Consider the following 53,913-nt stretch of genomic DNA (forward strand, 5'->3'; position numbering starts at 1 on the left):
ATTTCTAAGTGAAATAAGTCAGAGAGAGACAAATACCGTATGATTTCATTTATATTAGAATCTAAAAACCAAACACAACAATAACAGACCAATAAATACAGAGAACAAACTGGTGGTGGCCAAAGGAGAGAGGGCTGGGAGTGATGGGTGAGATAGGTGAAGGGAGTTAAGAGGTACAAACTTCCAGTTATAGAATAAGTCACAAGGATAAAAAGTACAGAATAGAGTCCATAATACTGTATTAATTTTGTATGGTAACAAATGATAATTACACTTATTGTGGGGAGCATTGCATAATGTGTAGAATTATCAAATCATTGTGTTGTATACCTGAAACATAATATGTCAACTATACTTTAATTTAAAAAGACTAAATCTTAGGGGGGTGCCTGAGTGGCTCAGTTGGTCAAGCGTCCAACTCTTGATTTCGGCTCAGGTCATGAGCTTACAGTTCATGAGATCGAGTCCCACATCGGGCTCGTGCTGACAGCGTGGAGCCTGCTTGGGATTCTCTCTCCCTCTCTGCTGCTCCCCTGCTCACTCTCTCTCTCTCTCTCTCAAAATAAATAAATAAATATTTAAAACTTCAATCCTAGAAATTTATAGTTCATATTCTGATTATAGAAATAACGATGGCATATTGTAGAGAATTAAGAAAATACCTGAGGTATAAGGAGAAAAGTTTTTTTTTTTTTTTAAGGTTCTGTTCTCTATTAAAGGGATTTTTCCTTTTTTTTTTTTTTTTAAGGTTTATTTATTTTTGAGAGAGAGAGCACCAGTGAGGAAGGGACACGGAGGGGGACAGAGGATCAGAAGTGGGCTAATAGCAGCGAGCTCGATATGAGGCTCAAACTCACAAACCATGAGATCATGACCTGAGCCGACGTTGGACGCTCAACCGACCGAGCCACCCAGGTTCCACAAGAGAAAAGTTTAATTGCCAGTAACCACAGGTTGTAGAGACAACAATATTAATATTTTAATGTTTTCCTGGTCCATACATATAGTTTTGGCTCTTTTTACTAAAGATTTACAAAGTAGATATAGGTTTTATTTCTCCCGTAAGTTTTTACTGTGGAAATTTGTAAATATAGCCAAGTGTAATAAGAGTAACCATAATGAGCCCCAGTGGAACCATCACCCGTATTTAATCCTTGTTACCATTTGCCAGCCTTGTACCCCCACCGCCCCCAGTCTTTTTGTTTCAGCCTCTTAAAGCAAATCCCCAACATTGAGTCAACATGATAGTGGTTCGTTGGTTGTCATAATTGCCAGAAATTGATTACCATTTATTTTTTATATCCAAGACCAAGAAAGGGAGATGTTAGCAGCTACTCTTAAGGTTTTCACTTCAAGCATCTTTGATGCTTGGAGAATGTTAGTTGAGAAGGCTCCACAAGAACGTGGCACTTTGGAGAGGGATGGTGATGGATTTTGTTTTCATATATAGAATTTGGCTTACCTCTGTCTGTTTTTTTTTTGTTTCTTATCCCTCTCTTTCCATACACCTGCAGTTCTTGTGTTGCTGGGACCATGTCATATTTTTCTCTGTGTGTTCAGCACTCAGTATAAGATGGGTCAGGGTTTCTGGTTAGAATAACTACTCAACAGACGGCTGGCATGAAATGTCGGCAGGGCAGAATTTCTGAAATTGGAATGAGGTAGCAAAATGGTCGATGGCGATATTCCTTAATCTCTGTTAGTATTAGTGAGCTACATAATCCACCAACTATTTCAAAATGTTGAAAAGTGGATGGGCAATTCTTTTGATGATCGAAAACATATTTCCTAAGAATCACTGTATTTTTTCCTAAGAAATACATTGGTAGAAATAATAATAACAAATGTTTGTAGACTGTTATGACTAGGAGGCAGTGTTTCCAATAGTTTACATAGATTGACTTCTTTCTCAGGGCATCTGGGTGGCTCAGTCTGTGAAGTGTCCGACTCTTGGTTTGGCTGAGATCATGATTTCACAGTCGTGAGGTCACGCGCTGCATGGAGCCTGCTTCATATTCTCTCCCTCTTCCTCTGCCCCTCCCCAACTCACATACATGCTTTCTCTCTCCAAAAAATAAAATAAATGAAGGAAAAAACCTTATTTCTCATAACAAACCTAATACCCTTATATTACAGATAAGGAAACGGACTTATAAAAAACAATTCTTGTAAAGTTCACTATCTTTTTCTTTTGGGGGTACAGTTTTATTCATTTTAATGCAGGTGTAAATGTATATAATCACCACCATCATCCGATGCAGAGCAGTCCCATCAGCTCCCCAAATTCCCCTCCTGTTTTCTCTTCATAATCATCCTTCACCACATCTGTAACTACCGGCAACCACTAGACCCCTACAGGCTTGTCTTTTTGAGAGTGTCATGTAAATGAACTCATACCATATGTAAACTTTTGAGGCTGGCTTCTTTCACTCAGCCTAATGCTTTTGACATTCATCCACACTGTATGTATCACGGCTTCATCTGGCTAAGTGTTCACCATTCTTGCTGGTTAATACTCCATTAATTAATAAAATATATATAATATAATATATATTATAGTTTATCCGCTCATCCATCCACTGAAGGGTATTTGGGTTGTTTCCGGTTCTTGGCTGCTATAAACATTTGTGTACAGATTTTTGTGCCTATTTCTCTAGTGTATATAGCCAGGAATAGGAATGTTGGGTCCTATGGGGATTGTATATTTAACATTATAAGAAACTACCAAACTGTTCTCCAGGCTGTCTACCGTCCTGCATTTCCACTAATGATGCATGAAAGTTCCAGTTGTTCCACACCTCGGTCATCATTTAGCATTGTCTGTATTTTACTTTTAATTTTAGCCATTCTAATGAACGTGTATTACAATCTCATTGTGACTTTAACTTACATTTCCCTAGTGACTAATGATGTTCAGCAGATATGTTTTTCACTTATTTGCCATCCTTGTATCTTTCTTGGCTGAAGCGTTTATGTTTTGGTGAAGAAAGTCTGCTCTAATGAGACGCTTCATTTTGTCTTTAAAGTTTACTCATTTTTAGAGAAAGAGAGAGAGAGGGCAAGTATGAGCTGAGGAGGGGCAGAGGGAGAGGGAGAGAAAGAGGATCCCAAGCAGACTCGGTGCTGTCAGCACAGAACCCGATGTGGGGCTTGATTCCATGAACCACGAGATCATGACCTGAGCCAAAATCAAGAGTCGGATGCTTAACCAACTGAGCCATCCAGGCGCCCCGATGAGACATTTCATTTTAAATTTTCGAATTTTTCTTTCTTTCTTTTTTTTTTTTTTTTGTAGTTTCAAGTTTTTATTTAAATTCCAGTTAGCTAACATATATTGTAATGTTCGTTTCAGGAGCAGAATTTAGTGATTCATTATTTACGTATAAAACCCAGTGCTTATCACACGTGCCCTCCTTAGTACTGATCATCCATTTAACCCATCCCCCCAGCTCCCCTCCCCTCCAGCAACCCTCAGTTTGTTCTCTATAGTTAAGAATTTGTTTTATGATTTGCCTCTCTCATTTTTCCTCCTATGCTCATCTGTTTCATTTCTTAAATTCCACATAGGCGTGAAATCATATAGTATTTGTCTTTGATGGACTTTTTTCACTTAGCATAGTACACTCTAACTCCATCCATGTTGTTGCAAATGGCAAGATTTCATTCTTTTTGATGTCCCATTAATATTCCAGGCCACAACTTCTTCATCCATTCATCAGTCAGTGGACATTTGAGCTATTTCCATAATTTGGCTATTGTTGGTAATGCTACTATAAACATTGGGGTGCATGTATCCCTTTGAATCGGTATTTTTGTATCCTTTGGGTAGATATCTAGTGCAAATTGTTGGATTGTAGGATAGTTCTATTTTTTACTTTTTGAAGACCCTCCATACTGTTTTCCAGAGTGGCTGCACTAGTTTGCATTCTGACTTTTCTCGACATCCTCGCCAACATCTGTTGTTTCCTGTGTGGTTAATGTTAGCTATTCTGACAGGTGTGAGGTGATACCTCGTCGTTTTGATTTGTATTTCCCTGATGATGCGTGATTTTGACCATCTTTTCCTGTGTCTGTCGGTCATCTGTATGTTTTGGGGGAAATGTCCATTCATGTCTTCTGCCCATTTCTTCACTGGATTATTTCTTTTTTGGGTGTTGAGTTTGATAAGTTCTTTATAGATGGTGGATACTAACCCTTTATCAGCTATGTCATTTGCAAATATGTTCTCCCTAAATGTGAGACAGAAAACCATCAAAATCCTAGAGGATTACAGGCAGGAATCTCTTTGACATTGGCTGTAGCAACTTACTAAATATCTCTCCTGAGGCAAGGGCAATAAAAGTAAATATGAACTGTTGGGACTTCATCAAAATAAGAAGCTTCTGCACAGCGAAGGAAACAATCAACAAGACTAAAAGACAACCTTTGGAATTTGTTTTCTAATTTTTCTGACCACTCCTTTACTGTGAATTGAGGATATTTGTGATGAGGGCTTGGTCTGATAATGTTGATGTGTGTGTGTGTGTGTGTGTGTGTGTGTGTGTGTGTGTGTGTATACATATATATATATATATTGATGTGTGTATATATATACATACATATATATGTGTGTGTATATATATATGTGTATATATGTGTGTGTGTGTATGTATATATATATATCTTTGCCTTCTAATTCACTAACAAAATATTTCACTCCAATGTGCCTTAAAAGTAAGACTTTGAAAGTCTATTTTTATTTTCTTGTTTTGATGTAATTAGGATGTACCTGTAATACAAGTTAAAATATTGTGGTATAGCAATACATGTGCTACTTGAAGTGCTTGTGATTTATAACTGAGTCACGGTGATTTGGATTGTGCTTTGTAACAGTACAACGTAGTAAGTTGCACATATACGATGCAGTTGTTGCAACTATAGGATTCTGCTGTGGTATGAAAGCAGCCAGAAACAATACTTAAACAATGAGCGTGGCTCTGTTCTAGCAATGCGTTATAGAATTTGTGAATTAATATCTATGAAATTTGATTTTTTCATATGTCATAAGATAATAGTCTTTAAATTTTTTTTTTCAACCATTAAAAAAATCAGTGTGAGTCCATCACTAAGAATGGTAAAAGCCAGGGGCACCTGGGTGGCTCAGTCGGTTAAGCGTCTGACTTCAGCTCAGGTCATGATCTCACGGTTTGTGGGTTCCAGCCTGTGTCAGGCTCTGTGCTGACAGCTCAGAGCCTGGAGCCTGCTTCCAATTCTGTGTCTGCCTCTCTCTCTGTCCCTCTCCCCCTCATGCTCTGTCTCTTTCTTTCAAAAATAAATGAACGTTAAAAAAAATTTTCTTTTAATTTTAAAGATGAATAATGAAATAAGATCTAAATAAATTTTAAAATACCCATCCGTCATTAAACTTTTCAGAAAGGTGGTCTCAGTGTGTAAATATGAAGTAAGTCCTCTTTGCCGCCCAGATGCCTTACAAGACACGTTTACAAGGATGGTTTTATGATGAAGATTAGTATCTGGTTTTCTCATAATAGAAATTGGTATAATTGCAATAGTTTTCTGCTATTCACGCGTAATCCTAATAGCAATCGGATAATGTCGGTTCCATTATGATCCTCCTGCTTTAGGTTACAGAAATGAAACATGGAGAGGTTGTTAATTAACCGTGGTTAAATAGATGCATATATTGTATATTATAGGCACTATAATATATATTACATTATGTATTATTTATTGTATACAATATGTTATATATTGTTACATATTGTATATAATATATATATACAGTATATATGTTATATGTATATTATATATTGTGTATAATATATGTGTTATATATTGTCATGCATCATATATTGTATATAATATTTACGATACATATTATGTTATATGTTCTGTATTACGCATGCGTATGCTGTGGCAGTGCCAACATATAGCAGATATACAGCAAACACACAACGGTGCCAGGTTTTGAAACAGAATTTTGTGCCCGAGTCCACTTCTAACCAGTACATCCCAGGGCCGCTCCTTTCCCACGTGTGGCGGGATCGGGGCGAATTCCTTAGGAGCAGAAAGGCAACGTGAGGAGGGAGGGCTGAGGGTCACTGTGCAGCCTGTCCCATGCTTGTGGGCGTCTGGAATCCGGCCGACACTGGGCTGCCTTTTTCTCTTTTGCACCAAGCTGCGTTTCCCTCCCTCGCCTGGTTCCTTTCTCAGTGCCTTGTTTTGCCTTCTCAGGTGTCCGCCTTTCCCTGGGAAAAGGAGGAGAAAATGATCAAGTTCCAGGTGAGCTGGAGTTTTCACTTCCGTCACTGAGCGCATTATTTCACTTCTCACTGAGGGGGACACGCTTTTTTCTCTTCCTTGCCAAGAAGAAAGAACTACAGCAGATGTTTAAGACCATCTAGGTGCCACGCAGTTTCCTTTTAAAACACGTTTTCCTTCCAGTTTCTGTTTTATGTTCTTCTTACTGCACAAACAATAGTGTGCAAGAGAAATAGACATTTTAAAAAATGGGAGGCACCTGACCGGCTCAGTCGGTGGAGTGTGTGACTCTTGATCTCGGGGTTGTGGGTTTGAGCCCCACATCGGGTATAGAGATTACTAAAAAATAAAATCTTTTAAAAAAAGAATTAAAAAAAATTTTTTTAATGTTTATTTATTTTTGAGACAGAGAGAGACAGAGCATGAACGGGGGAGGGGCAGGGAGGGAGACACAGAATCCAAAGCAGGCTCCAGGCTTCGAGCTGTCAGCACAGAGCCCGATGTGGGGCTCGAACTCACGGACCGCGAGATCGTGACCTGAGCTGAAGTCGGACGCTTAACTGACCGAGCCACCCAGGCGCCCCAAAAAACAATTTTTAAAAAAACTTTATTTATTTGAGAGAAAGAGAGAGAGTGTGTGAGCAGGGGAGGGGCAGAGAAAGAGGGAGAGAGAATCTTAAGCAGGCTCCATGCTGGGCGTGGCACCCAATTCGATGTGGGGCTCAATCTCGGGACTATGAGATCATGACCTGAGCTGAAATCGAGTCAGACACTTAACTGACTGAGCCACCCAGGTGCCCCTGCCAAAAAAAAAAAAAGTTTTAAAATGAAAAGGCCCACACATTATTCTGCTTATAAATTACCTTTTTCCACAGTCACTTCATATGCATTATGATATGCAATAATAGCTATAATTTTGAATTTTTTTCACTTAAAATTATTTCACCTAACATGTGTCATCTTTTATTAATTTCAATGAACTGCCGTACCTGCCCCCTTTTCAACTATGCCCCATTCACAAGTTAAGTTCTTGGGAATTCTCGCAGTTTAAGGCAACAGTATTGGTTTTACTACCAACAATCTCTCCAAAAAAGCAATTCTGAGAGAATTCTGATACAATTTATCCTTCTGTTGTAGGGACTCAAAACTAAAAAAAAAAAAATTTTTTTCCTAATGCCTCGGCTACTTTATAAAAAGAATACCTAAAAGGTGGTTCTGTCTAACCGAATCCTACTGCAGCTGAACGCAGAAAAAAATTGTGTGAGATGTTTTCAGACAAAAAGAGCTAGATTTTTTTTTTCTTTCCAAGACCTGAGACTTTCTTTGTGTGTGTCTGTGGATGTGTCCTTGTGTTTCACTCCTTGTATATGAACTCATTTTGTTAGACCAATAGACTTCATTAAAAAAATTTTTAGACTATAGGACAGGCAGGCACTTTGCACCTGTTCCTTTATTCACTGCCCCGAGGGGAATTTAGAATAATCTGCAATGTTAACATGAAGGTAAGATGGCCCTGGAGGTCCAAGTCCTGCTCACGTTCCTACAGCAGACAAGTGTCTGGCCAACTCCAAAGCCTTTCCCTCCTGGATCAAGAGTATTAGGCGCATCATTTGGGAGGAAAGAGAGGCAAAACAAAACAAAACAAAATCCAAAACCAAAGCAGTATTCTCACGCAGAGACTGAAGGCCTCGGGTCGTGATATTTAGAGCTCCAGCCAGAACAAATGCAGCGTTGACCCGGTCTTCATACAAAAGATTTAAACCCCCTGCAGTAAAAAGTTAGAAGACAAACAGCAAAGTAGAATGCGAAGTATTTACAGCGTATTTGGAAGAAAAGGACTGAATGTCCCCCAAACGAATATTTGGAATGCGACAAGAAATAGAGACGCCCAGCAAATACGTGAAGAGGGAATGGTCTTCATTGCTAGCCACCTTTGTAAACATTTTGCTAAATAGCTGGTGTTTACTTTCCATGTCTACTTCTGAGATTATCAGATATATATATATATATATATATATATATATATATATATATATATTTTTTTTTTTTTTTTTTTAAGGTATTCATGTCTAGTGTTGGCCAGGGTATAGAGGTTTAGGAATTTGTACTTGGAAGAAGAAGAAGCAAGAAAAACCTTTTTGGAGGAAACACCTGTCGTTAAGAGCTCAAAACACTAAAAGCTGTCCTTCAGCATTACCATTTCTACTTTTTGGAATTTATTTTAAGGGGATGAGCCAGGATCTATGTGAAAGGATTTTTTTTTTTCAGCCTTGTTTATAATAGATAAGCTGAAACTAAGTCAGCATGCATCGTTTGGATCAGTGCATTGTATCCTAGGCCATCAACTCCTTGACTTACTATACAGCCCCACAATGGGATGAAAGCTGGTCGTAAGAATGATTATGATAACAGTTAACATCTATCGGGTACTTAGGTCACTCGTTTTATTATCAGTACCCTATGCTGCGCGTATCAGCATGCAGGTGAGAGAATCAAGAACTTTTCCAAGGTCACATAGCTAGCATGAGGCAGAGCCTTCCCGCGTGAAGCCTTGCCCACATCACAACATTATAAACGCTGCACACTCCAGAGGGGGTACAGAGGACGAACTAGACGCTTCAACAGTAAGGGTGACTTTAAAATATCGGTAGCCCATGATGCCAACAAAAAGGGAACAATTTATTTGTTTCTGTGGCAGCAACTTGGTGTGCAAGGAGTTCTTTTCTTGCAGCCCTTTTGGTGGCTGGAATGAGTAGTGTAGAAGGCAAACAGAAGGCAGCTACTTCGATTGGGTCCCCAGATTCTAGAACAGCTTCCCATCCTTGACACACACTTCATGCTGCCCCCTTCCATAATCATGGTCTGCGTGTGCTTGGTGTTTGTAGGAGCCGGTGATGTTCAAGGATGTGGCCGTGGTCTTCAGTGAGGAGGAGCTGGGGCTGCTGGGCCCCACCCAGAGGAAGCTGTACCGAGACGTGATGCTGGAGAACTTCCGGAACCTGGTCTCTGTGGGTGAGGACAGGCATGCGGTGACTGAATGCCAGCCGCCTTGGGGTGTCTTTAAATAATTTTTTTTTTCAACGTTTATTTATTTTTGGGACAGAGAGAGACAGTGCATGAGCAGGGGAGGGGCAGAGAGAGAGGGAGACACAGAATCGGAAACAGGCTCCAGGCTCTGAGCCATCAGCCCAGAGCCCGACGCGGGGCTCGAACTCACGGACCACGAGATCGTGACCTGGCTGAAGTCGGACGCTTAACCGACTACGCCACCCAGGCGCTTTGGGGTGTCTTTAAATGTGCTCGGGTGTTTCAAGCTCTGGGACTCTTGAAACCATTCTCTGAGCTTGGCCAAATAAGAGACCTAATAATCCCTGTACCACACAGACAAGATGTCTCTGTCTAGGCAAAAATCCGTCCTTCCAACTATGTAAATGGGCAAATTGTGGTTCTGCAACATGGTTTGTTGTGAAATCAATTTGGTGAGTTGCTCACCTTCTTCCCTCCCCCCACCCCAGGGTGCCAGTAATGGTAACTGTTTATTAACTTGATGTTTCAGAGGTTTTTTATTTTTTGGTTTTTGTTTTTTGCTTTAACAATGTATTTGTAGGGGTGCCCGGGTGGCTCAGTCGGTTAAGTGTATGACTTTGGCTCGGATCATGATCTCACAGTTCGGTGGGTTCGAGCCCAGCATCAGGCTCTGTGTGCTCATGGCCTGGAGCCTGCTTCGGATTCTGTGTCTCCCTCTCTCTCTCTGCCACTCCCCTGCTTGCCCTCTCTCTCTATCTCAAAAATAAATAAACATTGACAAAATTAAAAAAAAATGTTTTTGTAAATAACTTCAAATGTACAGAACATTTGCCAAGGTAAAGAACAAGAACACCCCTATAGCTTCTACCTAGATTCACCTATAGTAACATTATACCCCATTTATTTTTGTAAAATAAAATATTTTTTCTCTCTCCAAATATATTTGTGTGTATATATGAAAACATATGTGTATGTATGATAATTTTTTCTGAGCTACTGGAGGGTAAATTGCATACGACATGGCCCTTTATCTCTGAATACTTCAGTGTGTATGCAGAGTTTTGGAGTCCCCAAGGCTACTCTCAGTCTGACACCGGTCGCGAGCTCAGGGGTCCCTCAGATAACCCTCGGCCTCAATAATTCGGTAGAGGGACTCTCAGAATGCCCTGAAAGCTGTTATCCCCACGGTTCCGCTCTATTACCTGGAAAGGATACAGGTTAAAATCAGCCACGGGAAGGGGCGCCTGGGTGGCTCAGTCGGTTGAGCGTCCGACTTCGGCTCAGGTCGCGATCTCACGGTCCGTGAGTTCGAGCCCCGCGTCGGGCTCTGGGCTGATGGCTCGGAGCCTGGAGCCTGCTTCCGATTCTGTGTCTCCCTCTCTCTCTGCCCCTCCCCCATTCATACTCTGTCTCTCTCTGTCCCAAAAATAAATAAACATTAAAAAAAAAAAAAATCAGCCACAGGAAGAGGCACCTGGGGCAGAACCCAGGGGGTGTCGGGCACGAGCTCCTAGCGGTCTCTCCCAGAGGGGTCGTGCGCAGCACTAACTGTGCCCGGCGGTGGCGGATCATCCCGCACGTGGAGTGTCGCCAGCCAGGGAGGCTCACACGAGCCAAGGTGCCCAGAGCTTTTATTGCGGTTTGGCCGTAGCGATGTGGCTGGACACCTGTGAGGCTGACCTTAGTTTCCAGCCCCTCTGGAAATCAAGCCGATAGCAGGTGGGCCACAGGCCCCACCAGAAGTCACATTGTAGCCCAGGGCCTCCAGGTGAGAAAGACACTCGCACCAGACAGGAAATCCCCAGGACTTAGAGATCACTTCCCAAGAGCTGAGGACAGAGACCAGGCGTCTCTTTGGGCATGGTTAATTCTTCACGAGACGGTCCATTTTGTAGAAATAGCAATATTCTCTCACGTATTCCCCGTGCAGATATAATACTTTTACAGCATCTTTCATTTGTGCTCTGATTGTAACAGTAGAGCAACTTACATTCCTTAAAGCCGATTTTTCTCTCCCCAGAGCAAGGCCTAGTCTTGAGTCTAGTCTAGCTGCCATGTCTCTTTAATCTTCTTTAATTTGGAACATTTGCACACAGTTTCTTTGTCTTTTATGACAGTGACATTTTGGAAGAACGCTATAATTCCCTTTCCCCCATTTTGCATATAATATTCCCGAGACTTCCCTTGTAATTAGGTTCAGATGATCCATTCTGGCTGGAACTCTATATTGGTAGTCCTTTTGAGAATATCACATATAGAGGCACACAGTCTGTCCCCCGTGGGTGGTGCTGATTTTTTAAAAAATGTTTATTTATTTTTGAGAGAGAGAGAAACAGAACGTGAGCAGGGGAGGGGCAGAGAGAGAGGGGGAGACACAGAATCAGAAGCAGGCTCCAGATTCCCAGCTGTCAGCACAAAGCCTGACGCAGGGCTTGAACCCATGAACCGTGAGATCATGCCCTGAGCCGAAGTCGGACGCTCAACTGCCTGAGCCACCCAGGCGCCCCGGTGGTGCTAATTTTGACCACCCAGTCAAGGTATTCAATTTCTCCACTATAAAATCACTGCTTTGTTTCTCTTGCAATCATAGGGCGACACTTTTTAAGACTACACAAATATTTCCCTATAGATTTAGCATCCAGTGATGATTCTTGCCTTTTCCAGTCTTTACCATGGTCATTACAAAATGATTTTCTGCCTTAGTACCTCCTTCACAGTTAGCAGTCAGCTCTTGGCATTCTGCAGGAAGCAAGAGCCCCCTACGCCTTAACCATTTGTTTATTTGTAGGGACTTGTGACTTTTTTTTTTTAATGGATTGTAATATTACTGTAATTATTTGGGTGCTAAAATTGCTCCAAATTTGGACTTTTGCAGTATCCCCCAACCTTGTTTTGAGCACTTCTTTACTTGATGGCATAGCATGCTGTTCTTTGTCCCTCTTTTACTTTACCCTAGCTCTGGAATCATCCATTTCTTGGAGCGTGGTATTTAACAACAAGGTCTGGATACCTATAGCATCCAGTGTCACTGACACTGTGGTGGCTTTGTTTCTTGGCCTCAGGGGACAGAACTAGCAGGTAGGAGTGTGTGTGTGTGTGTGTGTGTGTGTGTGTGTGTGTGCGCGCGCATGCACATGCACGCACGCATACATTCACTCACATACATGTAAGTACATGCATACATAGGAGTAGATATTTCACTTTCATTAAAAATAAGACAAATGTTACATAGCAAAAATTCAAACACTATACTTTTTTGGGCAAAGTGGCGGGAAATAGAGCACTCTCATGCATTGAAAGTAGGAACGCAAGATGATACGGTCCTGAAGGAGGGGAATTTGACAGTTATTCAGCAATGGTCCCGGCAATTCACTTCTAGAAATTTTCCCTAAAGATAGCAAAGTGCAGTGGTGCCCGGGGGGCTCAGTCGGTTAAGCATCTGACTCTCGGTTTTGGCTCAGGTCATGATCTCACAGTTCATGAGTTTGAGCCCCGTGTCAGGCTCTGCACTGACAACACAGAGCCTGTTGGGGATTTCTCTCTCCTTCTCTCTCTGCCCCTCCCTGGTTTGCTCTCCCTCAGAATGAACAAATAAGTAAGTAAGTAAATAAACATAAAGATAGTAAAGTGCAAAAGAGCATTAATAGTATACCACAACTCGTGTAAGAACGAAGGGGAAATAAGGAAATCTATGTATATCTGCTTGTCTTTATAAGAAGAAACCCAAGAAGGATTAATCAGAAAATCATGAAGTTAGTCTCTTACAGTGGGTGGGAGGTAAGAGTGTGGAAGAGGTGTGTCACATTCATTTGAGTGTGCCTTTCTGTCTGGTCTGGACTCTTGAAAATATGCTAGTTCACCACATGATAAAAATTAAATAAGAAAAAAACAGTAAAAAATGAAGAATGCGATGGCACGACAATCTAAAGCTGAAAGAAAAGTTAAATTATATTTGAAACTAATACCATAGCCACCCTGAAGAGAGAAAAGAACTTATGGAAATAGCTAAGGAACATAGCACGTAACTATATCATATCACCTTAGCATTAGGTACAATGGGAGGGGGGGTAGAGGAATGAACCGGGATTCTGAACAATTTTTAGTGGATTTGCTTATTGTAGTGATAAGGAACAAGCCATTCTGAAACTATTTTTTTTTAACCTTTATTTATTTTTGAGACAGAGCATGAACGGGGGAGGGTCAGAGAGAGGGAGACACAGAATCTGAAACAGGCTCCAGGCTCTGGGCTGTCAGCACAGAGCCCGACGCGGGGCTCGAACCCACAGATCGCGAGATCACGACCTGAGCTGAAGTCAGACGCTTAACCGACTGAGCCACCCAGGCGCCCCTCTGAAACTATTTTAGATGCATTACAGGTGCCACAGCAATTTAATGGAGAATGTATAGTCTTTAAAAAAAAATTTTTTTTTTTACTTTTTTAATGTATATTTATTTTTGAGAGACAGAGCATGAGCAGGAGAGGGGCAGAGAGAGAGGGAGACACAGAATCTGAAGCAGGCTCCAGGCTCCGAGCTGTCAGCACAGAACCCGATCCGGGGCTCGAACTCACAAACTGCGAGATCATGACTTGAGCCGAAGTTGGACTCTTAACCGACTGAGCCACCCAGACGCCCCTAAGATTTTATTTTTAAAGATTTGGTTTTTTTTACGTTTATTTATTTTTGATAGAGCACAAGTTGGGGAGGGGCAGAGAGAGAATGAGACACAGATTCCGAAGCAGGCTCCAGGCTCCGAGCTGTCAGCACAGAGCCCATGTGGGGCTCGAACCCATGAACCGTGAGATCATAACGAGAGCTGAAGTCGGACTCTTAACCGACTGAGCCACCCAGGCGCCTCGAAAGTATAGTCTTCTCGACAGAGGGTGCTGAAACATTTGGACTTCTGTATGCGCCTATATCCATGCCTCGCACCTCACCAAAAAACTAACTCAAGATGGTTAAGAGACTGAATGGAAAATGTAAAAGTGTGAAACTTCTAGAAGGAAACGCAGGAGAAATTCTTCATGACCTTGCATTAGGCAGGGAGTTCTTAGACACCAAAAGCATGATTCAGAAAAAAAAAAAAAAAAAAAAAAAGATCACTTGGATTTCGTTAAAACTTAAAACTTCTGCCGTCCTTGCCTTTCTACAGGGAATCAGCCCTTCAAACCGGAGCTTATATCCCAGTTGGAGAGAGAAGAAAAGCTGTTGATGATGGAGACAGAAACCCAGAGAGATGGGTGTTTAGGTAAGAGCCGCCCTACAGTAACACAGCAGCTAGAGAGCCTCTCCTAAGACATGAGTCAGAACAGGTCAGGCCCTAAGGCGTCTGTCCCCTCAGCTTCCTCTGGCTTTTCACATATTTCCCTGTGTTTATTTCCGCTCACTCATTCTGTTCCGCACCACCCCACTGCTGCCCAGGAGACCCGTCATGGTCAAGCTTCTGCTTCAGCTCACTTGACTTGCTTTTCTCTTTGCCTTGAATGAATGGCTTGGTTAATAGAGGCATGGTCCTCTCTGTCTTCAGTGCCCCCTTGAGACAGCTGGTAGGTGTAAAATAAATCCACACAATTGAGGGATACTCCAGAGCGTTTGTTTTCTGATGAATGCCTGTCCTGATTCTAATCATTTAGGTGTCCTTGAGTATCTATAGACACGTAGCCATTATTCTTAGAAGATTGAGGCTAGCCAGTCAACCAAAGTCAGGATCAAAATGATCGATGCCAACATCACAGCTGATTCTTCCCACGCAGCGGTTTCAACTGAGACACTCTTGCACTTACTTCCTATTCAAATGCCCAGCTCTTTATCTTTCCGTTCTGTCCTCTCTTTTCATCCTCTAGCATCTGAACAATCTCTTGACCTAGCTACAGTTTTCTTAAAATTCTTTTTTTTTTTTAATTTTTTAAACTGTATTTATTTTGAGAGAGAGAGAGTGTGTCAGCAGGGGAGAGGAGAGAGAGAATCCGAAGCAGGCTCCACACTGATAGCGTGGACACGGGGCTCCATCCCACAAACTGTGAGATCATGGCCTTAGCCGGCTGAAGAGTTGGCCGCTTAACCAGCTGAGCCACCCAGGTGCCCCAGTTATCTTAAAATTCTTTTTTTTTTTTAATTTTTTAAATGAATATTTATTTTTGTGAGAGAGAGAGAGACACACACAGAATCCAAAGCAGGCTCCAGGCTCTGAGCTGTCAGCACAGAGCCTATGTGGGGCTCAAACCCATGAACCGTGAGATAATAACCTGAGCCGAAGTTGGATGCTTAACCAACTGAGCCATCCAGACACCCCTTAAAATTCTTATTCAATTTGTTTAAACTTAAGCCCGCAAAACTATCAGTTCACCTATTTCTCCCACCCCTATCCCTGCCCTCTCAAAACCACCATCTCTTCTCTATATCTGCAAGCTTAGTGTTTTGTTGTTTTTAAAATTCTTCATATAAGAGAGATCCTATGGTGTTTGTCTTTCTCTGTCTGACTTACTTCACCCAGCATAATGGCTCAAGGTCCATCCATGTTGTCACAAATGGCAAGATGCTTTTCTTCTTTATGGCTGAATCATATTCCATTTTATTTTTTATATATTTTATTATGTAAATTTATTGTATATGTTATATATTTTTCTGGCACTGAACAGAGAAACTTCCCATGCCTATCTGTGGGTCTCAGACAGCTGTTCTCTCTGTTTCCTTCGATAATTTTAATTCTGTTATGGCTTAATTGGGATATCAAACGTCACTGTGTTAGTAATTACTGCAATTGTGACTTAACTTTATATGTCAACTTAACCTTAACTACACCTTTAAATTTCATAATATTTGGTGATGTCTTACATGTGCCAGACATTTTTATCCAGAATTACAATTCCTTGCCACAACTTACTTTTTAATAGAAAACTTACCACATTTGCCTGAACTAACTTCAGACATAAAGAAAATGTGGGTAAAATGGCACGTTGCTAATAAAATAAGACAAATCCGTGTTTTAAGTTACACATATGCTTAGTAACTTTTGATCATTAATAGTGGTTCTGATATCAGATCTCACACTGTGATAGGCTGGCCAATTTTATGCTCTAATATAAAGGGGAGTCTTTGTTTTCTGCATCTCACCCCCTCTGCTCCCACTCTACATAACCTGTTCTTGTTTTCATACATTATATGTTTCCCCTGTGGACTGAATTAAAACTGCGATTCTAAAATTATAGCTTTGTGGCAAGTTGGGTGCTGGAGCCATTTTTCACATGGATGACTAGAGAGAGAATTCTTCTCAAGCTCATGTGGGACATCCACCAAGATAGACCACGTTCTGGGCCATAAGACACATCTTAACAAATTTAAAAAATAGAAATCATACAATTGTGCTCTCAGATCACAATTGAATTATACTAGAAATCAATAAACTAAGTAACTGGAAAATCCCGAAATGCATAGAGACTCAACAGCACACTTGTAAATAATACGTGGGTCAAAGTAGAATCTCAAGAGAAATTTAAAAATATTTTGAACTAAATGAAAATGAAAACACAGCTCATAAAAATTTGTAGGACACAGTGGAAGCAGTACTAGGAGGGAAACTTAAAGCCCTGAAGGCATATGTTGGAAGAGAAGATCTAAAATAAATTGTCTAAGGTCCTACTGTAGTAAACTAGAAAAAGGAGAGCAAATTAAATCCAAAGTAAGCAGAAGAGAAGAAATAATAAGAATTAGAGCAGAAATCAAGTAGAAAACAGGAAGCCAATGGAGAAAAAAATGAAAACAAAGACTGGCTCTTTGAAAAATCATTAAAACCAGTAAGCTTCTAGCCAGGCAAACTAAGAAAAAAAAGAGAGAGGATACAAATTACTAATATCAGACATGAAGGAGGGGATATCACCCAGGTCCTGTGGGCATTAAAAGAATAATAAAGGAATACTGTGGACAAACTCTATGCAAATATGATAGCCTCGATGAAATGGACCAATTCTTTGAAAGACGTAATTTGCCAAAACTTATGCAAGAAGAAATAGACGATCTGAATAAGCCTATATCTGTTGAAGAAATGATAATTAAGAACCTTCCAAAAAGAAAGAACTCATTTAGTCGTGGGGTAAAGCAGTGGAGACAGACAAGAAATCCTCAAAGGTTAAATATACTCTGATAGAGCTAAGTCTCAGATGTGGTTAGGAGAGTAGCCAGCTTTGTAAATATCTGTAATCAAAACATTATTGTTACTTTATCCTCTACTGCCTGCAAAATGCCTTGGTTTCTCTTACTATTTAAAAAGCTCAGGGGGCGCCTGGGTGGCTCAGTCGGTTGAGCGTCCGACTTCAGCTCAGGTCAGATCTCGCGATCTCGCGGTCCGTGAGTTCGAGCCCCGCCTCGGGCTCTGGGCTGGTGGCTCAGAGCCTGGAGCCTGCTTCCGATACTGTGTCTCCCTCTCTCTCTGCTCCTCCCCCGTTCATGCTCTGCCTCTCTCTGTCTCAAAAATAAATAAAACGTTAAAAAAAAAAAAAAAAAAGCTCAGTAAGAATGCAGGCTCATCTCAGCCTGGATTGCCTGAGTTGATATTCTTGACTAATTTATATTAAAGGAGAAGAGAAAAAGAAAATCTAAACTGAGATTTTTTTTCTTAATTCATTATAACTAACCGTTTAAAGGGATTATTTGGTATTTACAACACATATAAAATTTTTGTTATTGAATTGGTTCATAGAGGGTGTTGGAATGATTGACTTTCTCAACCTCTAAAGCTAAAGGACTACTAAGAAGATGAAATAAATTCTCAGCTTTCTTCAAATGAGATTTTTTTTGAGAGAGACAGTGAGAGAGAGAGCGAGCTTGGGAGGGGTGGAGGGAGAGAGAGAATCTTAAGCAGGCTCCACAGCACAGAGCCTGATGCAGGGATTGATCCCACAATCCTGGGACCATAACCTGACTGGGATCATAACCTGAGCCAAAATCAAGAGTCAGATGCTCAACCTACTGAGCCACCCAGGTGCACCTTAACAAGACCTTTTAGTGTTTTTTTGCAGTGCATATTTTCTCCATCAAATTCATTTATTCAGTTCATTTATGAATTTGATTTAACACAATTTCTTATCAGCACCCTGCCATTGATACTAAGAGAGAACCTAGATGTTGAGAGAGGGAAAGGAAACGACAAGGTGTTTTGGTACACACCACTGGCTAAAGGAAATTAAAGTTAATGTCATTAAATGTGTGATCTTTTCCATAGAGCCTGAAACTAAGTAAAATGACCTTTTTCCCCCTTCCTGTAATGCTTTCACATTGTGAAGCCACTGGTCAAGATGAAACTTTAATCTCTTAAATATTTGAGACAGTCATATCAAAAATTATGTACAAATTTCTGTTGAAAGAGCTGCCTTGTAAAAAACTGGGTTTTGACCAGCAAGTCTCTTTTCATGTCCTCAAGCCACCATGTCAGTCCCAAAAGATACAAAGTATTTAAACTGTATCTTTATGGATGCATACTGAGTGTTTTTGATGATACCAAGCAAAACTATAAGGATTATGATGAACTCCAGCTGGACACCAAACTTCTCACATATAACTATTAACTTTGTCTGCCTCCTGTGGTATGTCCCTTCATTTCATGTTTAAGTGATAAAATATTAGTGTAATAACTGGAAACTTTGCTTTTGAGAAGCCAGAGACATCACTAAGTGTTTGGCTTTTTTTGAAGTATTGAGAGGCGTTATGTATGGATGTGCCATAAAGTGTTACCCTGAAGTTACTGCAGTGTCCCACAGCCTAGTGCCACCCTAGTCATCAGTGTGACATTTTGTTTCTTTTTTCTTATCTTTTCTTTTCTCTTCTACTCTCTTCTTTTCTTTCTTTTCTTTTTTTTTAAAGTTGGGGATAGTAGACAAAGTGGGTGGGGGGCTGAGTTAAATGGGTGATGGGCCTTAAGCAGGGCACTTTTTGGGATGAGCCCTAGGTTGTCATACGTAAGAGATGAATCACTGGGTTCTAACAAGACTACACGCTATGTTAACTAATTTGAATTTAAATTAAAAAAAATATTTATGGAAGAAAATTAACCTTAATAAAACATTTTCAGTAAAATAAAAATTTTAATTGGAAAAAAAATAAAATGCAGAACTAAAAAAAATAAAGTTGGAGATAGTATGGGTTTACTGGTAAGATTTTATACAAGAAGAAATACACTGTTTTGAGTTAGTTTAAAAGTTAAAAAGACTCAATCCAGAAGAGATTCCTGTGACCTTTGCTTTTCTCATCAGCAGGTGCTACCCTAAGTGTAGCCCTGCCTCTCATGCAGCTTTTCAGCCTTGTGGCAAAATCGCCATCACCACCTTCCCATGAAAAACAACATATCTTCATGCCCTCTTAGTTCTGTTTTACTGCTTTCTTTTCTGGATGCTATAGAGAATTAATGTGCTGCCGGGTGTTAGGAAGGTACACGTTATGATGTCAGCCCTGCTGAATCCGGTGTCGGTAGGGAGGTACTCTTGGATTTGAGGATCCGTTGTCTGCTAGGAAGCTGAGTGTTAATAACTAAGCGACAAACCATTTCTACCCAAATGTGCCTGTCTTCAACTCTTCTGGTGCTTCAAATTTTCTGAACATTAAAGTATTTTTCCACTAAAAGGACACAAGCCAAAGTCAGTGTTCATTGAGCTTTTGGTTTTTGGTGATTTGCCTCAAAGTACACCTCCAGGTGCCAGGGAACTTGGCTGTGCTCACCTCCCTCAGCCTCCTTTTTTCCCCTGATGTCTTTGGAGTTGAATTCTGTCACAGTGTTTCACATTCTGACCTATACGATGGCCCTTGCTAATTGTGAAATATCTTTTGAAAAGAGGTGAAAGTGATATGGCTTACAGTGACTTAGAAGAATTTATTATTCGCATGAAGATAAAGAGTTTATAGGGGCCCTATGATGCCTCATGCATAAAGGTCTGTGTTTACCTTTGCACGGTATTTAACACTGTCTCCTAACACACATACAGATGAAAACATTGCCATACCCACATGCCAGAGAGAAAAAAAGTTTTTTGTCCACTTGAATCTCCATTCTTCCCAATTTGAGAATTCCCCCTTCTTGGGATCTCCAGGCAATCCATGATAAACCCATAAATAATATGTATATGGTTTTACTAGACCTTTTGAACAGGGCCACCATGTTTGATATTTCCAGGTTGCGTTGCAAATCCCTGATTTTTTTTTTTTATGAAGTTTATTGACAAATTGGTTTCCATACAACACCCAGTGCTCATCCCAAAAGGTGCCCTCCTCAATACCCATCACCCACCCGCCCCTCCCTCCCACCCCCCATCAACCCTCAGTTTGTTCTCAGTTTTTAACAGTCTCTTATGCTTTGGCTCTCTCCCACTCTAACGTCCTTTTTTTTTTTTTTTACCTTCCCCTCCCCCATGGGTTCCTGTTAAGTTTCTCAGGATCCACATAAGAGTGAAACCATATGGTATCTGTCTTTCTCTGTATGGCTTATTTCACTTAGCATCACACTCTCCAGTTCCATCCACGTTGCTACAAAAGGCCATATTTCATTTTTTCTCATTGCCACGTAGTATTCCATTGTGTATATAAACCACAATTTCTTTATCCATTCATCAGTTGATGGACATTTAGGCTCTTTCCATAATTTGGCTATTGTTGAGAGTGCTGCTATGAACATTGGGGTACAAGGGCCCCTATGCATCAGTACTCCTGTATCCCTTGGGTAGATTCCTAGCAGTGCTATTGCTGGGTCATAGGGTAGGTCTATTTTTAATTTTCTGAGGAACCTCCACACTGCTTTCCAGAGCGGCTGCACCAATTTGCATTCCCACCAACAGTGCAAGAGGGTTCCCGTTTCTCCACATCCTCTCCAGCATCTATAGTCTCCTGATTTGTTCATTTTGGCCACTCTGACTGGCGTGAGGTGATACCTGAGTGTGGTTTTGATTTGTATTTCCCTGATAAGGAGCGACGCTGAACATCTTTTCATGTGCCTGTTGGCCATCTGGATGTCTTCTTTAGAGAAGTGTCTATTCATGTTTTCTGCCCATTTCTTCACTGGGTTATTTGTTTTTCGGGTGTGGAGTTTGGTGAGCTCTTTATAGATTTTAGATACTAGCCCTTTGTCCGATATGTCATTTGCAAATATCTTTTCCCATTCTGTTGGTTGCCTTTTAGTTTTGTTGGTTGTTTCCTTTGCTGTGCAGAAGCTTTTTATTTTCATAAGGTCCCAGTAATTCACTTTTGCTTTTAATTACCTTGCCTTTGGGGATGTGTCGAGTAAGAGATTGCTACGGCTGAGGTCAGAGAGGTCTTTTCCTGCTTTCTCCTCTAAGGTTCTGATGGTTTCCTGTCTCACATTTAGGTCCTTTATCCATTTTGAGTTTATTTTTGTAAATGGTGTGAGAAAGTGGTCTAGTTTCAACCTTCTGCATGTTGCTGTCCAGTTCTCCCAGCACCATTTGTTAAAGAGGCTGTCTTTTTTCCATTGGATGTTCTTTCCTGCTTTGTCAAAGATGAGTTGGCCATATGTTTGTGGGTCTAGTTCTGGGGTTTCTATTCTATTCCATTGGTCTGTGTGTCTGTTTTTGTGCCAATACCATGCTGTCTTGATGATGACAGCTTTGTAGTAGAGGCTGAAGTCTGGGATTGTGATGCCTCCTGCTTTGGTCTTCTTCTTCAAAATTCCTTTGGCTATTCGGGGCCTTTTGTGGTTCCATATGAATTTTAGGATTGCTTGTTCTAGTTTCGAGAAGAATGCTGGTGCCATTTTGATTGGGATTGCATTGAATGTGTAGATAGCTTTGGGTAGTATTGACATTTTGACAATATTTATTTTTCCAATCCATGAGCAGGGAATGTCTTTCCATTTCTTTAAATCTTCTTCAATTACCTTCATAAGCTTTCTATAGTTTTCAGCATACAGATCCTTTACATCTTTGGTTAGATTTATTCCTAGGTATTTTATGCTTCTTGGTGCAATTGTGAATGGGATCAGTTTCTTTATTTGTCTTTCTGTTGCTTCATTGTTAGTGTATAAGAATGCAACTGATTTCTGTACATTGATTTTGTATCCTGCAACTTTGCTGAATTCATGTATCAGTTCTAGCAGACTTTTGGTGGAGTCTATCGGATTTTCCATGTATAATATCATGTCATCTGCAAAAAGCGAAAGCTTGACTTCATCTTTGCCAATTTTGATGCCTTTGATTTCCTTTTGTTGTCTGATTGCTGATGCTAGAACTTCCAGCACTATGTTGAACAACAACGGTGAGAGTGGGCATCCCTGTCGTGTTCCTGATCTCAGGGAAAAAGCTCTCAGTTTTTCCCCGTTGAGGATGATGTTAGCTGTGGGCTTTTCATAAATGGCTTTTATGATCTTTAAGTATGTTCCTTCTATCCCGACTTTCTCAAGGGTTTTTATTAAGAAAGGGTGCTGGATTTTGTCAAAGGCCTTTTCTGCATCGATTGACAGGATCATATGGTTCTTCTCTTTTTTTTTGTTAATGTGATGTATCACGTTGATTGATTTGCGAATGTTGAACCAGCCCTGCATCCCAGGAATGAATCCCACTTGATCATGGTGAATAATTCTTTTTATATGCTGTTGAATTCGATTTGCTAGTATCTTATTGAGAATTTTGGCATCCATATTCATCAGGGATATTGGCCTGTAGTTCTCTTTTTTGACTGGGTCTCTGTCTGGTTTAGGAATCAAAGTAATACTGGCTTCATAGAATGAGTCTGGAAGTTTTCCTTCCCTTTCTATTTCTTGGAATAGCTTGAGAAGGATAGGTATTATCTCTGCTTTAAACGTCTGGTAGAACTCCCCTGGGAAGCCATCTGGTCCTGGACTCTTATTTGTTGGGAGATTTTTGATAACCGATTCAATTTCTTCGCTGGTTATGGGTCTGTTCAAGCTTTCTATTTCCTCCTGATTGAGTTTTGGAAGAGTGTGGGTGTTCAGGAATTTGTCCATTTCTTCCAGGTTGTCCAATTTGTTGGCATATAATTTTTCATAGTATTCCCTGATAATTGTTTGTATCTCTGAGGGATTGGTTGTAATAATTCCATTTTCATTCATGATTTTATCTATTTGGGTCATCTCCCTTTTCTTTTTGAGAAGCCTGGCTAGAGGTTTGTCAATTTTGTTTATTTTTTCAAAAAACCAACTCTTGGTTTCGTTGATCTGCTCTACAGTTTTTTTAGATTCTATATTGTTTATTTCTGCTCTGATCTTTATTATTTCTCTTCTTCTGCTGGGTTTAGGCTGCCTTTGCTGTTCTGCTTCTATTTCCTTTAGGTGTGCTGTTAGATTTTGTATTTGGGATTTTTCTTGTTTCTTGAGATAGGCCTGGATTGCAATGTATTTTCCTCTCAGGACTGCCTTCGCTGCGTCCCAAAGCGTTTGGATTGTTGTATTTTCCTTTTCGTTTGTTTCCATATATTTTTTGATTTCTTCTCTAATTGCCTGGTTGACCCACTCATTCGTTAGTAGGGTGTTCTTTAACCTCCATGCTTTTGGAGGTTTTCCAGACTTTTTCCTGTGGTTGATTTCAAGCTTCATAGCATTGTGGTCTGAAAGTATGCATGGTATAATTTCAATTCTTGTAAACTTATGAAGGGCTGTTTTGTGACCCAGTATATGATCTATCTTGGAGAATGTTCCATGTGCACTCGAGAAGAAAGTATATTCTGTTGCTTTGGGATGCAGAGTTCTAAATATATCTGTCAAGTCCATCTGATCCAGTGTCTCATTCAGGGCCCTTGTTTCTTTATTGACCGTGTGTCTAGATGATCTATCCATTTCTGTAAGTGGGGTGTTAAAGTCCCCAGCAATTACCACATTCTTATCAATAAGGTTGCTTCTGTTTATGAGTAATTGTTTTATATATTTGGGGGCTCCGGTATTCGGCACATAGACATTTATAATTGTTAGCTCTTCCTGATGGATAGACCCTGTAACTATTATATAATGTCCTTCTTCATCTCTTGTTACAGCCTTTAATTTAAAGTCTAGTTTGTCTGATATAAGTATGGCTACTCCAGCTTTCTTCTGGCTTCCAGTAGCATGATAAATAGTTCTCCATCCCCTCACTCTGAATCTAAAGGTGTCCTCAGGTCTAAAATGAGTCTCTTGTAGACAGCAAATAGATGGGTCTTGTTTTTTTATCCATTCTGATACCCTATGTCTTTTGGTTGGCGCATTTAATCCATTTACATTCAGTGTTATTATAGAAAGATACGGGTTTAGAGTCATTGTGATGTCTGTATGTTTTATGCTTGTAGTGATGTCTCTGGTACTTTGTCTCACAGGGTCCCCCTTAGGATCTCTTGTAGGGCTGGTTTAGTGGTGACAAATTCCTTCAGTTTTTGTTTGTTTGGGAAGATCTTTATCTCTCCTTCTATTCTAAATGACAGACTTGCTGGATAAAGGATTCTTGGCTGCATATTTTTGCTGTCTAGCACCCTGAAAATCTCGTGCCAATTCTTTCTGGCCTGCCAAGTTTCAAAAGAGAGATCAGTCACGAGTCTTATAGGTCTCCCTTTATATGTGAGGGCACGTTTACCCCTTGCTGCTTTCAGAATTTTCTCTTTATCCTTGTATTTTGCCAGTTTCACTATGATATGTCGTGCAGAAGATCGATTCAAGTTACGTCTGAAGGGAGTTCTCTGTGCCTCTTGGATTTCAATGCCTTTTTCCTTCCCCAGTTCAGGGAAGTTCTCAGCTATGATTTCTTCAAGTACCCCTTCAGCACCTTTCCCTCTCTCTTCCTCCTCTGGGATACCAATTATGCGTAAATTATTTCTTTTTAGTGTATCACTTAGTTCTCTAATTTTCCCCTCATACTCCTGGATTTTTTTATCTCTCTTTTTCTCAGCTTCCTCTTTTTCCATAACTTTATCTTCTAGTTCACCTATTCTCTCCTCTGCCTCTTCCATCCGAGCCGTGGTGGTTTGCATTTTGTTTTCCATTTCCTTTAAAGCGTTTTTCAGCTCCTCGTGACTGTTCCTTAGTCCCCTGATGTCTGTAGCAAGAGATTCTCTGCTGTCCTGTATGCTGTTTTCCAGCCCAGCGATTAATTTTATGACTATTATTCTAAATTCACTTTCTGTTATATTATTTAAATCCTTTTTGATCAGCTCATTAGCTGTTGTTATTTCCTGGAGATTCTTCTGAGGGGAATTCTTCCGCTTGGTCATTTTGGATAGTCCCTGGTGTGGTGAGGGCCTGCAGGGCACTTCCCCTGTGCTGTGGTGTATAACTGGAGTTGGTGGGCGGGGCCGCAGTCCGACCTGATGTCTGCCCCCAGCCCACCGCTGGGGCCACAGTCAGACTGGTGTGTGCCTTCTCTTCCCCTCTCCTAGGGGCGGGATTCACTGTGGGGTGGCGTGGCCCGTCTGGGCTACTTGCACACTGCCAGGCTTGTGATGCTGGGGATCTGGCGTATTAGCTGGGGTGGGAAGGCAAGGTGCACGGCGGCAGGGGGGGCAGGCTTAGCTCGCTTCTCCTTAGGTGATCCACTTCAGGAGGGGCCCTGTGGCAGCCGGAGGGAGTCAGATCGCTGCCGGAGGTTTGGCTCCGCAGAAGCACAGAGTTGGGTGTTCGCGCGGAGCGAGCAAGTTCCCTGGCCGGAATCGGTTCCCTTTGGGATTTTGGCTGGGGGATGGGCGGGGGAGATGGCGCTGGCGAGCGCCTTTGTTCCCCGCCAAACTGAGCTCTGTCGTCCGGGGGCTCCGCAGCTCACCCTCCCTTTGTCCTCCAGCCTTCCCGCTTTCCGAGCAGAGCTGTTAACTTATGACCTCCCAGACGCTAAGTCGCGCTTGCTGTCGGAACACAGTCCGTCAGGCCCCTCCGCTTTTGCAAGCCGGACTCGGGGGCTCTGCTTGGCCGGCGAGCCGCCCCTCCGCCCCGGCTCCCTCCCGCCAGTCCGTGGAGCGCGCACCGCCTCGCCGCCCTTCCTACCCTCTTCCGTGGGCCTCTCGTCTGCACTTGGGTCCGGTGACTCCGTTCTGCTAATCCTCTGGCGGTTTTCTGGGTTATTTAGGCAGGTGTAGGTGGAATCTAAGTGATCAGCAGGACGCGCGGTGAGCCCAGCGTCCTCCTATGCCGCCATCTTCCTCCTAGTCGCAAATCCCTGATTTTGAGGCATACAGATAGCTTGAATTATGTGGACCTTACTTATATTCCTGATACAACTGAAGAAGAACCAGAGCCATTTTCTAAGTATTCTTAAACATAGTAACATGAATTTTCCTATAATTTCATGTCGTGATCTAAGTGCAAAATCTTAAAGTCTCTGAATAAAAACTTCCACTTCTGCACATATCTAAATTCTCTTTATCATTATAGGAGCCAAGAGTCAACATAATATGGAGAGTAGTCAAGCAGTGGGATTAGGCTACATTTCCCCCAAAGAGCCTTCTTCCCAGAAGACCTGGCAACAAAGTACAGGCGGGTTAACCAGGTGTCAAGATGCCATGAAAAATTTTCAAAGGAATATTTCTCAGTTGCAAAACCCAGGTGATTTCCCCTGCCAGGTTTGGGCAGGAGTGCCAGTTCATGTTCCCGAAGATGAGAACTATATATTGACTCATATAGAGGATGTTTCCAATTGCATAAAAAGTCAAGAATTTCCATCTTGGAGAGCCCAGCATTCTTGGAGGAAAATGTATCTGACAGAGTCACATAATTATCAGTGTAGGTGTCAGCAAATTTTGATGAAAAATAATTTCTGTAAGTGTGACAGCACCAGTTGGATCACACCACACAATGATAACCTGGGAGTACACAGATCAGAAAAAATTTACAGCTGCCATGACTGTGGAGAAAACCTCATGAAGGTTTCACTGCTTAATCAAGACTTAATCAAAATGGGGCAAAAGCCCTACTCCTGTAATGAGTACAGAAAAGCCTTCAGTGACGACTCCAACTCTGAAGTTTATCAGCAGTTACACTTAGAAGGGAAAACCCATACCTACAGTCCATGTGGAAAGGGCTGTAGTTATAGTTCAGTTCTTCATATTCATCAAAGTGTTCATAGAAGAGATGATTGTGTTTTTGAGAGTTCACCTCTGCAATCCCATCAGAGAGTACATACAGAAGAGAAGCCATATAAATGTGGATATGGTGAGAACTTCAGTCAGCTCTCCTCTCTCAACACTTGTGGACTTATTCACACGGGACAGACGTCCTATAGATGCAATATTTATGAGAAAGCCTTCAATCATAGCTTAGACCTTAATAGTATTTTTAGGATCCATACTAAGGAGAAACCCCATGAATATGAGGAGAATGGGGATGTCTTTAATCAGAGTTCTTGTCTCCAAGTCTACCAGAAAATCCACACTGGAGAGAAACTATACACAGATGTAGAATATGAGAAGGGTTTTCTTTGTAGCTCAAATCTTAACATTCAGCATAGAGTTCACATGGAAGAGATTCCTTATAGTTCTGAGGAATGTGGTAATAACTTCAGTCTGGACTCACATTTGCAGGACCTTCAGATAGTCCATACTAGGGAACAACCATATAAACATTATGCATGTGGTAACAGCTTCAGCCAAAATTCATATCTTCAAGGTCATCAGAAAATTCACATCGGAGAGAAAGCTTACAAGGACTGTGGGAATGGCTTCAGTTGGAGTTCAAAACTGAAAGATCATCAGAGAGTCCACACTGGAGAGAAACCGTACAAATGCAATGCATGTGGTAAAGGCTTCAGTCATAGATCAGTTCTTAATGTTCACCAGAGAGTCCACACAGGAGAGAAACCTTATAAATGTGAGGAGTGTGATAAAGGATTCAGTCGGAGTTCATACCTTCAAGCCCATCAGAGAGTCCACACTGGAGAAAAACCATACAAATGTGAAGAGTGTGGGAAGGGCTTTAGTCGCAATTCATACCTTCAAGGCCACCAGAGAGTTCACACTGGAGAAAAACCATACAAGTGCGAGGAGTGTGGGAAGGGCTTCAGTCGGAGTTCACACCTTCAAGGCCACCAGAGAGTTCACACTGGAGAAAAACCATTCAAATGTGAGGAGTGTGGGAAGGGATTCAGTTGGAGCTTTAATCTTCAAATTCATCAGAGGGTTCATACAGGAGAGAAACCCTATAAATGTGGAGAATGTGGTAAGGGCTTCAGTAAGGCCTCAACCCTCCTGGCCCACCAGAGAGTCCACACAGGAGAGAAGCCATACCAATGTGATGAGTGTGGTAAGAGCTTCAGTCAGAGATCTTATCTTCAAAGCCATCAGAGTGTCCACACTGGAGAGAGACCATATATATGTGAGGTATGTGGGAAGGGTTTCAGTCAGAGAGCATATCTTCAAGGTCATCAAAGAGTCCACACTAGAGTGAAACCATATAAATGTGAGATGTGTGGGAAGGGTTTTAGTCAGAGTTCACGTCTTGAAGCACATCGGAGGGTCCACACAGGAGGGAAACCATACAAATGTGAGGTATGCACAAAGGGCTTCAGTGAGAGTTCACGTCTTCAAGCGCATCAGAGGGTCCACACAGAAGGGAGGCCCTATAAGTGTGAACAGTGCGGTAAAGGTTTCAGTGGGTTTTCAAGTCTTCAAGCTCATCACAGAGTCCACACTGGGGAAAAACCATACAAATGTGAGGTGTGTGGAAAGGGCTTCAGTCAGAGATCAAACCTTCAGGCTCATCAGAGAGTCCACACAGGAGAGAAACCATACAAATGTGATGCGTGTGGTAAGGGTTTCCGTTGGAGCTCAGGTCTACTTATTCATCAGAGAGTCCATAGTGGTGACAAATTCTATAAAAGCGAAGAGTATGGTAAGGATTATCCTTCATCAGAGAATCCATACAGAAATGAAGATCTATAAAACCGTTATATTTGTTTTGAAGTCCTCAAATGGGAACTGAAATTTTCCACTCCCTAGAGTTCTTATAGTAGACAAAATTTCTTTCATGAAAATGTTTCTGCCCAGCCTCAACATTCACAATAGTCAGGAGACCACACTATGGAGACATCTAACAAGAGAGTCTCCGTAAGGGGTTTTCTCACAATTTTAAGATTCATTGCACGTGACTTGTACTAGGGCTTATAAAAGACCAGAGTAACAAAAGTACAGTGAAGAGCGTGCCTAAATCTATGTTTACTCTAATGTAAGCTTAATGAGAAAAGGGGCTTCACTTATTTACTGAGTTTTTAAAACCATGACATTGCATAACTCAGTGTAGGTGCTCAGTATTTTTTACTAAATGACTAAAAATGTATAAAAGTGTCATGTTTGAAAATTTTATTAAGCTTATTTACCCCAAAAAGATCATTTAAAAACGTATTTGGAGGAGGAATCCTGCAAGTAACCTTAACATAAGCACTTCAAGTGGGAAAATATTTGAAATGTAGAATATCAAGCAATATTGTCATCTGAAATTACACGAATTGGGTTGTAACCCTGTTGGGATTGGTTCCCATCCTTTGTCTTGTCTTAAACAGGGATGAGCTGAATTCTTATCATTTGGTCTCTTTCTATACAGTATTCCATCAGTTTAAGTTTAGCGCTGTGTGTGTGTGTGTGTGTGTGTGTGTGTACGTACACATATGTGCACTTTAAATGACAGTACAAATTGATAAACAATGTTTCTGGTTGCACTGCATTTTACATAATTGACTTTTTACTCCTGCCCTGTGTGTTAAGGCAGAGTTTTCCTGTAATATTTGCAAAGTGTCAGAAATGGTTGCTAATGAAAAGTACTTTCTTAATAAATGTCAAAATTACAATTCTTTGCTTTTTTAGTTTTCACGTTTCTGTCAAAGTTCTTTTGATTTGATTTTTGTTTTTAGTCAAAATTTTTATTGGAAACTTTTTTTTTTCATTTAAATTCATCTTAGTTAACATACAGTGTAGTCTTGGCTTCAGGAGTAGAACCCAGTGATTCATCTCTTACATATGACACTGGTCTGACTGATTTCCACCTGGAAACTTAGAATAATAATTTATGATAAGGCCATCTTAATATAAAGGGATTTGTACAATGAGAGTAATTTTTTAAACCAGAAATAGATAAATTTCTCCCAAGTTCCTATAAAAATGGAATTATAGAAAGTAAGGAATCAATCTATAATGATAGGAAAGAATTATACATATTGTGTCGGTGAAAATGTGGATTGTACCTTCAAAATATCCAGTTAATTTAAGTCTGCATACATATATGTTCAAATACGTGTTTCATAGATAATGTGTGAAAGATTACTCACCATCATATATACAACAGTTTTCTCTGACCAGCAAAATTTTGGCGTAGTCTTTTTTTTTTTTTTTTTGGTACTTCATTAAAAATTTTTTTTCAATTAACATTTACCAATTTTACCAAAGTAATAAACTACTGAGTTATCATCCTTTATATTTAAGAATCCACAATGTGATTGCTTTATTTCACTAGATGGCATTATGGCCAAAACTAAAGAATAAAATCTGTGAGGTTAATTTTCAAAATTCTCTAGGTTTCTAAGGATACAGATAAATTAGGTGTCAGCAACTTTTTCTTACTGTGAAATTTCTTTAGGTCTCAAAGGCCATGCAGCCTAGAATGCTCTAGTACAATTCATTAGTATTATAAACTGGTGCATCATAATTTTTCTCAGATTTCTCCCGTTGGATGAATGGGGCGACCAGAGCACTCCCTTACCCTGGCTTTCAAGGTGCTAAGTCAAGTTGCACAGTGTCAGACATTGGGGCTTCTAATGCATTTCTTTACTGTCATCACTTCCAAGGGAAAATCATGAAAGCTCATGGTGGTTTTATCATTTAGGAAGCTTTTAGCTGTAAGTAACAAGAAATGTAACTTAGAGTTGCTTAGACCAAAAATATTTCTCAGCTCATAAAAATGAAAAGATGCAGGCAGGGTAAGATGTGGGTCTGGGCTTTGTATTGCTTTTGTTTAACTCTCTCACCTCTGTCCTTTTATGTGAACTCTTGTCTTTAGATTGCTCACAAGATGGCAGTATCACCTGCTTTTTTTTTTTTTTTTTTCTCACAGGTGAGGGAAGAGAGCTTCTGTCTCATTTGTAGTGTTATGTAGTCCTAGTTCCCCCAAATACATAAGATCTCTGTCCTCTCCAACCCCCACTCAAGACTGAGGCTAAACCAAGACAATAAAGAATATCCTTGTTTCCCATAAATAGGCTAGCTTGTTCCTAGAGGCAAGCAGTAGCAGGCTACATTGGAAAAACAGCAAAAATATGGACCGAGAATGCTGTGGCACAGGTATACAGAGATGGCCAAAAGCTGAGGGTGAAGAAGGAACATTGAGAAAAACCCTCCAACACTCCAGCCCCTACCCGAAGCGCCAGTAATATTAGAAAAATTTGAAGTGGTATACTAAAGATAACTATTTCAACAACAGAATCTAATTCCACCTTAACTCCTGGCCAAATTGGTTCACCCTAACACTTTAGCAGAATAGCTGTGCCCAGTTCCAGACAAAAATAACATTTACTTCAGTTTCTACCACTCAACACACGTTATTTGGCATTCAGTCAAAAAATTACATGATTACAAGAACAAACAACCCTCTCTGCCAAGTAGCAGCAGACCAATTAATAAAACCACACAGTGAGATGCCCATATTTTGGAATATCAGAAAGTTTTACATAACTGATCGATGTTTTGAGTGCTTTTGTGAAAAGGGCAGACAATATACACGAACAGATGGGGGAAATTGAGTGGAAATTAATAAAGAGTGAAATAGGAAGTGCTAGACAAGAAAAATTTTATCATAAAGGATGCTTTTGAAGGACTCATGAGTAGGCTCAACAAAACTGAGGAAAGTGTCAGAGAACTTGAATATAGGTCAATTGAAATCATTCAAACTAAAACAGAGTAAAGGACACAGAGCATCAAAGAACTGCGGGGAAACTTCTTATGGTCTAATATATGTATAATTGGAAATCTAGGAAGAGAAGAAAGCAAGAATGAGAAGAGAAATATTTGCAGAGATAATGGCTGAGAATTTTCCATAAATAGTAGAAGACCAATTCTAGATCCAAGAACCTCAGAGTGCTCAAGCAGGATTTAAAAACAAACAGGGGCGCCTGGGTGGTGCAGTCGGTTGAGCGTCCGACTTCAGCCAGGTCACGATCTCGCAGTCCGTGAGTTCGAGCCCCGCATCGGGCTCTGGGCTGATGGCTCAGAGCCTGGAGCCTGTTTCCGACTCTGTGTCTCCCTCTCTCTCTGCCCCTCCCCCGTTCATGCTCTGTCTCTCTCTGTCCCAAAAATAAATAAACGTTGAAAAAATAAATAAATAAATAAATAAATAAATAAATAAATAAATAAATAAAATAAAAACAAACAAACAAAAAAATGAGACCTATTCTTGCCAAACAGCTGAAAATGAACAAGGCAGAGGAAATATTGATGGTGGACAGAGAAAAAGGACACATTACATACAAGGAACAGAGATGAGAAAAAGCAGACTTCTCATCATTCAAGTCAGAAGTCAGTGGAGTGATATCTTTAAAATCCTGAAACAAAATGCTGTTAATCAAAAATTCCAAGCCCAATGAAAAAAAGTCTTTTTAAAAAGTATGCAAAATGAAGATTTTTCAGATGAATAAAAGCTAACAATTCACCACCAGTAGATCTGCACTACAAGAAATATTAAAGGAATTTCTACAGGCAGAGAGAATATTATACCAGAGATAAATTTGGATTGAAAGAGAGAATGAGAAAGAAAGAGAAAGAAAGACATATAATTTTTCTTATTTTTAATAACTCAAAAATATTCACCAAAGCAAAAAAGTGAGCAAGGTTTTGTGAGTTTATAGCACATGTAAAAAGTAAAATATAACAATACCTTAAAACAGGGCAAAAAGAAATTGGAGGTATGCTGTTCTACACTACATGGATTGGCATAAAAATATTATAGGCTGTGAAAAATTATAGGTGCATATTATAAGCCCCAAAAACAACCATTTAAAAAAAATTTAGGGGTGCCTGGGTGGCTCAGTCATTGGGTATCTGACTTCAACTCAGGTCATGATCTCATGGTTCATGAGTTCAAGGCCCACGTCAGGCTCTGTGCTGACAGCTCAGAGCCTGGAGCCTGCTTCAGATTCTGTGTCCCCTTCTCTCTCTGCTCCACCCCTGCTTGTGCTCTGTTTCTCTCTGTCTTTCAAAAATGAATAAACATAAAAAAAATTTTTTTTAATTGAAGTGATATATAACTAATAAGCCAGTAGTAGAGACAAAATGGAATTATAAAAAATAATCCAAAAGCAGACAGGAAAAGTGAACAAATAGCACATGGTGGAAATAGTAAATATTAGCATGATAATAGCTTCAAATCCAGTGATATCTATAATTACATTAAATGTTCTAAACACACCACTTAAAGATTGTCAGATTGGATAAAAAAAGCAAAACCCAACTATATACTATATGTCTTCTAAACAAACCCTTTTTAAGTATAAAGAGATAAGTAGGCTAAAAGACTAAGGAAAAAAAAACTAATCAAAAGAAAGTTGGACTACCTATATTCATATTAAAAAATTCATACAAGCAGTATTACCAAAGGAACATCAGGTGACATACAATTCTACATGTGTATGCACCTAACAACAGAGCTTCAAAATTCATGAAGCAAAAACTGATAGGATACCATAAGTATCTTTGGAGAACTCAGTATATTTCTCTTAGTAATTGACAAAGCAAGATGACAGAAAATCAGTAAGGATATAGACGACTTGAACAACACTACCACCCAACTTGGTTTATTTGCCACTTAGAGAACATCTCAGTGGTTGAATAAACATTACTTTTGAGTGCGTTTAGAATATTCACCAAGACAAATCATATTCTGGGCCATAAAGCAAACCATACCAAATTTAAAAGAAGTAAAATCATGCAAAATATGTTCTCTAATCCAAATGGAATTAAATTGTATCAAGCAAGTGATACCTGTTATGAACCACAAGGAGCAGCAGTTCCAGATTGTCAACCCACTGCATGGCTTGCAAATGTTGAGGTCCCTGTAAATATTGGGAACAACTTCATGAGAACATTACAAACACCTTTATGTCTATACAACTGACAATTTTAACAAAGTGTACAAATTCCTTGACACAAATTACCAAAGCATACAAGAATTGACAGCCTGGAGAGTCATATCTCCTAAACAAGGTAAATTTATAGAAAAAACCTTCTAGCAAAGTAAACCTAGGTGCAAATGGCTTTACTGGCAAATTCTAGCTAAATATCTCAGGAAAAAGTGATTCTAATTCTAACCAAAATCTTTAAAAAAAAAAAAATAGACATGGAACCTTTCTAAGTCATTTTATGAAGTCACTATTCCTGATAACAAATTCCTGATAACAAAATCCAATAGTGACATTTTAAGAACAGAAAACTGATTAATATCCTTCATGAACATACACTTGAAAATCCCCAACAAATGCAAATTGGTGCAGCCGCTCTGGAAAGCAGTGTGGAGGTTCCTCAGAAAATTAAAAATAGACCTACCCTATGACCCAGCAATAGCACTGCTAGGAATTTATCCAAGGGATACAGGAGTACTGATGCATAGGGGCACTTGTACCCCAATGTTCATAGCAGCACTGTCAACAATAGCCAAATTATGGAAAGAGCCTAAATGTCCATCAACGGATGAATGGATAAAGAAATTGTGGTTTATATACACAATGGAATACTACGTGGCAATGAGAAAAAATGAAATATGGCCTTTTGTAGCAACGTGGATGGAACTGGAGAGTGTGATGCTAAGTGAAATAAGCCATACAGAGAAAGACAGATACCATATGGTTTCACTCTTATGTGGATCCTGAGAAACTCAACAGGAACCCATGGGGGAGGGGAAGGAAAAAAAAAAAAGAGGTTAGAGTGGGAGAGAGCCAAAGCATAAGAGACTGTTAAAAACTGAGAACAGGGGCGCCTGGGTGGCGCAGTTGGTTAAGCGTCCGACTTCAGCCAGGTCACGATCTCGAGGTCCCTGAGTTCGAGCCCCGCGTCGGGCTCTGGGCTGATGGCTCGGAGCCTGGAGCCTGTTTCCGATTCTGTGTCTCCCTCTCTCTCTGCCCCTCCCCCGTTCATGCTCTGTCTCTCTCTGTCCCAAAAATAAATAAAAAAACATTAAAAAAATTAAAAAAAAAAAACTGAGAACAAACTGAGGGTTGATGGGGGGTGGGAGGGAGGGGAGGGTGGGTGATGGGTATTGAGGAGGGCACCTTTTGGGATGAGCACTGGGTGTTGTATGGAAACCAATTTGTCAATAAATTTCATATATATATATAAAAAAAGAAAATCCCCAACAAAATACCATATTCAGCAATTTCTAAAAAGGATAGTAAATCATAAAGTGGTATAGACTTAAAATGTAGATTTTTTAAAAATAAATTTAGCGTTTATTTATTTTTGAGAGACAGAGCATGAGCGGGAGAGGGGTAGATAGAGAAGAAGACACAGACTCTGAAGCAGAATACAGGCTCTGAGTTGTCAGCATAGAGCCTGACATGGGGCTCAAACCCACAAACCGTGAGATCATTACCTGGGCTGAAGTCAGATGCTTAACCGGCTGAGTCACCCCGGCGTCCCTGAAAATGTAGATTGTTTCAATATACAAAAGTCAAGCTGTCTAATTCAGTTAAATGCAGAAGAACTTTATAAAATTGAACATCAATTCATGACTTAAAAAAAAATACCCCAAATCTAGGAATTAAAGGGAAACTACCTCAAGCTGATATAAGACATAGGCAAAAATATTGATAACGTCTTTTTAGTGGTGACAGATTGAATTCTCTTTTAAAGTTGTATTTTAATTCCAGTTAAGACAAAAAATAAATAAGATACAAACTGTTAGAAGGGTCGGGGCAGGGAAAAAGATTGGATGCTTTCACCTAAAAGTTTGGGAACAAGGCAAGGACTTCTACTCTCCCCGCCCCGTGTCAACATTATATGGGAGGTAAGTAGCCAGTGCACCAAGGTGAGAAAAAAAAAAAAAAAAGACAGGAAAGGAATAAATAAAACTCTAATTGCAGAAGACAAGATTATGCAGAAAATTTCAAGGAATCAACAAAAGAGCAAGTACAACTAATGAATATAGCAAAGCCACAGGATACAAGACTATACCAAAAAAATCACTATACAGTAAAACCTTTGGGAGCCCAATCCATTCTGGAAGCATGCTTGTAATCCAAAGTGCGTGCATATCAAAGCAAATTTCCCCATAAGAAATAATGGAAACTCAGATGATTTGTTCCACAACCCAAAAATATTCATATAAAAATGATTACAATACTGTAATATAATACAAAATAATAAAGAAAATACAAAATATAAAGAAAAATAAATTAGCCTACACTTACCTTTGAAAACCTTCGTGGCTATTGTGAGGGAGACAAGAGAGAGGAGGGTTATTGTGTAGGGCAACTTTCACTATCACTAATGGAATCACTGCTATCTATTGGGTCAATGGAATCTTCTTCTGCATGGGGGCCATTGTATATGCTCACACAGATGCTGACTACTGTACAGTATTAATAAACTCTTGTCATATACTGTATTTAATGTAACTGGCAAGAAGGCAGCAGAGGAAAGGGTCTATATCTGCAGGCAGCCTGACCTAGAATGAAGCAAAGCATTCCTAAGCTTACCCTTGTATGGAAAAGCCAAGGACTGTCCATAGGTGCTTTGAAGTGACAAAAAGTACACTAGTGCCAGTTGTGGGCACCTTCCAACATTCTGAGAAATCACTGATTTCTGCCAAATACTACAGCCTGAGACCGAGCATGGGAGATGATCACCCACAATCCTACAGCAGGAGAGAGAGATGATCATGTGACAACAGGCATCACATACAACTCGTAAGACATCACTTGTTTATCAAGTTAAAATTTATTAGAAATGTTTGCTCGTCTTGTGGAAAACTTGCAGAACAATTTACTCACAGTCCAAAATTTTACTATACTTGTTCCAAACTATCGGAAATTGAAATTAAGAAAGAAAAAAGCAGTACAATTTACAATAGCACCAAGTATATAATGTACGGTAACAGGGAGAGACTGGGGGCATGAGTGTGTGTGATCTGTATGCTGCATATTACAAAATACTGATGAAAGATTTAAAAGACCACTCAAACAAATAGATACGACCTACTCATGGAATTGTTAAGCCATTTGTCCTAAATTGATCTATAATGCGACACAGTTTCACTCAATATCCCAGAAGTTTTTGCAGAAATTGACCAGCTATTTTTAAAATCTGCAAGAAGTAAATAAGAATGGCCTAAAAACTAAAAAAATAAAACGATATTGGAAGACTCACACTATCTGATCTCAAGACTTACTATAAAGTTACTATAATCAATACAACGTGGTATTGGTGAAGGAATAGACACATAAAACAGTAAAACATAATAGAATCCAGAAATAGATCCACATATATGTGTTCAATCGATTTTTGGCAAAGATGTGAAAGCAATTCAATGGGAGAAATCATTTTTCAACAAAGTATGCAGGAATAATTAAGCATCCATGTTCAAAAGAATTAATCTTAACCTATACATCACACGATATCAAATATTAACTCAAAATGAGTCCTAGGCCTACATGTAAATCCTAAACAATAAAAGACCTAGAAGAAAATGTGGGACAGTTTTCTTTATCACTTTAAGTTAGGCAAGGAGTTATTAATATGATCCATATAAGAAATTTGGTAAGCTGCACTTGATCAAAATTTAAAACCTCTGCTTTTCAAAAGACATTGTTATGAAAATACAGAATCTACACACTGGGAAAATTATTTTCAAAACATGTTAACATGGACTTGTATTCAGGGGCACCTGCGTGGCTCAGTCAGTTAAGCGTCCAACTCTTGATTTCAGCTCAGGTCATGATCTCGTGGTTTGTGAGTTCAAGTCCTATGTCAGGCTTTGTGCTGACAGTGCAGAGCCTGTTTGGGATTCTGTCTCCCTCTCTGTCTGCCACTCTCCTGCTTGCTCGCTCCCTCTCTCTCTCTCTCTCTCTTTAAATTAAAAAAAGCTTTAAAAAAGGACTTGTATTCAGAATATATAAAGAACACTCAAAACTCAATACTAGGAAAACAAACAACTCATTAACAAAAATACTCAAAAGTTTTGAACAGGCACTTCACCAAATAATATGTATGGATTTCAAATAAACACATGATCAACATCATTAGCCATTAGGGAAATTCCATAAGTTAAATTCCACAATGAGGGCCATGTGGGTGGCTCCATTGGTGGAGCATATGACTCTTGATCTCAGGCTTGTGAGTTTAAACCCCATGTTGGGCATGGAAACTACTTTTTAAAAAACCACACAATGAGATAGAACTACACACCTATTAGAATGACCCAAATGAGAAAACGGGACAATATCAAGTGCAGAAAAGGATACAGAGCAAGGATACATCTCTCAGACATTGCTGTAGCCACTTTGAAATATGGAGGGCAGTTTCTTATGGAGAACATACACATTGCATACAATATAGCAATCCCATGAAAACATGTTCAAGCAAATATGCAAAAGTTTATAGCAACATTATTATAACTGCAAAAGCTCAAAACAACCCATATATTCTTTAACTGAAGAGTGGAAAAGCAAACTGTCATATCCACACAATGCAATGCTACTTGGCAATTAAACAGAGTATTGATAGAACAACACGAGTGAATCTCAAATGCATTATGTTAAGGGAAAGAAGCCAGACTCAAGAGATTGAATACTGTGTGATTCCATTTATACCACATTCTGGAAAAGTCAAAATAGCAGGGACTAGTAACAGATCATTGCTTATCTGGATATAGAGAAAGGGATTATCAAAAGAGTATGAGGGAACTTTTTGGACTGATGGAAGCATTCCATATCTTGATTTTTGTCATGTATATGTTAGTCAAAATTCAGAGAACTGTACACTAACAAGAGTAAACATCATATGTGTCATATGTAAATTACATCTCAATGAATTGCCTTGAAACAAATGCCTGAACATTACAAATAAAAGTGTATAGAAAAACCCAATGTGTAAGTGAAAATATTTGAAAACTCAAACTCACCAATTCACCACTCCAATACCTATTGTGAATACTTTGGTTTACTATGCCTCGTGTTGCAAAGACAAATACCACTGTATAATACTTTTCAAAACTACAATTATATCATGCATACTATCTTCTAACTTTTAAAAAACTTATCAATATGTTAAAGACATTTACCCTATCAACAAATTAATCTACTACATCCTTCTATTGACTACATAGTGTTCTATGCTTATGTATCATTTTTATTTATTTCCTACTGATGAAGTTTTTTCACTCCCAAAAAGTCAATGGAAAATTGAGAACCACAAAATTTATATTCTTTCAATTCTCCTGTTAACTCCTGAGATAACAAAATAATTTCCATCAAACTCACATGAATTGTTCTTACAAAACAGATCTTATTAATGATTCAAAGCACATAAGCAATCACACCCAGATGTAGCTTTCCTTTACGGGGGCCTAAAAACTATCAAAAACACACCTTCCTCACAAGTCCCATTTCTTGCACTGGAATGCATTTTGGATGATCACTAAAAAAGTGTGTCAGTCAGTATTTGTCCAAATCAGGCCCAGATGTAGCATTCCTTTTTTTTTTTTTTTTTAATTTTTTTTCAACGTTTTTTATTTATTTTGGGACAGAGAGAGACAGAGCATGAACGGGGAGGGGCAGAGAGAAAGGGAGACACAGAATCGGAAACAGGCTCCAGGCTCTGAGCCATCAGCCCAGAGCCTGATGCGGGGCTCGAACTCACGGACCGCGAGATCGTGACCTGGCTGAAGTTGGACGCTTAACCGACTGCGCCACCCAGGCGCCCCTAACATTCCTTTTTTGAGAGGCCTGAAATGATGAAACACAGCTTTGTAATTATGCACTAGGTAGTATTTTGGCTTCATAGTAATTGATCAACATCTACAATGTATGTGATCCATGTCAGCTGAGAGGAAGCCGTTTGGTTTGGGAACTTTTAGATTTTATATTTGACTATTCTTTCACGTAAGGATAAAGAGATGGATGGATACTGACTTTATTTCTCCAGCAAACCATATTCCATATATACATAAATTTCAAGTTTACTTGCCACAGACAACTTGGATAGGCCAGGTATACCCAGCTAAAAGCTTACTTTTAAACTAGAATTTCTTGATTTCATCTTCATGCTAGTAAATCCTATTAGCATGTTTACATGGTGGTCTGATTGATGTCAACATTCTTAAGATACGTCCAGGGAGAAGGGGTGAGTTACTGAGACAATATTAATGATTTTCTTTCCATTTTTGTAGAAGAAATTTTTTTAAAGATTCTTGGGTCCAAAGATATTTGTTTTAAATTTGATGTTTCCTGAACACCTTTCTTCTAAAAAGTGCATAAGAGCATCCACATTCTCCACATCCTTATGAACAATGGATATCCATTTGCCACCAAATAAAGGTGATCTGCTTTACCAGCCTGCCCCCAGAAAATTATTCCTTTATGGAACATGATAAAATCATTCAGAAACTTCATAATTTTTCACACAAAATATCTGACATTCAAAAAATTACCATGTTTGCTAGGAATCAGAACCAGATGAATGAAACATAATTTGGGTGATACCAGAGTTATCTGACAGATTTAAAAATAACATTGATTAGGGGCGCCTGGGTGGCTCAGTCGGTTAAGCACCCGACACTTGATTGCAGCTCAGGTCATGATCTCACTTTTAAAAAGTTTAAATAATATTGATTAAAATATTCAGGAAAACAGATGAAAAGATGGAAGGTTTCACCGAGATTTTGGATTCCTATAGAACCACAAAATACAATAACTAAAATGAACAGATGATAACTAGAGTTACTATGATGATCATTTTGTAATATATATAAATATTGAATAATCATGTTGTACACCTGAAACTAATATGTCAATTATATGCATTAAAAAAAAAGTGGGGCGCCTGGGTGGCTCGGTCGGTTGGGCAACCGACTTCGGCTCAGGTCACGATCTCGCGGTTTGTGGGTTTGGGCCCCTGTCGGGCTCTGTGCTGACGGCTGGGAGCCTGGAGCCTGCTTTGGATTCTGTGTCTCCTCTCTCTGCCCCTCCCCACTTGTGCTCTGTCTCTCTCTGTCTATCGAAAATAAATAAATGCAAAAGAAAAAATGTTTTTTCATCATCCAAAGAAACCTGGATTCCATGGATCATCCAAGTTTCCATGTATGTGCGTCAAAGAGCCAGAGACTCTTCCAAAATTATCTGTAAAATTGTTTGAGTATGTGTACTTGGGGAGAAAGAGGGTCTATAACTTTATTCAGCTGCTAAATAGGGATCTCTGATCCCCCCGCCCCCGACACACACACCAAAAAAACTCAAGAATCGCTGAAAGTCCTAGCTTTCTTAGCATGGCCTGTGCCACACTCATGATCTAACCTGTTCCTACCTCTGGACATCTTCCAAAAATAAAAACAAATTTAAAAAACACACGAAAGCTACCTCCTTTTTTGCCTGCCTGTATTACTGGGGATAGGGCAACTGCTGTAAATCAACCTTCATATCTCAGGGGCTTAACACAATAGGGTTTTATTTCTGGCTCATTGTCCAGTGGGAGGACTTGGTTAATGGGCAGCTTCCCTATGATGAGTCAGAGACCCAGGCTCTGTCATCCTTATGGCTCCAGCCTCCTCCGTGCCCTTTTCATTCTGTTGGTAAACAAGGAAAGAGCAAGTAAGGTCAAGCATTAGGGTTTCCCTGGACCAGACTTGCAAATACTGCCCAAGGCTTCCCTTCATATTCCTCTAGCCTAAACCCAGTCACATGGCCACATCTAACTGTAAGGGAACCTGGGAGATGTGGTCTAGTCCCAAAGGAAGAAGTAAGTTTGGGGAGCAGATGGCCAATTTCTGTCACACCTGGCTTTAAAACAATTAAGTAGCTACACATAATAGTACGTAAAGTACAGTTTACACTCTTGTCTCTGAGACTCACATTTCTAGGAAGTTAGTAGCTCAGTAACTCGAGCTTCCCCAAGCTGGACAATCTGACTTAAATGTGTAGTTGTGTTTCCAGAAAAAGTGGGTAAAACAAATATTTTCAGTGGAGAGAGACTTTTGAAAGCTAAGATGTAAGATGTCAACTAACTTAAAGCTTTTCTTTTCAGGCCAATGAACTACCAGAACAATAGTAGAATTCTAGAAAATGAAAACAGGGGAAGACCCCACTCCTTGATAATAAGAATTTTCCTTGATATATCCCCAAGGAAGCAATTCTGTACTTTCTGTTCAAGTTATTTAGAACCTAGATGATGTCATTGCATTTAGGAAATTGAGAAAGTGGAAACAACATGATGTGTGAAGAAATCATGCAGGTGAGAGAGACCCAATAGTCACAGCTGGTTAAATGTTTTCATCCTGGGGCTCTGTAGTCCCCACCTAACTAATCCTGGTAAAGCAGTCAACAGCAATGACATGTGTTTTTCCTTCTTCCTCAACTATGCCTTGTTATTATCCTGCTTTTCTTCAAAAAATAGATTATGTTACCTAAGTTCCAGGTAATTTGGGATTTCCATTATTTCTCCCAAAAGTAGTGTTCCTAGTCTGATGAAGTGGACACACCCTGATTGCAGAAATTAAAAACCAGACTCAGAGAAGTTAAGATGGCAGCTTTATTTCACAAAAATAGCAGAATCTGAATTGGTTGGACTGTGATCACTTTTGAGTGTTTGCCGTAAAATTTTCAAATACCCCAAAAGAGTAGTAAAATGCCTTCCCCTGTTCCCATCAGACTCAACAATAAAGATCTTGCCATATTTGCTTTACTTGTTTGTTTATTCATTTTTGCTGAGATATGTTGAGTTCCTTTGTTCAACCTCCTCCTCTCTGAAATCTGTCTCTCACTCTCTAGTTGGGACGGAGTGGGTGCTGCCTCTTTGCTGACATTCACTCAATGCAAGGGGCAGGAATGGTCAAGAGGGCTCCATCTCACAGTCCCTAAAGCTCATGGTAGGGAGGAGGAGGTAGCCCCCCATTAGTGTGGGGCACGAATGAACAACAAGGCTCTACCCACAGCTTCCAGGACAGCCAGGCTGAGTGAGGAGGGAGAGAAATTATTTTTGTGTGGTATCACTGAAGAAGTGTTACCTTAAAGTATCTTAGTTTATCTACCATCTTCTTTTCACTTTTCAGAATTTGTTTAGTTTCCCGTTGTTGTTGTTGGTGGTGGTGGTGGTGGTGGTGTTGGTGTTGGTGTGTGTGTGTAGGGGTTTCACTTGTAAATAGCAGGAGGAATAGGGCAAAATGTGCTTAGTCCACGTTGTTCAGAACTGGAAGTCCATTGCTATCCTGTTTAAATTTCTTAAGATGGATATGTCTCTAACTGGTTTTCGGCATTTATTCCTTTCCAGTATACATATTTATTTACATTTCCCTTAAAGCATGGCTTTGGTTGCATTCCATAAATATATATGTGTGTGTTATTTTTATTACCACTCGGTTTAAAATATATTCCAGATTCTGCCTAGCCCATCCGCTGAAGTCTCATGGATCATGAATCCATGGTCAGGATTGATTTTCTTAATTTTCAGACCAACTATAATTATCTAGGAAGGATTTCATTACTGATTTCTACCTTTATTGAATTTTGGTCAGAGAATATACTTATATTATTAGTGTTTTGAAATTTGCTGCTGTTGCTCTATGGCCCAGCATATGGTCAAATTTTATTAACATTTTATATATACCCAAATAGATGTGTATTCTACAAAAAAAAACAAAAACCTATTACATCAAATGTCCTGATGGTGCCAAATTTTCCATACACTGTTTTCACTGTATTACTGCATGTGTTTATTCTATTTGGTAATTGGAGAATATTTATCCTTATAGTTCTGCCAATTTAAAAATATATATATTTGAGGATATTTATTACAAGCATACAAAGACACATTTGTGTTATGTTCTTGGAAGATTTAATCTCTTTATCATTATGATTAATCCATTAGTAATTCCAGCATAGTGTTTTTGCCTTAAAGTTCACTTTGCCCATTATTTATGTTGTAGGTTTAAATGTGGTAATAATTTGTGGCCAAGGATGGTAATGTCTTTCTTCCACAGAAAATTTTATTTCCTTCTGCTAGTTAGCTGTGAGGCCATCAGTGATCCAGGATCAGCTTAAAACACTCCTGGAGATAGAAATGACTTAGAGCTGGGCTGAAGGCCTACTTCCCTTTCACTCTGACTCTCAATGTGCATCGCTTTGGAGGCCTCTACATAAGACAACAACTAAGGGAAAAATTAAAAGACAGATTTGTCAGGGAGCTGTCTGACAAATCCAGTATATGAGAAAATTCAGTATATGAGAAATCCAGTATATGATATAGCTTTTTTAGCAGGCCAAGAGGATGGCAAAAAGGAGTAACAGAAGTCAGTTCTAGATTACAACAGACTCAAAGACTCATGCAATGATCATGCAATTAATGGACAGGTTTCGATATTGATTCAAGGAAACCAAGTGTGAGGGACTCGAGAGAGAATTGGGAACTTCAAATAAGGATAGAGTAAATTAATATTAAGGAAGTGTTGTTAATTTTGTTCAGTGCATTATGGTTATATAAGTAAGTGCTCTCGTGTGTTTGAGAAATATATGAAAATATTTTGACAAGATGGACTTGTATTTAATTTAGTTCAGTAATAAAAAGGAAAGAAAATAAAGTGAGATGAAACAAGTGGGGCAACATGTCGATAATTGTTGAAGATGGAAGATGAGTTTCTGGACACTTAATTGTTTTTTCTCAGTGTGTGCTTTTTAAAAATTTCATAATAGAAGAATATTTCATTCTTGTGCAAGAGAAAAGCAGACAATACACACTTTCTGGGTTTTATGTGTGTGTGTATTTTCTCTTGGTGGTGGTGGTTCTAAACTTTTTCTGGACTTGAGTCCATATCTCACAAAATAAATCACGGCTGCTCTGATTTCAACTGATTTGTGGAATAATGAGGCATGTGGTTGATTTTTTTTTTCGTATTTATTAAGAGCAAGTTAGAAGTAGGTGATGTGATACCTAACGATGAACTCAAAGAAGAAACATTTTCAAGATTTTATACAGGGTTTACTCCCTTTAATACTGCAATGCTCTCTCCAACTCCCTGACAGTGTAGCTTTCACTTATCTAAAGAGACCACAATTCTTTAGCGTGAGCAATTAAAACCAAGGAAATTTGAGAAGTTTTTGCCGCATCCGCATTATGACCTGATTAACGTTTGTGCTTTTGTCATTTCTTGGTGCCTTGGAGTTTGAGTTCCAGATGCATCCAGGTGTACATGGAACAAAGGAAATTCAGTCCAGGTAAGACTGAGATAGTGTTCCTTAAATTTGGTGTCCGGTGCAGCTTATGCCAATCCTCCTTCAAAATCTTCTACACATGTCTTCCACTTTAGGATGGTTTGTATTTTCTTTCTGTATTTCAAGCTTCACTTTTCTCTCCTTCACAAGATATTTTCTTGACCACTGCCAAACTAGTATGGTTACATGTATAATTTTTAAAAAGTGAGAAAAAGAAAAGGGAAGGCTAGGCTTGACCAGAGGCACAGAATTCATCCACACTGAACCTCATTACAGGTTTCCACTGTCTGAAAGTAGGGCGTTCTAGAGTATCCCCCACTTTCTGAACATTGGGATTACTTCGTTTTTATGAAAGACTTACATTTAGTGTGGTAATGGCTTTTTTCGTAACAGTGAAAATGCTCTTTGGATTTCTTCTGGGTAGCAAAGTCAGGTACAAATCTAAGTCTTTTATAAAAGCAAAGTGGGGTAAAGCAAGGGATACTTGTATTCAAAACACCAAAGGGCCACCAGGCCAGAAGCACAACTGCGTGTCCAGGAGTGTAGAACGTTAGTGTAGAAGATCCATGTAGCTGAAGAAACTTCTACGCCAGGCAAGCGTGTCAGTGGCGCTCAGTCCACCAGAGATCTGTGCTTTTTTTTGAGACATTTCGGCTCCAGAAAGATGTGTCTATGGAAAAGTACTCAGTGTGGTAGTCCACATCTCTGACAGTGTCGGGAATGTAGTTAATGTTGTCCTAGGGCATTGCAGGAAGCAGAGTCCAGACGCTCCCAGGGGCCCCTAGCACACCAGCCCCTGGGAGGCGTGACCCGTGGCCTCTGCTCTACTCTGACACCCTGGAAAGCAAGAGTTCAGGAGCTCCGAATAGCGGGAAGGAGGCACTTCTGCCCCCAGGGTCGGAGCAGTAGATGATATCCTCTCGGGCATTCTGGGAAGTGTAGGCCGGAACTCCGTGTAGTCTCAGACACTTCCGTTCCCAAGAAGCAGGTGCTGGGGCATTCTGGGAAGTGTTGCTCTACAGCGGCCAGCGGTGGCTGGCACTTCCGGCCGAGGTGTGGGAGGTTATGGCCATCGTTCCCCTCCCACTGGTTGTCAGTTAAGCATCCCGTAACCCTTAGAACTTTTCCCACCTGCTCTTGAGGCAGCAACAACTCAGTAGTCTGTATGAAGGGGGAGAGAATGGATATTTGAGGTATGGGGAGGGCAGCTGTAGTTCCCTTAGGCCGAGTCTTCTCCCGTTTGGGGAGGTTCTTGCCTCCCTGGGGCGGGTGCGGCTTGAGTCTCTCCTCCCTCTCGCCCAACTACCAGCCACTTCCTGGCAGGACAACATTGGGAAGAGTTACTTAGTCTGTGCCTTGTTTGCTCATCTGTAAAATGAGTAGATGATAGTGCCTTCCTAATTAAGTGTTGGATTGCTTGGTGTGGCTTGCTCTGGCAATGGTGATATTTCACAGCCTCCTTTCCTTCCGCACTCTTGACTTCCCCAGGACGGTGTGGAAGTGGAGGCAGTGACCCCTTGGCTCCTGGCAGCAGGGCCCTATGTAAGTAGGACTTGGCATTCTTCTTCTACAAAGATATTTACATAAATCGGAGAATATGTGGGATGTGTCCTTGGTCGTGAGCAATACTAGTAATTAAGCCTTAGTTTTTAAGTTCCAGTCTAAGCTTTCTAAGCTTTCTTTGTACTATGAAAATTAATAAAGAGAAACCTCACTTAAATGGAGTGGGGAGATGGGGCGCCTGGGGGGCTCAGTTGGTTAAGCGTCTGACCTCTGCTCAGGTCATGATCTCAGGTTGGTGGGTTCCAGCCCCACTTCAGGCTCTGTGCTGACAGCTCAGAGCCTGGAGCCTGTTTCAGATTGTGTCTCCCTCTCTCTCTGCCCTTCCCATGCTTGTGTTCTGTATGTCTCTCTCTCTCACTCTCTCTCTCTCTCAAAAATAAATGAACCTTCAAAAAATACGTTAAAATATGGAGTGGGGAGACCAGAAAAGGGAGTTCTCACCCCCTACTATTTGAGGTCAATCACAGGAAGAACTGCCAATTACAGATCCCTACAGAAGAACAGGAAAGACTCACTTACAGGCCCCAACAGGAAAAGAGGTACCATGCATCTCCTACAAGAAATCCACTGCCCCAGCACCATAGCCAATGAGAAACCTCATCACTCTGGACTGTTGCTTTTCTCAAATGGACTTTATGCAAAGCAACCTCTCCCAATTCCCTCCTTCTCCATAGAATAATGTGCCTCTCCTTTGTTTGTTGGACTTACCTATAGTTTTGATATAGCTTCCATGTCCAAATTGCAGTTCTCTGCTATTCCCAAATACACCCCTTTTTCCTAGTAAAATAACTTTTGTTTTTAAGGTCAACAATACAAATTACTTTAGGGTGACCCTATGAAATGTGTATTTGCTGTTTAGGAATTAATGCTTAAGCTTTTAATTTACTTTAAAAACAAACCTATAACATGAGACTATAAGTAATAGCATTTATGAGAAAACTGTATTTCCATAAACAGATTTAAGAAGAAAGGTGGCAATATTTTACATTTTTGCAGATCTCTTTAATTTCTGACTTTAAGAAAACAGGTGGATTTTTGTATCTTCTGTGTTCTATCTGTTGTGATAATATTGTTTTGGTTAAGTAATGAAGAAAATCCAGCCTCCCACAGTTATAGTTGGAAAAGAATTACCTTAATAGATTACAGATAATATTATTCTTTGATACTGCACCAAAGTTCGACAAGTGATAGTTTTTTAAAGGCTATTGCAGTGTAGAGTCTGAAACCATATCGGGTACTTTTTGTATTCCATTACATTAAGAATCCTTTAGTCTGTCTTGTACTTTGAGTCTTCTATCCATTCATGGTTTTGTGACATTGTGCATTGCTCATTTAGAGAATATTAAATCGCTGAGTTTTGCAGATCTTTCAAATACTGACATTTTTTATCTTACAATATCTTTCTCAATTTTTTATTTAAACTCTAACTAGTTAACATATAGTGTAATATTGTTTTCAGGAGTAGAATTTAGTGATTCATCACTTATATATAACAGTGCTCTTCCCAACAAGTGCCCTCCTAATGCCTATCCCCCATTTAGCCCATTCCCCCCTACTCACCTCCCTTCCAGCAACCCTCAGTTTGTTCTCTGTGTTTGAGTCTCTTATGCTTTGTCTCCATTTCTGATTTTATCTTATTTTTCCTTCCCTTCACCTATGTTCATCTGTTGTGTTTCTTAAATTCCACATTTGAGTGAAGTCATATATTTGTCTTTCTCTGGCTGACTTCTTTAGATTAGCATAATATGCTGTAGTTCCATCCATATTATTGCAAATGGCAAAATTTCATCCTTTTTGATCACTGAGTAGTATTCCATTGTGTGTGTGTGTGTGTGTGTGTGTGTGTGTGTGTGTGTAATACACACCACATCTTCTTTATGCATTCATCAGTCAATGGACATTTGGGCTCATTCCATAATTTGGCTATTGTTGATAGCACTGCTATAAACATGGGGGAACATATACCCCTTTGAATCAGCATTTTTGCATCCTTTGGATAAATACCTAGTAGCACAATTGCTGGGCTGTAGGGTAGTTCTAATTTTAATTTTTTGAGGACCCTCCATACTGTTTTCCAGAGTGGCCACACCAGTCTGCATTCCCACCAACAGTGCAAAAGGGTTCCTCTTTCTCCACATCCTCACCAACATCTGTTGTTTCCTGAGTTGTTAATTTTAGCCATTTGACAGGTGTGAGGTATACCTCAATGTGGTTTTGATTTATATTTCTCTGATGATGAGTGATGTTGAGCATCTTTTCATGTGTCAGTTGGCCACATGGACGTCTTTCTTGGAAAAGTATTCATGTCTTCTGCCCATTTCTCCACTGGATTATTTGTTTTATGGGTGTTGAGTTTGATAAATTCTTTATAGATTTTGGATACTAATCCTTTATCTGAGATGTAATTTGCAATATTGATTTTTTCCTTTGCTGTGCAGAAGCTTTTTTATCTTGACGATGTCCCTAGTTCATTTTTGCTTTTATTTCCCTTGCCTCCAGAGATATGTCTAGTAAGAACTTGCTGTGGCTGAGATCAAAGAAGTTGCTGCCTGTTTTCTCCTGTAGGATTTTGATGGTTTCCTGTCTCACATTCGGTCTTTCATTCATCTTGAATTTATTTTTGTGTATGGTATAAGAAAGTGGTCCAGTTTCATTTTTATGCATGTCACTGTCCAGTTTTCCCAGCACCATTTGCTGAAGAGACTGTCTTTTTTCCTTTGGATACTCTTTCCTGCTTTGTTGAAGATTAGTTGGCCATACACTTTTGGGTCCATTTCTGGGTTCTTTATTCTGTTCCACTGATCTATAGACACATTTCTTTAGAAATAAACTAGCACTGGGGTGCCTGGGTGGCTCAGTCAGTTGAGTGTCCAACTTTGGCTCGTGTCTTGATCTCACAGTTCGTGGGTTCAAGCCCCACATTGGCCTCTGTGCTGACAGCTCAGAGGCTGAAGCCTGCTTTGGATTCTGTGTCTCCCTCTCTCTCTGCCCCTCCCCTGCTCGTGCTCTGTCTCTCAACAATAAATAAATGTTAAAAAAAATTTTTTTAGAGAAATAAACTAGCACTAATGTGTGGCTCCTGTACATGTCACGTGGTGTCTTTAATGATAATGATGGTAATTACTAGCATCTATTGATCACATATTAACAGGAAGAGCCTTGACTACTTTGCATGTATTAATTTGTGTATTTCTATATGAACCTGGTCTTATTTTACAGATGAGAGAACAGAGGCATGGAGAGGTTACTTGAACAATGACTTGTGCTAAGTGTCACACAGCCAGGGATAAACCTCAGTGGCCAGGTTCCATTCCACGTTCTCTTGGCCACTACACTCTGCTTTCATTAGGTTGTAGGGGCACCTGCGTAGCTCACTTGGTTAAGTGTCTGATTCTTGATTTTGCCTCAGGTCATGATCTCACAGTTTGTGGGTTTGAGCTCCACTTCAGGCTCCACACTGTCAGCATGGATTGGCATTACTTGGGATTCTCTCTCCCCCTCTCTCTCTCTACCATTCCCCTGCTTGCACTCACGCTCGGTCTCTCAAAATAAATAAATAAATAAACTTTAAAAAAGGATGTAAAGTAGGCTTGGCAGCTAATGAGAATGAGGCCAAATCTGAGTAGGAAGCATCTTGAAGCAGAGGATATTTAAACTGAGAATAATTAAAGTCTAAATGCCAGCTGAGCAGGGAAGGAAGGCATGATAAAATAAAAAGAACAGCACAAGCAAAGACCTCGAGGCCTTTGTGGGAAAGCAAGGGACACACTCAGGCTGGAAATTTAGAGTGGAGAGAAGGCTTAGAGAGGGAGGGGAACGGTTCTGACCTGGAAAATTTCTGTGAATTGTGTGTTTATCCTAAAGACACAGAGAAGCCACAGAGCTATGTCATGCAAGAACATAACCACGTTTCCATCTTAGACCGAACACTAACAATAAGAAGCCAAGTTAATTGATCAGGGGTAAATATTCTGGGACGTTAAGGCTCAAACTCTGGATCCAGACTTGCTAGTTTTTTTTTTTTTTCAACGTTTATTTATTTTTGGGACAGAGAGAGACAGAGCATGAACGGGGGAGGGGCAGAGAGAGAGGGAGACACAGAATCGGAAACAGGCTCCAGGCTCCGAGCCATCAGCCCAGAGCCCGACGCGGGGCTCGAACTCACGGACCGCGAGATCGTGACCTGGCTGAAGTCGGACGCTTAACCGACTGCGCCACCCAGGCGCCCCAGACTTGCTAGTTTTGAAACTGAGTGCTAACACTTATAACTTTGGGCAGGTTACTTAATCTCTCCGGGCCTCAGGTTCAAAGATGTAAAATACGGGCAATGTTATCACACACTTCATAAGGTTGTTGTGTGGGTTAAAAGGGACTATGTATACATGCTGTGTGAGCCAAAAATGAAATCCTTGTAACAGACATTTTAGTGTAATGTAAAAGCATGACAAAAGCAAGAAAATATTGGAAGGAATATATGGGGCACCTATAGATATTTTAAGGTATTCCCTTCTCTCTCATTCCCTTCACTTGTCATTTGAAACTTCAGTGTTACCTTTTGTTAACCTTAAAAATACAACTGCCAGTTATTTTATGAGCAAAATTGGGTTTATTTGGGAATAGCAGAGAATTCCAATTCAGGACGAGCAAGCTGCAGCAAAACCATAGACCTGTCTCCAGAACAAAGGAGAGGAACAGTCTATTAATGGAGGAAAGGGGGGAAATTGGGAAGACGGTGAGAAACAGAATGTCCCTTGGAATAAACTGGGAGTTTAAAGCACAGTGGCTTTTCATTGGTTGAGTTGTGGCAGTCTCTCATTGGCTGGGCTGTTGCAGAGTGGGGGCAGGGGAAAGGAGGGAAGCCTCCCGCTGGGATAGTGAAGTAGAGTCCACCTGCACAGTGTGTCTCTTCCCATTGGGTCTGCAATTGATGGGGAGTGACAGACCATGAGAGCTCCCCCTGCTGGCCTCCTTTCTCCATTCTAAACAAGAATTCCTTTTATGAATTTTTAACTTTGAACAAACACAAATGTCGTGTCTGAAGACTACTTTTTAAATATCTAGTTAACATGATTTCTTTATCTTTCAAATTCAGAAAGCCCCTTGGGGTGGAGGGTAATAAGAATTGCCTGCATTAAAAAAAAGAAAAAAAGCTGATCTGGGGGAGCATGTGAGTGGCTCAGTTGGTTAAGCGTTGGACTCTTGGTTTAAGCTCAGATCATGATCTCAACGATTCATGAGTTGGAGCCCCACATCATGCTCTGTACTGACAGCACAGATCCTTGGGATCTCTTTCTCCCTCTCTCTACCCCTCTCCCCCACCCCTCGAAATAGATAAATAAACTTTTTAAAAAGTGAATAGAAAAAAAAAAAAAAAGATGATCTGGTAGGTCTAAAATAAAGTCAGCCTTCCTACTCTGAGTATTTGCCCCCAAGAGCACTTACAAATCATGAAGCTACCCTTTCTTCTTAGAGACACCTCTGCTAGTATCTTATAATGGAGAGACACAAGAAGCTGACAATCTGGAGGCTTGGAAGCCTGGATGACAGACTCAGCTCCCTGCCTGGCATGCTGGGAACCCATGTGCGATTCCTTTACTCCCGGTGAGGCAGGTTAGCATAGGGGTACCAGAAAGGACTCAGGTCACCAATCACCTGGGTTCTCACCTAGTGCAGTGGTTCTCTGCCCTGACTGAGTCCTAAAATCACCTAGGGCCCCTCCCCAAATTACGGATGTCTTGACAGATTCTGATTTCGTTTTAGAAGAGGCTTAAGTAATTTTTTTGTTTATGTGCATATAAAAAATATTTTATTTATAATTATATATAAATATAACATATATATAAATATAATGAATATATATATTTCAGATTCTAATTTAGTTTTGAAGAACTTTAGGCAAGTTTTGAGCGTCCCTGAAATTTTAGCACGCTGCCAGGGTTGGGAGATACTATCTTGGAAGTTAAGGCTCTGGGCAAAAATCCTGGCTTTTCTGTTGGCTACTGGCTTATCAGGAAAAAGTTCCTGAACTCTCTCTGTGCCTTAATTTTCTTATCTGTAAAATGAGGATAACTATTGTCCTTATCTCCATCTTATTGCTGTGAAAATCAAACAAGATATTAAATATAAAGCACTTAAATTACTGCCGTGATATGCGTAAGTGTTCCATAGATGTCAGCTGCTGTAATTATTATTGGCAGAATTTTATTAATGTTTACATTTCATTATGGGATGGAGACTGCCAGCAGTCAGTCAGCCATGGGGAGGATTTCTTATTTTTACAGTGAGCAGCAAAGAAGGCCACCCAATGTAAAATAACCAATTTTCCATTGACATTTGAGCAAGACCTAAGGAAAGGGAAGAGTCATCCTATGCTATCTTCAGAGAGTTCCAGGCACAATATAAGCCCCTTTCAAAGGGTGGCTTTCAGAGTTTGTGTTGTGCCCTGCTCTTTTCATTCTCCCAGGCTCTATCTGTGTTGTAAAAGATGAGCTTTTTCACTCCCTCCCCCCCCCCTGGAATTTATGGAGCTCTGAATTACTATTTGGTTGTAAAATAATGTATGTTATCACTTCTGCTTTCTTTCCCCCTTCATTTTCATGGAGAAACCATCTCAAAGGAGCCAAAGGGCCACTCTCTGCTTAAACACTGCCTTTCAGGAGTGGGTGATAAGGTATCTTCTCCCAAACTTGCAAGTTATTCCAACTATCCCAGGGCCTCACAGTCCC

The 53,913-nt window shown here is 40.1% G+C and overlaps 1 protein-coding gene across 1 annotated transcript; it reads left to right on the top strand.

Moving 5' to 3' along the window:
• Positions 1 to 6,228: 6,228 nt before the first annotated feature.
• Positions 6,229 to 30,006, top strand: ZNF112 (zinc finger protein 112). The gene is made up of 4 exons (XM_047077894.1): positions 6,229 to 6,282; positions 9,147 to 9,273; positions 14,440 to 14,535; positions 26,620 to 30,006. Exons 1-4 carry the CDS (start codon positions 6,268 to 6,270, stop codon positions 29,118 to 29,120), a joined length of 2,739 nt encoding a protein of 912 aa, XP_046933850.1. The 5' UTR covers positions 6,229 to 6,267; the 3' UTR covers positions 29,121 to 30,006.
• Positions 30,007 to 53,913: the final 23,907 nt, after the last annotated feature.

The sequence above is a fragment of the Lynx rufus genome, unplaced genomic scaffold, assembly GCF_022079265.1.
Source record: "Lynx rufus isolate CCGP_SWC_20201006 ecotype Redwood Valley unplaced genomic scaffold, mLynRuf1.p SCAF_16, whole genome shotgun sequence".
Classification (NCBI taxonomy): Eukaryota; Metazoa; Chordata; class Mammalia; order Carnivora; family Felidae; genus Lynx; species Lynx rufus.

Coding starts and splice junctions, on each gene's coding strand:
- ZNF112 (XM_047077894.1), top strand. Junction 9,274..14,439: donor CCGGAACCTGGTCTCTGTGG/GTGAGGACAGGC, acceptor GCCTTTCTACAG/GGAATCAGCCCTTCAAACCG. Junction 14,536..26,619: donor CCAGAGAGATGGGTGTTTAG/GTAAGAGCCGCC, acceptor TTATCATTATAG/GAGCCAAGAGTCAACATAAT.